A 72089-nucleotide genomic window follows, 5' to 3' on the forward strand; every position below is an offset into this window, starting at 1 on the left:
TTGAGCCGGGTTTTGTAAGTACTAGTAGATTTTTAATTTAATGATCTATCAAATAATTTTTAAATTCTTTACGTAATTGTACGTACAGAATAATTAAATTCTTCGCCGAGATTAATTTAATATGAATCGGGATTTGTATTCTTCAAGAATATAATTTAAACCCGATTATCTTATTAATTTTAATTTAAAGACTTTTAAGATGATTACATTGACTCAGTTTTTCATTACGATATGATATATATTTTATACTTTCATATTTTTATGTATTCTTCTCTATACTTTCTGAAACTATTCTTAAAAATGTTTTCTTTTTTGGGCGTTACTTTAGTTGATTATTTATATAATAAGTTTGTTTTTTCTGTTGTACAAGTGCTTCAACCGTTAATGCTCATAGTAAAAATGAAATCTATTGTACAATCGGGGAATCTGTCGGTGTTTTACTTTAAAAGCTACAGTCGTTTTGTACACATTAAGACGATGACGCGGAAAAATAACCAATAGGGCGCAGTTTTTAAATGTGTATTTAGGAAAGAGGTAAATAGTACATGGCTAATTGCTTTTTATCACTATCCTGTCGTTCTTTGTACGAAGAGGCGTAGTTTGTCTCGTTGCAAGGAAGAAGGAAAATTTTTCTGACAGTGCAACACCGTGGATTGCCTCGACTGTACATGCCGATATACACTATTGTATGTTATGTTAGCACTAGGTACGTCCGTTACGAGCTAGGATCGATCGGTCTGTCGCCACTCGCTCGCCATTCAGATGTGTAATGAGCGTATAATTGATCAGCGAGCCGCTTGCGGTCGCTCAATGACCACTTACAGATATAATGCCCACCTTTATACATATGCTAATGCAATTTACCCAGTATTAACCGCCTCTATATGGATTAAGTATGAAGTAAATTTATTCAGCTGTTTTCTTGGACGGAAAAATAACTTTCGCAAATCTCTATTCCTTGAGGAGATGTCAAAGACTGCGACTATCTGTTTGTAAGCTCTTAAGACACCTTCAACATTACATTGTTGGGCTATTTGAAACATTTTTACTTTTTCAGTGTAGTTTATTAATCAAAGGACAATTATGTTTTATTGATTAATAACAAAATCAAGATATATGAATATAGCAGTATTTTACATTGTCCGAATACGTAAAATGATCAGTGTCAATTACTTAGTTCATTTCTATACAAGTTTGTGATTAATGTTATTACAACATTTAATTTGTCTTCAAATAGAACTTATCAATTTAATTTTAATGATTAATTCTCGCACCGCGTGAGGTCTCGAGAAAAAAGTAATTGTTTCTTTTTTAAAGCAATTGTCATATTTTTTTTATATTCTCTTCTGGTAATGAATAATTATGTAGGCACGTGATCTGCGACCAGAACTAATGTTATAATGATTCAATCTCTGATTGCTTTATAACTTAACAACTTTAACTATATATATAGCAATTAAGTGTTGTTAGGGAACTTTTGGAAGTGGATAGTTAAGGACAATTACAAGGAAATAAGGGATGATGAACTTTGGTTATTATTATTTTTGTAAAGGTTCTTACTTTCCATAAAATTCCTTGTTTTATTTATTTTTTTATAAATTCTAAGAGTGTAATTATTTGACACGTTATTTGATGTAGTTAAATTAAAAAATACCTCTATTTGTATACTGAGTAATGAAAGTTTTATATGTTACTTATTAATTCATACGTTTAGTAAAAATAACCTCCGCTTTTCTCCATTTCGAGAGACGGAACTTGACGTATGGCGAGCCGCGTCGCTGACTTTTTCTGTCGGGAATTCACACAAATCTATGAATTTATATTTTCTGATATATGTTGCATCACGATGTTTTCCTTCATCGTAAGAACGTCGGATAAACGTACATATGTAAATCGAAAAACACATTGATACATGTCAGGATTCGAACCCAGGACATTTCAAATTACAAATCAAGTGTTTAACCACTGAGCCACCGACGTATGTATGTATGTGGGTGGATTATGATTAATTCAAGTGTATTGAGTTTCAATGCCCCAAGGCTTAGATTGAGATGCCTCTATTAATCGATACTAGAAGTACAAGCTGTCGCTAATCAGTCATCCGCGAATTATCCTAGATCTATTTACATATTAAAATAACTTTGATTTTAATTAATTGGAAAGATTATAGATGATTTATGCGGGATTTTTTTCTCTTACAAAGCTTAGTAATTCCATGCGATCGGGTTGTAACGTAATAAAATCGAATCGCGATTGTAATTCCGGTTCAATCCAAATAAAGACTCGCATAGTTAGGAAAAGCGGCCGTTCGTCGGAAATTTTTGATACAACTCTCGCAGAAATTCGCTAATTTAAATTGTTTCCGAAGTATGGGTTACGGAATTGGGAAACACGATACGAGGGAGGTATACGAGGTGTACACTGCTAAATTTTAATAGTATTTCAGAGAATTGTTTACGTTAAATTAATTCCACGGCTTAGCTATTCCTATTCGCTGTTTAAGTAACTTTATAAGTAGGTTAGGAAAGTTACATCATAATGTGTTCTAATGAAAAAAATTAACATGGCATGGCAAATTACTAATTTTTTAATTAAAAATTGTTAACATTTTTATTATTAACTTTAAGGATTATTAGCTAATAAGCCACAGGTTCGATTCAATGATTTTCAATATATTAAATTTATTCGTCCTTTAACAAAAATATCATAAGCTATTTTAAAAATAACGACTTAAAACTACGTCGATTTTAAAAAATAGAATTAGAAAGTTCAATACGTGCCCTACAAATCTTTACTAACATATTAATGTCAAAGTTGATTTTTTAAAACATATTTGGGAGTTTTTGACGCCCACGTTACTTCGATATACAGCCTCATTGTTTTCATCTCAAGCCCAGACGTCAGCTGCCGAAAATATTGATGAAAGTGTCATTAATTTCGCATATACAAGTCACGGATCAATACAACAAAAAGATAGATTTATTTTTATAAAATAAACAACGATGACGCAGTACCTGGAAGAAATTATCGAAAAAACATTAAAAAATAAAGACTCTCATATAACAGAATTGTTAATATCCTTGACTAATAAAGCTAAGCAACGACGCTTAAGTAATAAGAGATAATATAACTTAAAAAAAAACAATTTCAAACAAAATGCACTCAAAAGTAACGTAAAAAAACAATTTCAAACAAAATGCACTCAAAAGTAACGTAAAAAAACAATTTCAAACAAAATTCACTCAAAAAGAAACATAAAAAAACAATTTCAAACAAAATGCATTCAAAAGTACCATAAAAAACAATCTCAAACAAAATACACTAAAAAGAAACAAAATAATGTCATGAAAACTTCTTTCTTTCTTTCTTCTCTCTTTCAAAAACCCTCTAAACTCTAAAGAAAGTTCTCTTCTTTCTTGTAACATGTCTATATTGTATAATTATTGTTATTTCGCAGTCGGTGTCGGCCGAAGTAAATAGGTGACATTTTATATTTGAGATGTATTAGACATACTTACGTTTATGTCCCTACTTAGGCCGATTCAGTCGAATTGATAACCTCCTTCTTTTTGAAGTCGGCTAAAAAGTAGAGAAAAAGTTGTCAAAAGTGACTGAAAATTATTAGCAAATTATCAATTTATACAGGAACAACAGTGGGCCTAGCGCGAATATTAGTCGTCTCGAATAGAGATCGTTTCAGTAAAGTCATCGACAAAATTTGTATAAAAATTAGTGTAACGTAAACTACACCAACAAATCATACTTAGCTATAATTGACGATGCCCTTAAGAAGGCGCATGTCGCAATATATTCGTGCTAGGCCCTTAAGCGATAAGATCGAGTACGTAAAGCGAAAGTCGATTCGAAGCGACATCTATCGACGTGAGAAATACAAGCCCTGCAGGTGTCCTTTGTGAACTGGATCGTTTCGGAGTATGATTCAAAGTTAAGTTTAAGTTTATTTGACTTGCGAATCCGCGGTTAGTAACCCGATAACTTTGAATTTGTTCTTCATTATACTTTACAATAATCGTTTTCGCTTTTGAAGAATAAGAAATTCATTTTAATGGTCTTACAAAATTATTTGCTTTGTTCAAATTTTTATTATGTTTCGACCTTTATCAAAAAGACTGATAAGTTCCTAGTAAGTTTTAAATTCGATTAGAACATTTTATAATTTCCTTGATTAAGTGATAAGTTAAATTTCGTAATTTATTCGAATTACTGTCAACATTTTGAAAAACTGTTGTTGTGCAAATAATGAAATGAATACGAAAAGTTTCTATCAAAATTGTCACAATCAAGTCTAAGAATCAGGAAGTGTTTTATAACAATATCTTTCTTAAACAGCCTAGAGGACATTTTTCCCACTTGTCGATTGTATTCAACGACACTCAACTATGAAATAGTAAAATTATGAAAATAAAGTAATTTAGTTTACAGCTCGGAATAAATCAGTTGCAATAAGTGGTTGATTAACATAGGAACGACGCAAGTACAGGGGAAGGGTAATTTACTTTTATGATTATTACCTTCAGTAAGGTAAGGTATCGTTAGTCTTGTTACTGTATGGTATACGAGTACCGTTGCACAGGCAAAATGTCTTGATAAATGCATTTTTAAAACATGTGTTCTAAAAACACAAGTTACTTCAAGTAATCAATGCAGTAAATTAGCTTGACGGAGAGCTCTGCTACTGTAGAAAACTATATGCAATTTTCTAAAAGAATCCTTTTGAGTTTTATATAACTGAAAGGATCAAAGGAAACAAGGATCTGTGGAGCATTTAAAGATATGAAAGCCATGAACAGTTAAGCATAATTGCAACCGGTATTGCGATAAAAGTTATAATTAATACCGGCAATATACAAACAGGTCTTAAATTTATGAAAAATTATAACCCAAAAAAATAAACCTACAAAAACTGACAATGATTGTAAATATGCTTCATAACGATAACCTTTTATAAGAGACTGAAATTGAGATTCAGGTTAAATTGACGGAATTCCACGCCATCAGCCAATACAGGGACGTGAGTGCGTTGTCAATAGAGTACAGTGTGGTCTCATATAACTAGCAGTCACGTAATGTTATCCAATTTCCGATTTATGCTCGCTACAGTTTTTTATTCAAAGCTTTTTTATCAACATTTAATACTTTATTGCTTGTTGATCTACATTGATTCATACGACAGAATATATATTCGACAGTTTCATGTTTATTATTGTAATATTTATACATGATACCGAACGTGCAAAAAATTGTTTGACCGGATATGGATTTTGTATTTTTATTGTCACTAAAATTACAAAATAACTGGTACCCCTAGACAAATATTTTTTATTTCATATTTTATATTACAAGATGGCAAACGAGTAACTCCTTTTCCTATGCGTCCCCTCTTTTTAGCCGACTTCAAAAAGAAGGAGGTTATCAATTCGACTGTATTTTTTTTTTATCAAATCTTATTACAGATATTACAGACGTCAGCATCTACAACATCTGTTGGAAGTATGGGTCAGCTCAACCGGTGCAATACCACGACCACACAGAAAAGTGTGAAGTGGATGTGATTACGCGTTTCGTCGATGAGTGTGCATTCCGGAAGGATAATTTTAGTTATCTTTCCGGTCCCATTCTTAAGGCCTCATTATAAGGCCTCCGGCAAGCCTACTCATCAGACGTATGAACTCATGGTTAGTTCGAAATAACAGAAAGGTTAAAAAAATAAAATAAAACTTCGTAAAGGACATAGTAATAAGGCTTTGCCGGTAACAAATTGGCACAGCCTGATGTCAGCTACTGCCTACGAATTCACCAAAGCCAATGTTTGGATCAGCATTATTTCTTTAGTAGGACATTAAAGATCGTACACACGTCGATATTGGAGATTCGGTTTCCTGAGTTACTCAATGAAATTTTATGGTGATTACAGAAGATAACATACATTTTAGAAGATTAGTACGAACACCTCGATATTATCCTTACATCAGGTTTGCACGTTTCTCTTGATGTGGACTATTACATTAAAATACAATGCTTTTATTAGGGAGTTTGTTTTAATATAAGGGGGTTACATTCTCGAATAAGAGAATTTAGTATTTATGTAATTCTTGAGTTTGTTTTTGTGAATTAAATAATAATCTAGAAAACGAGCAATTTTCTCAGCTTTTCTCAGAATATAAGATGTCGTAAATAAAATGAGTAAAATGTGTTATATTTACAATGTTTTATTACAATTTTTTTTTATTTTTGCTGTATTTTTAGAAGTAATTTTGAATTATTGAGCTATAATTATTTAGTTTATGTTATATTTAATTTTAAGATATTCCTCCCAAGTATGGTTGGCGACAGGCAGGCGGCCGGCCATAAAAACTTAAGCCAAAACTTTAAGGTTTATGAAACCTTTTGTGCCGACCCCACGTGAGTGGGAAAAGGCCCTGAAGATGATGAAGTAAAATGAGTAGAAATCATCACCAATCCTTATGCATGTTCTCGTCTACTTTTACTCAAATTTATTGGAAGATAACAAGTTTTTTGATAAATAATACCTATCACATTTAAAACATTTACGACACAAAGGCAATGTCGTGACTGGCAAAACACATTTAAATCATAGATCGCTACAGTCAGACTTACAATAAAATGCTCTTTTCTTTAAACAATTTATAACCATTTATTACCAGGTCAATCCAACCCGGTAGCGGCACGACATTACCTGTTTTTTTTTTTTTTGTGGAACATAAGCAAGTAGAGTAACATGTTGAGAAACAACTGCTGCCTATTATCATCCGCAACAAACAAATGTGTAGATACGTTGCTCACCTTTATGGTTCTTGTTACGTTCAGAACCCGGCCACGTATCGTTTTAGGCATTTTTTCTTTTACAAAACGAGGCGGTCTGGACCACGTTTACAAAAGGTCTTCATAAATATTTTCTAAGGCGAATTATGTCAAGTGTTCTTGAAATTTGGCAAACACTCATTTGGAGTGGCCACAGCAAAACTCTACTCAATCCAATGATATCTCCAAGTTTATATTACGATATCAAATTGTTTTATTGTTCAGAGATGCTGTGAACCATTTATTGTGACTATGTTATTATTTTCTACTTCATTGCTTCTATGGGATAAATTTTACTATAGTATAAAGTTTTTTTTAATCTAAATATGTTCGAAAATATTTGAAAGTCGTAAAACATTTACTACCTTTAAATATTTTCAAGTTCTTCTACATCTGCTTCACATATTTGATTATAATATTGTTTGCAGTACCGACGTCGGACGTGCAGGGTGTGCTAGGCAAGAAGGCATCGCTGCCGTGCGACATTCAGCCGCTGCACGCAGACGACGCCGTCGTCATGGTGCTCTGGTTCAAGGAGTCCGACGGGGAACCACTTTACAGGTCAGTGGGACAAGTAGAGTTACTAAATAATGTTAATAAATAACCACATTAGCAAAATCGTAAACTGATTTAAACGTATTAACTGAAATACTAGTTCGTTGTTTGTTATTATTATTAGATGCCCTTAGGTAGACTTTCTCAAAGATTGCTACAACAATCTCTTGCCGCCCATAACAAATATGAACGAGACATTAATCTTGTTAGAAAACTAACTACCATGACTAATTGGTTGACAACCCTTTATCCTTTATCTCCAAAAGTGATAAATTCACTAAGGAATATTCTTCATATTTGTGTTCACAGTTACGACATCCGAGGTCGTTCGTACACGCAGCCAAAGCTGTGGTCGTCGCCCACTGTGTTCGGCAACCGCGCCTTCTTCCGCGGTGGCGCAACGCCCGCTGTCCTCATGATCGACAACGTAGCCGCCGTCGATGCCGGCGTCTACAGGTGTAGAGTTGACTTTAAGAATTCACCTACCAGAAATCTTAAGGTCAACTTTAGCGTTATAAGTAAGTATAATTGAATAAATAACGATTGGAATAAATATGTGAACTCTTTAGTTAAATAGAATAAGCTTACAAAAACTTAAAGATTTAACGATGCAATTGCATGTAAATCAATCTGTATTCGTAAATGTACAGGAATTTTAAATATTTCTAATTCCAATATTAAATTTATGAAATATAGACCACATATATGTGTCTATATTTCATAAATAACCTTTAATAACACGTCCAACTTGTTAGGTTTTTTTGCTATAGAAAAGCATTACAGTTGTGCTGCATGACGGAGAAAAAAAAATTCCAATATTTTCTCGCAATAAAAACTAACACGTACGTGTTAACTTTGGCCGCAGTCCCGCCGAGCCGGCCGACAATTTACGACGCGAAGCGCAGAGACAGGACCAAACTAGTAGAGCCTTACAACGAAGGATCTAATGTTTTACTCATTTGCGAGGTGGAAGGAGGTAAGTAAATTTTTAACGACCCACTAAAACTACCATTAGATGTAAACATATTACGCATCTAGTATACATTTCTTCAGAAAGTAAAAAAAAAAAACTAATCCGAGGATAAGCAACTGAAGATTGAAGGGAAAGTTAAATGTCTGATATACCCGTCATATTTATCAGATGACCATCTATTATATTCATATTACTTTAAATGCAGAAGCATTTTCTTTCTTGTCAAAAGTCTTGCAATCTTAAGCACATAAACGACAGTTACATTAGCTTACTATCGAATTAGAAAGTCAGACGACCTTAAACAACAACGTTATTTCTGAAATCAAACCATCATTACATGCTTAGATTAGATATTGAATTCACGTAATCTTTGCATTCAAATGTACTATTGAAAAGTGCGCGTATTTGTGACAATGATAAGTAAAAATAAATGTAAATATTTGATAATAAATGTTCAATATTTACTGTATACATGGATTTCAAATTCCTATTCTATCTTAATGTGTTTTAGGTTATATTTCATTTGATTTCAATAAATATATTTGAAGATATAAACTTTGGTGAGCGTCTATTGTTCGTAGTAAAAGTGTAAAAGTCCCCGCGTGTACAAACATCAATCTTTGTAACGATTGCCAGATTCCTCTATCAGATAGTTTGATGGATCATTTTTTATTTTCCGCGATTAGTGTTTGTACTACTGATTGACATCCCACTAAGTGTATATTGATGCGTTCACTTCTTAGTCTACTTATAATATCAAAAACAATTGCCACAGTTTGTTGTTTAAGAAAATCACATATTTATAAGTGCACTTGTCAAATATTTGCACCATACATTTTGTTTATTTGAACCCAAGGGAAATGCTACGACCAATTTGTCAGTGCATCCAAAAGTACAAAACCAAATAAACATCTAGTATATATTACTAACTGAATATGCGGAATTCCTATAGTGATCATTAATTCATATTTATGGGACATTGGAATAGCAACACCTTTCCCACCCACCAGCTTTGTTTTCTTATCATTTACGACTCGCCATTGTTTCAATCGACTTGTTCCACTCAGACACCTCGAATGAATAATAAATAAAAATAGTTGTAACGTGAATATAATAGGAAAGTAATGACACTGGAATTATGTTGCTATGATTTATTTATTTATTTATTCATTTATTTGCCATAAATAGGGTACAGTTATTAAGGTGTTACAGAATCTTTGAGTGCGGCCTATTTGTTAATATAATATTAACATGCAAAAATTTATAATAATATTAGGTACAGAAAAAATAGTGAATACATAATTATAGGATTTCATAATCATTTAAAGTAATCAATGTCGCTTAATTTATTATTAGTAAAGGTCAAAATTTATTTATTGAATAAAATTGTTTACTGGTCAAATATATAGAAACAAAAAAGAAAACATAGATATAAATTCCATATGAAAACAATTTCCAAAAATGTTCAGAGAAATGCATAAAATTTAGTCAAGGACTGTATTAGACATTGCTAGTATTTGTATTTAAGAATTCGTCAATTGAATAAAATAAATTTTCCATTAGCCAAGTTCTCAGGGTGGCGCTGAACTTATTTTCAGATACATTTTTTATGGAGTCTGGCAGCTTGTTATAAATTGTTCTACACATTGCATAGCAATTTTTTTGAAAACGAGCGCTTTTAGGCACTACCTCAAGTAGGAGTTTATCAGGGTATCTAAGAGTTCTGTCTCTAAAGTCTTTTGCCTGTTTAAATAAATTGATATTGAATTTCACAAATTTGCAAACCTCAAATATGTAAAGGCAAGGTAGTGACAGTATATGTAAAGTCTTAAAATGTGGGCGACATGACTCATGCGGCGCTATACCTATAATAGAGCGTATACATCTTTTCTGTGCAACAAATGCTTTATCTTTGTCAGTACTATTGCCCCATAAGAGTAAGCCATATCTTAGTACCGAATCAACATAGGCGAAGTATGCAGTGATAGCAGTTTTTTTATTTGCAACTTTTCTTAATTTATACAAGGCATAAGAAAATCTATTTACTTTATCGCATACTTTTTTAATTTGTTCTTTCCAAGAAAATTGAGAATCCACTATTAAGCCTAAGAAAGTAGTACTTGAAATATCGTTTATAATTTGGTCATCAAAATGAATAGAAATTTTTTCATTGGGTAAGTTATTGAAGTTTATAATGTGAGTCTTGTCTAAGTTTATTTTAAGATTGTTTTCGTTTAGCCATTTTGTTACCATTGTTAATGTTGTAGTTATATCTAATAGATGATTATTTCTTGTACTTTTTTTGTCAGTAGTGACTATTACAGATACATCATCAGCAAACATTATGGTTCTGAATTTCACTTTGTCTGGTAGATCATTAATGTATATTAGAAACAGTAGTGGGCCCAGGACACTACCCTGCGGAACGCCAGATGTATTTATTATATTCTCGGAATAGTAGGTTTGTGTCTCAAATTGTGAGTTAAGTTGGTTTATTTCTACACTTTGATTCCTATTTGAAAGATATGAGTTTACCCAGTTTAATGCTGGGCCTCGGATTCCGTAGGCCTCTAGTTTACTTAAAAGAAGTTTATGTGAGACGAAATCGAAAGCCTTGGACATATCAAGAAATATTACTGAAGTGTAAAGGTTCTCATTGACATTGTGTAGTATATCTTTGACTAGGTGAAATGATGCGTGCGTGGTCGATTTCTTTTTTTGGAAACCAAATTGGCATGATTTTAAGATATGATATTTTTTGAAAAATGACATGAATTTTTCATGGATGACCTTTTCAAATATTTTAGATATAATTGGAATTAAGGTAATGGGCCTGTAGTTACCTATATCTAATTTATTCCCTTTTTTATGGAGAGGCTTAATGATTGATTGTTTTAATTTTTCGGGAAATGTTCCGGTTTCTAAAGATAAGTTTATTAAGTAAGTCAATATAGGGCTTAAAATTTCTTTACACTCATTTATAACTTTAGTTGTTATTGAATCATAACCTTCTGTGTTTGTCTTTTTCAAATTTTTGATAATATTTTCTATATATTTTTCATTTACTGGTGTCAGGAAGATAGAATTATAGTTAGTATTTTGTATGTCAGGTGTATTTTTAGTTGTTTGGTTTATATTATTAGTTAAATTTATGAAGTACTTATTGATTATATTCGCTATGTCCAAGGGGTCTGTTATTTCTCTTTGATCAGATACTATTTTATTTATTAGGTTATTTCTGTTTATTCCCCCTGTTTCATTTTTTATCACTGTCCAAGTGGCTTTAGTAATATTTTTACTACCACTCACAAATTTTGCATTCATGTTTTTCTTTGCTAGGGCAATACATTTTTTAAGGCGTTTATTATAGTTTCTATATTTACATCGATTTGTGTTTGATTTATTTGTGTAGTATTTATAACGTAGTGTTCTATTTGTTAAGCAACTCTTTTTCAGGCCTTTTGTTATTCATTTAAACTTGTTGTGTACACCATTAGTAATTTTGATTCTAATAACTGGAAAGCATAGTTTGTAAAGCAAGCAAAAGTCATCATAGAATTTGTTAAATACTGTGTTAAGATCCGATTGTAAAAAATATTTTTTTGTTGTACAGAAGGTGGAAAGATATTTTTTGAATATACCTAAGTTTTTTTTACTGTAGTCTCTTTTAAAAATGTAATAAAAATCATTTGATTTAGATTTTTTTTCCTGGATGTTGAATTTAAGTACTTGTGCTGTGTCATGGTCTGAAAGCCAGAGTTGTAATACAGATCCAACAGCATCTGCAATGCTACTTATGATTAGATCTAAACAATTGTTTCCCCTTGTTGGTTGTCTTATATGTGCGTGGAGGTTATATTTCTTTATAATATCTTCAAGTTGTATTGTTACTTGATTAGATTCTAAAATATTAATATTCATGTCACCAGCAATAATAATTTTACATTTTTGATATTTTATTAAACATTTATGTATAAATAAGTCTAATTTATTTAAGAAAATGTCAATATTTAATTTTGATTTGGAGGGAATCCTGTATATGCAAGCAATTATTACTCTATAATCAGTCAGATTTATTGTGCAGCATTCAAAATGATGTAATGTAGCCAGATCATCTAAATAGGATAGTTTTGTATATTTTAAACCTTTTTTTACCAGGATACAAGTTCCCCCTCTTTTTATTGACCTAGAATAATTTGTGGCCAGTTCATAATTTTCAAGATTAATATTTTTTTCCTGACCAGATTTAACGAAGGTTTCCGTGAGGCAGAGGATGTCTGGGTCGATACTATCTTTTATCTCATCTAGGGTTATTTCTAGTATTTCTTTCTTAGATAATATGCCGTGTATATTTTGATGTAGGAGCGTGACTGGTTTACTCATATTAGGAACGAAAAAGATCTTTTTTTGGGAACGATAGTAGGCGAGGTAACAGTGGATGTCTGTTTATCCATTACGATTAGATCTGTTTGTGTGGCTTGTAATTGATTTGCTGTTAATACTTTTTTTAGTTGCTGCAGTATATTTATTAGTCCCATTCTGTTTAATTTTCCGGTCCTAGGCGCGAACATGTCTAGTGTCAGTGTTTCATTGGAGTCAAGTACATAAGCGTAATTATATGTTTTAGCGTCTAGATATAATAGCGTGTTGAAAAATTCTACTCGGCAATTAAAAATCTCTGTACCGCATGTATATGTTGGTAATAATATTAGGATATTTGTGTTTTTTATACTTTTAAGTACGTCGCGAGTGTAATAGACTAGATCTAGATAGTTTATAGATGTTTCAAAATCAGAGTCACCTATAACAACTACACAATAATCACTAAGAGTGAGCTTTTCAGTTCTCTTGGAAAAATCATGAAGAAGTTGTTTCAGTCCTACATTTGGTGTAACAAAATGACAATAATCATATTTGAGATCAAAGTCGAGTCTTTTTAAATTTTCAATCATAGAATTATGGTTATTTGTACTCAATATATGTAGTTTCGGTTTTTCAATCTTAGGCTTAGGTTTGGGTTTGGGAGGTTCTTCTTGACGCCGGAAAACCGTACGTTGACTTTTTGCAGGACCATTGCTACAAGACTTTTCTCTTCGTTCTTCAATCCGTCGTGTATGGCTAATTGGGGTTGTTTGTAGGCATTGACTTCTGTTTATTGGTGTCTCGTTATTGTTTCCGGGTTTTATTTTATTTAAATTTTTCCGTTTAGGTGTTTTACATATGGATGTAAGAGTCGATATTTTCTTGTTTAGTTTCTCAATTTCCTTTTTTAGGGTAAAGTTTTCAGATAGTAGTTTGTCAACTTCTTTCTCTGATTTGAGTAAATTTATCTGTAAATTTTTATTAACTTCTAGTAACTCAATGTAATTTTGCTCTGTATTTTTTAGGTCTGGACAACTCTTATTTAGATTTAGAATTTCTGTTTCAGATACAGTAGATTCCTCATATTCCGTACACAATGATTCAAATGAGTTATGGGTCGAAACATTAACTACAACTTTTTTACGTTTTGTAATGTTATTTTCTTCTGATCCTAGCGTAATTGGCAGGACCGGACGCGTTGATAATGGTGTGCTGTGGATATTTAATGGTGTAAGGTTGCACTGGCATAGGTAGCATTTCCATTTGACTTTCGTTTCAGTAGTCATAAGATAGAATCTTTTTTCAGAGACGCTTGTACATTTAAGATGAAAAGTTTTCGTACATTCACTGCATATCAGCAGTTGTCTGTTGGTGATTAAATCATTACACTTGCAACAGATTTTATCCATTTCCTTAGTTTATTATTACCTTTTTTTTTGTTTGAGATATACAACAAGTCGAGAAAAACGTAGCGGAAAGCGTTGTCAAATATCAGCAAGTAACGATTGTTAATCTATGTTAAATTTCCGAACGTACTTAATTTGTTAATCTGTGCTTGTCAATGTCATAGTTAAATAGAATCAGCTGTTCTATGAGTGGTCAAAAATTACACATTCATATACATTTTTCAAATTTGTTTGACCAATAGTTTCAAAAGTTTTTATGTGTGTGATATATTTTCAAAATATCGATTGAACATTGTTTTTGGTTACAAACTTTTAAAAAATATCTTTCTTCTACATAAACACATTTTCGAAACATTTTCAGATGGGTATTTTTTATCTCTAAATACTTATAATTGGTTTGTATTTAAAATTTTCAATCGAATATATTTGTTTCATTCACATAAGTTTAAATAGATTCTTCGAGACACTGAGCAAATAATGTTAACCACCATCAAATATTTTAATATTGCTTTACTTGGTATAATTTCATATTAAAGAAAATAATAAAAATTTCAAGTTCATAAAATAATAACAAAGTTTAAAATTATGTAAATTCTTGGCTAGCCACTTTATTAATTTTGACCGTAAAACAAACTGTACAAAATTTGGTTAAGTAATAAAATCGTTTGAAAGTCAATTTAATAATGTAGGATTCAGAGTTCAGTTATTTGAAAATTTAATGAGTAAATGGTAACAGTAATTTAGTTGATTAAGAATTTGCCTTAATAACCTACACGTAACAATATAATTAGTTATCTAAGGGACAAAACTCACATCTTACGTTGTAGTCAAACACCAAGAATGATTCTTTAGTCCTAATAACTGTAATTGTAATGTAATTTTATTTAAAGAAAATAATATGGACATCTGCGATTCCTCTGGTATTGCAGATGCCCATGGTCGTCGATGAACACCTTGGTGTTTCCGCTGCTCGTTTGCCCCGTTCTCTTATATAAAAAAAATATATATAAACGCTTCTAACCTAGAGCAGTATTAAGATGATAAGATCATTTGTCGCGATTCTGCCACACATCACACTTCTTCTAGATTCATAAATCTATTAATATGCCCGTCTGTTAAGAATCACCATTAGATATATTATATAAATCTTTATTTCCCAGGTGTACCAAGGCCGAGGGTGACCTGGTATTTGGAGAATGTTGTGATAGACGACTCTTACGAGCAGCGCCCCGACGGCATCACTATCAACACTCTCACATTCCCAAACGTTGGTAGACAGCATCTCAATGCGAGGCTCGTCTGTCAAGCTTCAAACACTAATCTAGCGCCGCCCGAAACCAAAGTACTGATCTTAGATATAAATTGTAAGTATTTAGAAGATAAACAATTTTTATAGCAATAGCTTCTCCAAATACTAAGTTTCAAAGAGTCTATTTTAACTTAGTAAGTAGCGCGCGTGGATTTAAATACATGTCAAATGAATTCACAAAGCCCTTTATAGTAGTTTGAATAACAGTTTCACTAATATTTTAAATGAGAATGTTTAGATGGATGGATGGATGTTTGTTTAAAAGTATCTCCAGAACGGTTCAACGGATCTTGAATAACACTCAGGCTCAGAACACTCAAATTAAGTTTTCTTTTTTAATGGCACGCGGAATGAGTCGCGGGCTTAATAGATTTTAAATAAGATTTTATTATTCTTTAGGAACGGAAGTAATTAGTGTGTTAACTTGCACTAATTTAGTATTCAAATATGCGACGTGTAACATTAACAGCATGCCAGGCACTGTAATAAACTTATTCACAACACTAATGTCATTGCAACTGACGGCTTACAAAGCAATATGATCGATTATGTGTTTAAAAGTACAACATATTGTTAATTTATAACGATACTAACTTTATTCCTTATAGTGCTTTTCGGAAAATAAATTAAAAATTTGTTAAAAGATCATCTATACAATTTTACTAACCTACTATACATATATCACTTTAAAATTAAGCCTCATCTTAATATATTTAAATTCATATTTTGTTGCAGTAAAACCGATTACGGTAACGATATTAACGAAAGAAAAGCAAGTGTCCGCCGACAAGAGGTACGAGGTGGAGTGTAAGACGACCGGTTCGCGGCCCGAGGCGACTGTCACGTGGTGGAAAAACAATAGACAACTCAAGCGGATGGCGAAAAACGTGAGTGAAGTCTTTGTCTATCCGCACGTCTCCATTGTCTTAATTAATAGATTCCTTTCCACTTTTTCCACGAACCATAATGACTGTGTCGTCCTGTCCTTCATTGTTTCTGTAATGTTTTTGCGAATATAAGGTCGTTACTGCGGCTTCTTTCGCGATGTCGTCTCCTTTTTGTTGCTTTCTTATCGCTTTGTTTCCTTTTTGCGAAACTTTGAATAGAGAGTCGCTTTTTGAAGTCTTTGTTTTGAGTGCGGCGCTTTTTTTGAACGCTTCTTTCTTTTTTAAGATTTATTTTACTTTTGTGAACAATTGTAACTTTTTATTAAAGTGCTGTATTTTTTAACTGCTGTTTGTTTGAGTTAAAAATTTTCAATGTGATTTTGTCATTTTTAAGGACATCGTTTCACAAAAAAATTGTCGATTGGAACATTTTGTCGATGTTATGTAACAGCTAGCTTATGTGCTGTATTAAAAATTGCGGAGGAAAAAGAATATTTTAGGCAATTAGCTGTTACATTGACCAGACAAAATCCGCAAATATCAACTGCACGGAATGTAATTTTGTGTATTTTTAAGTTAATTATCTTGTCAGTTTTCTGAGAACAACGAAACGCTAAGTGTGCTGAGCCTGGTGCCGGCTGTCGAGGACGACGGACGACAGCTGACCTGCCGCGCGGAGAATAAGCACATACCTGACTCCGCCATTGAGGACAAATGGAGACTTAACGTACACTGTAAGTATTCTTTAATAAAAATTAATAAAAGCTGATTTTAATAAACATTCCGAATTCAAATTGTTCCAAAAACATCGTAGATTTTGACAATTGTACAAACGCAAACACTTTTGACAGCTCCGGCCTAATACTTAATACATTTTACAACCAAGATCTAGATAAATAAAGTTTGTATCACAAAATAATTAAAAGAATTCATGGCCGCGAAATAAATTCGATACATCCCGGAAAAGATTTTAATAAATCTCTGGTGATGACACGTCGACCACAAAGATTGAGGACGAACTTGTCGTACTACTCGAGATAATCCTCAAACTCCGAGATATTAATAATTTGTTCCTTCTCAACTTTATATTGCTTCATAAATTTTAATTAAATGCTCTTGTTGGATTAGGGACGAAAATAAAATTTGCTCGATGTGGTTTTATCTACATCACCAGAATTATCCTAAGGCCCAGTGACAGGGAACATAAATTAGCGAAATGTCTACATAAACGTAGTATATATTTTTCTTTGTGCCACGGATATCCGAATGCTACAGCTACAACTAAGAATATTGAAAGCACTGTGAGGCTTCACTTCTTTTAATTAATAAGTAGATATTAATGGAACCATAAAATCATAGTTTTAATTAATGTACGTAGAAATATATTTGCGTAGAAATATATCAGTGCTTTGTTTAAACTTTGATTTCGTCTGTACTAATTAATGGCTATTATAGTTTGAAAACTTTAAGTTTTGTTCTAATCAAAATTTTAATTGTATTTAATTTTGCCAACCTATTTTAATTTATTTGAATTTGTCTAAATTACGCTGTTGATACTTTCCATTAATCGATTGTTAAGGATCAGGTAAGAGTGACCATGTCAGAAGGCTTGAAGGCTTTTTATGTAGCTAGTTTTATATAAAGTAACGTATTCCGTCAAGTCACATAAATGAACAATAGGTTGTCCCTGAGAGGATAAAGCATTTTAATCAAATCGTCTTGTTACAGATGTGCCTATCGTTGATCTCAAGATGGGATCCAATTTGAACCCTAACGAGATAAAGGAAGGGGACGACGTTTACTTCGAATGCACGGTGAAGGCGAATCCCAAGACACACCGATTGGTTTGGTTTCATGACGTAAGTTTGTGGCTTTTTTAATTTTTTTTTTTTTTTTACCACAGAGATACTGATTTTTCTCGTAAACTCATCTCAAATATTTTACGGTTTTGGGAAACCCCTGTTATTCTGCCTTCTCCTACTCGTCGTTTTTATTTTTCATTATCGTACACCCCCGCCGGTTCTGAAGTGGATGCCAGGACATTGACCTGGACATCACTGGGAGTCACTGCTAACCATTTATCAGTGTTCTTGGATATTATTTTGTAAATAACTTTACATTCATTATCTTCTGTAAAAAATTAAAATGTATGTTACAAATACGATTAAATTTGGTGCTTCAGTGAGAGATAAATTCTGTGCATATCTCTTTTAGTCGTAAACAACGCAATATACTGGAGAAGTCGTGCAATATCCAAGCATTCGCTATAACGAGTCTCGTATATCAGTTTCTCAGTGTACCAGCTGTTTATTTAATTTAGTACTAACTAAGGTGTCGGAGTTACTTACGGCATATATCACGAACTATCATCATAGTTAAATGAATGAGCCAAGACGGTTATAGTAATACGTCTGCTCTTTCTATTATTTTAACGATTAATCTGATAAAATATTTAATATTTTTGTGGTGACATAATCTGAAAAACAGTTGCTACGCTTTATTATATTATACTAAACGAACAATCACTTTTACACTTTTACAATTGTAAAAAGTATACACAAAATACAGATATCTCACTCCATAAATTATTAGGTTAGGTTAGTTAGGCAGTGTTAGTTTAAAATTAGCACCCGTTGACTAGTATTCAACATTTTATCAGTTTCCTTTGTTCTCAGAACTCCGAGATCTTCCACAACGAGGCGTTAGGCGTTATCCTGAGCGCGCAGAGCCTGGTGTTGCAGAGCGTTACGCGGCGCGCGGCCGGCGACTACGCCTGCATGGCTGCCAACAGCGAGGGCAAGGGCACCAGTAACCCCGTCACGCTGCAAATACGATGTAAACACCAGCATTCTTAATGTTTTGTTAGATTATATTTAAGAGTGTCGTTGGCTCAAGGGTAGAGCACTTGACTTGTAATCTACAGGTCCGGGGTCCAGATCCCGTCGTGTACCAATGTGTTTTTCGTTTTTCGATTTTCGATTTACATGTTTACATTTATCCGACGTTCTTTCGGTGAAAACATCGTGATACAACCTGCACATATCTGCAAAGAAATTCAAAGATATATATGAAGTCAACCAACCCGCACTACCACCGTGGTTGACTATAGCCTAGTCACCCCTGAATTAGGGTAGGATTGGAGCCCCTCTGTGGGGACGTAAAGTGAACTGATGATTTCGTATGTAGTATGAATAAGTTTCTTTGTTATCTGTAGAGTGTGTTAGCTGAATCGAATTGTACGCGATCCCGTAACCCCATCGTGCAAATTAAACATGCGCGCGGACAAACTTTATAAGCTTAATTTGGGTCAACATTCGAAAAACAGTTGACTTATCGATTATCGACTCATCGATGCAATCCTAGAAAAAAACGTCACCACGATAGTATTTCCGTAAAAGCACTTAACACAGCAAACTCTGAATCGCAGTGCAATTTGGAAGGTAATACCGGCAAATACTAGGCTGAGGCGGAACTAGCGGAGCACTCCCGCAAAGTGGCGTTAAGTGTGGGGCGAGAGCATTACCGGAGATTGCGCGGATACATTGCCGCGCCGCTAACTGAGAATTATATCGCCAGCTTACTCAGCCCGCAATGCATATAACGTAATAAAATTTTACAGCGGACAGTTGCGACGCTCCCAGATAAATAAAAGCATTTATTGTCGGAATTTAAAGCAGTTAAACTATACAATTTATAACTTAGAACATCTTGAAATTTATACAACAAAGGGTTCGTTTAATAAAATTATTAATTTGTTAAATTTATTCTGTTTTCACGGAATGTTGCGACAATTCGTTTTGTCGTCTATAATAAATATGTTTTTATTGCTCACAGTTTCTCGCGGTGTCTGGATTTTTTCGGAATTGTTTTTGAAAATAAATTCGTTTGATACTTTTTCTTAAAACATTCAAAGTTCCTCTGAGGTCAAGACTATCCTGAAAGATATGTTTACGATTTAATATATGTAGTTTCTATTAGGTCCTTACATATGAAATTGGCGTTTTTCGTACTGGCCACTTTAATCACGAATTTCTCCTCTTTGGTAAGGAATTACAAATTCAAATTTGTACAGCTATAGACTCATGTATTTGTGGTTCGATGACCGTCATTCATTTGTTTTTTTTCTTCTGTTTTTTTCTGTTTGCGTCACTCATTTTACAAAATGGAAAACTTAAAATATCGCATTATTTACGAGTACGAGTTCCGCCGTGGCACTAGTGCTGCGGAAACGACTCGAAGGGTGAATGATGTGTATGGCGGTCGTGTTGCAAAAGAAAACACAGTTCGTTTTTGGTTCCAACGTTTTCGTTCTGGAAATTTCGATCTGCAGAACAAGCCCCGTGGACGGCCTGAGACTCAAGTTGATAATGAAGAGTTGAAGGCTATTGTGGAAGCGGATCCATCGCAAACCACGTCCGAGTTAGCTGCAGGCTGCGATGTTAGTGATAAAACTGTTTTAATTCACTTGAAGCAAATTGGGAAGATTAAAAAGCTTGAAAGGTGGGTACCTCACGAATTGACTGAAGCAAACCGGCAAACGCGCGTCGACTGTTGCGTTACATTACTAAACCGGCACAATAATGAAGGTATTTTAAACCGAATCATTATCTGTGATGAAAAATGGGTTCTTTACGATAATCGGAAGCGCTCAGCGCAATGGTTGGATCCTGGCCAGCCAGCCAAATCCTGCCCCAAGCGAAAATTAACCCCAAAAAAGTTACTTGTAAGCGTTTGGTGGACTAGTGCCGGTATTGTTCATTACAGTTTTCTCAAATCTGGCCAGACTATTACGGCTGATGTCTATTGTCATCAATTGCAATCCATGATGGAAAAGCTAGCGGCTAAACAACCTAGGCTGGTCAATCGCTCCACGCCACTGCTGCTTCACGACAACGCTAGACCACACACTGCGCAACAGACGGCTACTAAATTAGAAGAGCTTCAATTGGAAAGTCTAAGACATCCTCCGTACTCCCCGGACCTTGCTCCAACAGATTACCATTTTTTTTCGAAATTTAGATAACTTCTTGCAAGCGAAAAAATTCAACTCCGATGGGGCAGTCCAAATCGCCTTCAAAGATTTTATTGATTCCCGTCCGACTGGTTTTTTTAGTAAAGGGATCAATGAACTACCTATGAGATGGCAAAAGTGCATAGAAAATAATGGTTAATACTTTGATTAATTAAATATATTATATTAAAAAATATTCGACTTTTTGTTCCTCCCATACAAAACGCCAATTTCATATGTAAGGACCTAATATTTATGCTTCGGCAATATTAAAAAAAAAACGTTGAAAATGTCATACAAAAAATAGTCAATTACTTTGTCAGCCAGGATTTGGCGATTATTTAGGGGTTGCGCATTGCGGACATTAAAGCCTTTTCAATAAAATGTAATACATTAAGAGTCACCATACATTAGGTATCATGAACTAAATATTACGGAGGTAAATATACAAGCAACGAAAATTTTATATTTCAAATGTGACAATAAATGTACATACTGCCACACAAACAATAAGAATTATCGTTTAAACCGCAAACATGTTTAGCCATGTTTATAATCTTATAAGTTGTTCACGTGACAGAAAATGCAATTTACCCGCTGAGCGGTTGAGGAACTAACAACGTCGGTTAACCAGATGTCTCTGGAGGCATTAATTTTCTAATTAAACTGCCAGCACACAGTAATTATCTTAAGGAAGTAACGCAGCCTCTTAAGCGCCGTGATTATTCTACAAAGTAAGTGATCCATCAATCTCTGCGTCTCCGATAATTTATTCCGTTGTTTTAAGGAATTTCTTCAACCGCTACAACCTTGGTGAAGTTTGTATCTAGTTTTATAACGAGCCCTTGTTAAACGTCGTATTGTTAGCATGGAATTGCTTTATTGGAGTTGGAGTTGTTGTTTTGAATAGTTTCTGGTTTAGTTATTGCGCTCATTGAATTCGTTTTATATTGTTCAATGACGTTTATTATTCATGGTTATCGAGTTGATATACTACGGTTGTTTGTTTCGAAACAATGAGTGTTGATTGTTTACAACTGTATTTAATTAAGTAACATTAATAACGGAGTTTGGGTAGAGTGGCACACAAATATCGCCTCTACAATTTCTGGTCTCCCGGTACTTTGTTTTTGAATTCATTTAAATATCTAAATTATTTTTATGTCGATTAATTAGTCCTGTTGTACCCAGACGCCCCAGTGTGTGCGGAGAGGAAAGACAACGAGTTATACGGCGCACTAAAGCATGAGACAGTCTCGCTGCACTGCGCGGTCGACGCTAACCCAGCACTGGTCTCCTTTCATTGGACATTCAACAACTCAGGGGAACAGACAGACCTACCGCCCAGGTAACATTGTACGGACTTATGTGATGTGTACTGTCCACTATTTCATTCCAAGTCCTATAACCTTAAATGTATCGTACGGTACGTTTTCGATTTTCACAAGGTACAAAACTCTCAAAAAATTTATATTCTTACCTTGCTCGAAAATGTTTTACGTGAAAGCAAAGTTGATAATTTAAAAAAGACCGTAATATTGACTTTTTAATTTATTTTCTCTTTTTTTTTAAATATTTAACTATGTTCACATTTTTATTTTACCATACTTTGTGTTTTGTTTGGCTACCATAAATATTCACATTTATTAATCGAGGGGGAAAACCTTTTTTAAGAAAACTTTCATCTATACGGAGGCTATCTTTTTTGCATTCTTGATTAACTTCCACAAAGTTGAATAAGAATGATCGAAGCTTCTACTAAAAGGAGTCTTCAATGTGAATTTTTTATTTTGCGATGCGAGATAGAGCACGTTTCCTCTTAGGATAATAAGTAATCGTAATTCAATTTGTTGATCAGTATTAACTTTTATACAATAACTTCTACGAGTATTAGCAAGTGAATAGTGAAGAAAATCTGAGATAAGTTTATTCAGTGAACATTCTAAATTATTTAGAATACAATCGTATGATTTTTGTAAGCAATTAAAATATTTTTCTGATCGAATATAAATTAAGCCGTAGCCAAATGTACACTTAGTAAAATTTCTTATAATTTAGATTGTACAACAGCCACGGCAACATGTCCACCCTCAACTACACGCCGACCAGCGACATGGAGTATGGCACGCTGGCCTGCTATGGCGAGAACTCCGTAGGCCAGCAGAAGGTGCCCTGTCTATTCCAGCTCGTCATAGCTGGTACGTTAGTTTAAAGAGTAATCTTGATTGTGGCATAACATATCGTATCTTTCATTAAACAGATCCAATTGTTAGTCTACCTGGCGTTTATTACAGGCACCTATTTCATTTTTACTTCAAGCTTAGAAATTAAATTTTATGGTTTAACTTTGTCGACAATTTTTTTAATTTTTTACTATATCTGAGAATTAAAATAACAACATTGTTAACAAAAAGTTTGTGAACACCGAGTGTGATATTTTGGGTACATATGTATATTATTTTAATATAATTTTTATAGTCCACTTTAAACGTAATTATTTTATAGCAAGTAATAGTCGTCTTCCGAGGGCACTTTGTTACCTCGTTGCGCCGGGGAAGTAATTAAATGTAATGCGCTCCTTGTTGCTAAAATTAAAATCTGCTTAACAATATAAAACAAACTCCAAATAAATTCACTATTAAACAAATTACCTGAATAGAAAATTGTTATAAAATTTCCATTTGTAGATCACTAACTGTCGCCCGCGACAATGTCCGTATTACATTAAAAAAAAAAGAGCTAATAAGTAGACTATGTATTGTTTCAGACTATGATCTACATCGGTGCCAAATTTCATTAAAATCCGATAAGCTGTTACGGAGATCCATCCAAACATTCGCATTTATAATATTAGGAAGAAGTAAGATTTAAATCTTTAAAAATAGGAAGACGTTCTCAATTCATTTATAATGACTTATGCACTTTTTTGAACAGCATGGATTTTTATGTAACATGAACAGTTTGACCAGCACTAAATTTCCAGTGCTAATACTATTTTGTATATAACTTAGGTCGGCCACTACAACTGCAGAACTGCTCTGTGGCGAACCAGAGTGTAGACGCGCTATATGTAGAGTGCGTGGAAAGCTTCGACGGTGGCTTGCCGCAGACCTTCCTTCTGGAGCTACTGGAATTACCTTCGCTTAAGGTCAGCTTTACCGAATTAGTAAGATCATGCTACCATTACATGGCAGAAGTCGAGTGTCAAAAATTAAATGCTTTTGTTTTATGTTCTGATAAATGAAGTGGACCTTCGAATTTATATCTGCTTGTCTATATAGAGATTTACTACAGATAACTGTCCTAAACAAAACTCTAAAGTTCAATTCGCACTTCAACTTTTTTTGTCTCTCTTTCATGGAGTATAACTTCTCTTCGTCCGACAAATACTTCTGTAGCAGCAGTTTAACAAAAACTGTTGGCTCTTTTACCTTCGTCTAAAAAATCAAATCAATATTCATTTAATTATGATTAAATTTAGGTGCGCTACAACGTTACGACGAGCCGCAGCCCGCCATCGTGGGAAGTGCGCGGACTGCCTGCAGGCGCGCGCTACCGGCTCGACCTGTACGCTGTAAACGCGAAGGGCCGCAGTGACGTCACCACCATAGAGACAGTCACGCTCCGGGGTCAGGCCAAGTACACTGGTCAGTACTGCAGCTTTGTATAATATAAATTTCCCTCAATGTATACATCTTTACACAATTTACGTTTAATGAAATACTTTTTAGCGTTGGTGGCTCAGGAGTTAAGCACTTGACTTGCAATCTGCATGTCCTGGGTTCGAATCCCGACAAATACTAATAACTTTTTCGATTTACAATGTACATTTATCCGACGTTCGTACAGTGAAGGAACCTATCGTGAACCTGCACATATCTGAGAAGAAATTCATAGATATGTGTGAAGTCAACCAACCCGCACTTGGCCAGCATGGTTGACTATGGCCTAGTCACTTCTAACTTGTGGTAGGCTCCGAGAACTACGGTGGGGACGTATAGTGAGCTGATGATGATGAAATAAGTTTAATGTTACCTAGTAGAGTTTCATATAAAAGTACTCAATAATTATAGACAATTTGTAAGTAACAATAAAATAAATCACCAACAAAAACTCCCACAGTGATATCTGATAACCGCCAACATAAGTTTAGTTCACGGTTAAAATATTTATATTGTGTGTGGAGCGGCAATATCACGATACCGACAACGTAACTTGCGGCCGCGGGTCACGCCAGTCGCAATAGACGACTTCATTCCGTGCCAATGTAACACCAAAAGATTAACATTGTGTATACAAAACATGTAATTTTATGAGACCGAGGAGAATCAGAACTAGTAACAACAGAAGCGACTTCAAAATCTACGATTGATACTCAGAATAAAGTAAAGCAGAGGTACTTCTGATGACTGACCGTGGGTTTTCACTGCAGAATAATTAATTACTGAAATATATTGTTATATCTCTTATTCTCGCTGCACTGAAATAACAATATGGATCTTACAGTAGTGGATACATACGTGATGAGAATCTACCGTTGCTTTTCTTTCGCATCTCTCCTCAGAATGGGTTATGGTCACTCGTTCTCTTACTTACTAGTGTGTCATCATCCTTATTTTGCAATAAAAGTATGTATACATTTACACGCTAAAACGCCAAGCTTATTTAACTTTTGCTAACTGCATGTGTTTACTAAAATAAAAACACTATAAAATCGTTTCATGAATTCCGAACTATAAATAGTGCAATTTAAAGTGTAGCTGCAGTGAACTAAGCCATTCGCTTTGCGTGTCGTTCAGAATTGGCAGGCGATCGTGTGCGGGGCTCTCTCTTAATACTTCCAACATTGCGGATATTTATTATTTAACACAGCATTAAGCCATTTTGCATATCGCACGGAAACACTCGCAGAAATAAATTCTTGTTGAAATAGTGACTTCTCTAGTTGAAATATGGTTTATAGTGTCTACTATGCTAAATGTCTTTTACTTTAATTTCTTTTTAAAGCTCTCCTTTAATTAATAAACATTTTGGTCATACTATCTTGTTGGAAAAGTAATGATTTCAGTTGTTCAGTTTGAACTCTTATAAGATTATTAACTGAGGACTGATGGATTTTGTTAGTATCAAGAATTGCTCTGATTTGCAATTAAAATCCATACATACTCGTATATACTTTGATTACAGAAATATGGAAACGAAATTTTTAAAATGAAAAGCTATTTAGGTAAAATAAAGCAACCCTCGTTGTGTAGAATAGAGTGTAATTAAAATTTATGTTTGAAAATAACATACGCTCGACATAATTGTTCTCGATTAGCGGCCGCGCGACCTAATGTTACAAAATTTCCATATTAATGGAATGTGCCCGTGCTGTATAGGAGACGTAAATCAACTCAGCTTTCCCTTTGGCAAACAGGAACACAATATCTCTTTACGAATCATGTAGACGAGACGAGGGATATTATTATTAAAAATGATACACCCTAAATAAGTATCAGCAGATGCGGGAATGTTCCATCTCGGCCACTGAAATCACTACCAAGATGACAGTGAAGTTGTCAGTACTTGAATCGACGAGTGAGGTCTCTTAAATCAGACTTTTCCCCTTTGCTTCAAAGCTGAAATTAATTCGAGGAAGGGGGGGATGGATGATTCCTGGAAAAATATTTCTATGTTTTTGCTAAATAGCACTATTAGGGGAACTTAATTGGCCTTGGAATTAGTTTTCAGGATCTCTCTTGAAATGTTGGATAAAATTAAACTTTTAATTCATGTTGCCGGCGCAGGCGAGAGCAATGCGCTGGGCATGTCGCCTGTTCTCGCGTCGGTGGCGGCGATGTCGGCGCTGCTGGCCAGTGCGGTGTGCGGCGCGCTGGCGGTGCTATACCGCAGACACGTCGCGCGCCACAGGCACTTGCCCGCCAAGCACGCGCCCTTGAGGTCAGACATCATGCATTTATACTAGAGATTTAGCTAGCCTTGGAGTTGCCGAAATTCAAGCCCTCACTACTAAATGTTACATTCTACTTCAATTTACACCGAACTTACCTAACACTGTCCATTGCTGGTGAAGAAGGCTACTAAAATAAGTTTCTCTTCCTCCAGCGAAGCAATGTACGGCGAGCGCGCGGGGCAGTGCCCGACGCCGGTGAAGTCGGAGCCGGCGCTGGCCAGCCCGGGAGAGGCGCGCGGCCCGTTGCTGCGTTCGCCAGACTCCAGGGAGGCGGACGACGCCGACCCTGACATCATACCTAGTCTTTATGGTTAGTAGGTACATATTTATTCAATCCTGTATCGCTTTTGTACTACAATAGGTATTGAAAAATGATGTTACTTATTTAGAACGGAGGCCGGTTTCGAACGGCTACATGAGTCTGCAGCGGCCGCCGACGGCCAGCAAACCCAGTAATCCGGGCGAGGAGTCCGAGCCTGACGCTGCCGGCTTTTACGCCGACCTCAGGAAAAAAGATTATAAGATACCTTTAACTAGTGTGAGTATCTCTGACGACAAGAAACTTGTGATGGAACGTGAGCGCAGACTATAATCAGCTTTTTCCTTCCAGTCGTACCATAGTTTAGGGCGCGCGCATAAAGGCGGCGTGGCGTGCGGGGCGGGCGCGGGCGCGACGGTGACGTCATCGCTTACGGCGCACCGGTTACGTCCCGAGGTCGTGACGACGTCGCACCGCGTTCAGGAGAGTTGTATATAAGACCACATATTGGAGGCACTGCAAGACATTTTGATATCACTTTATAATTGTCAAACGTTTTACAAATGTACTCTCTTAATTGGAAATGCGAACCCTTCCCGACCCCGCAGCCCTTTCGAAGGTCGTCTAACTCGACTACAAGTCTCAGTATCTTATAAAATAAAAAAAAAATAAGTTAGTTTTGTGTTATAAATCATATTGCTGTATTTTCTTTACAATGTTCTCATTCATACAGCTTTTATTATTATAGAATTTTTAAGTTCTTTGGAGTTTCTTATTTCTTTACATTTCTCTTGTATATTCTTACATATTTTATGTCTTGTCTTAACAACTTTGTCATGACTTGTGTCACGTTCAATGTATGCTATTAAAATATAAGAAATTGTTGTTCATTTACTAACTTTTATATCCAACATAAAATCAGTATTGTCCTTGAGCATACAAAAAGAATTTGTCTGAGGATAATTGAACAAGTTTTAGTCATCAAATCACAGTCTTTCTGCCACAGTGACTGTGGTTATTCTATCAAAAATTACATATCGTTTATAATTTATATTAAAAAAAAAATTGTTTCTTTCTGTATATGGTTATGAGGAACTGATAAGCTTTTTTCGAGTACTTTTCGACAATTCTTTCACCTCATACTTTGTTACCTCTTAATGAATTCGCATTTATATTCTAGTAGTGTGTAACTATACGACAATACATTCAAAATAGTACTTACAGTGCTTCCAACAAGTAAACCCCTCCGATGTACATAAACAAATATATTTAAGTACTGACTGTGTTCCTTTCATAGTTTAAATTTTTGTAAATTGAATTTTTAAATCGTTTTGTATTAAGTATAATATCGTTGAGTGTAAAAGCATTTTGTAAATATTAATAATAAGATTTTGAATAGAAAACAAAAGGCATAACATTGCTCAAATGTAATTGAATCTGTAACATGAATTGCGTAAAGTGTTGCCAGAAAGTATTAATTATTTTTAAATGAAATTATTACATTTTTCACGTCCAGTTCTTAAATTATTTATTAATCCAATTTAAAACATAAAGTTTATTATAATTATATTTTTCATAAATACAAACTAAAAAACAATATTTTACTAGAACAAGTCAGATTTATCTACGGTTGTTAAGGCTGGTGTGTTTACGGTAAAAATTTTATTCTTTGCCAGCAAGCATTGTTGACTCCAACACCCATTTTATGTTGTCATTTAACGTTCTCGAGAAATGATGTCCAACCGTTTAAAAGGTGTTAAATTCTCACATTTTTACACAAATATTTATTTGATAACTGCTCGTGTATTTTAATATGATCTCATTACATACCGACATGCACTTATTTCCGAAATAGTCTTCCTTTGATGTTCATACTTTGACAGTTCAATTTGAACCTCCCAATATAAATAACACCTACTTAGTGTTTGAACTCTCGGTCGTATGTTTACAAGGCTGTTACCGATTCGGTGTTAGAAGTAACATCATGTAACATCGCACAAACAAGAAGAATAAACGCCCGTATGATTGATGCAGCGCCTCGCAACAAATGTTCCGTGCTAAAGTTACCGTCGAGTGATCTGAAAGAAATTTAAATGCGCAGCCACTAAAACAGCGATTCATATGCAAATGAAGATAATAAAATTTACCTAATCTTGTTATCTTTGTGTTTCCTTTTAATTCTATGTTAAATATTACGTCCTTAATGTCTTAAACTTCTTAAGTCCACAACCTGCTTCTTGTTAACTCTTATTATGCTACGAATTAAATTAAATTAGAAAAAAAAACAATAATCGCTCCATTTTGAAATTTTTATATCTTACATACATCTTTTGTTTTTAAAGAAAAACAATAGACTTGGTATGTCTTTACACTGATTTCTGATGTCTGTAACGCTGGCTTCGTGGCCTCAAGGAACGCCTCCGCGGCCACACGCGAAGTGTCGTTAAATCGAATGACAACATTTATCTGCCGTTAGCGCCGCGATCAGTTCTCCGCCATCGGTTCCCCGCGATCAGTTCCCCGTCGCTCGCGCGAGTTCCCTTCGAGTTACGACTCTTCACTCGCTCATTTGTCGGGCCGACACGGAATTCGAGCAGTGTTACCGATGTTTATAGCTTCGTTATTCGACGACATTCGATGCTCCATTACCATTGTAAACGGTTGGCGTTGAGTGGCCGTGTTCCGAGCGGTTCTCGGAACTGTTGTTGTAATACATTTTCGACTCGATTCGAATTCGAAGATCAAACGATCCCTGGTTACCCTCGTTTTATAATTCAAACATGTCGGGGCACGTTTGACCTGCCGTTATACTCACACTCGTTGTGTACACAAAATTATTTCAATAATAACACAGCATGTGGGAAATATTACAATAATCGTAACATTTCCATATTTTTGTACTGGCGACAAATAAATTTCACTTTGGTTAAATTTAATGTTTGTAAAGTCGGTCCATACTCGGCGGCAAACTTTATTTTCATATTTCCTAAACCAAACAATTTACATTTTAGTATTGCTTTTTCCGAAACTATGTGTTAACATTTTATGTTATGAAAAATTCAAAGGTATTTAATAGAAAAAGGTACAAATAATTATGTTATTAGATATTTTAGCTTCTATTAAATTTATATAAAATTGAATAACCTTGGGTTTCCGAGACATATTGTTATCTCTGTTTTGTCAAAAATAATCACAGCAATGATGATATTATGTTCTATTTATATTGATATTTTGGTCTCAGAAACCAACGGTTTATCAAAACCATTTTAATCTAATTCCATCTCGAGGATGTGCTTCTTTAACTGAATGTAAAACTTTTGAATTAAATCATAGCATACTAATTAATTACATTTATTTCTTAGAATTTTGTGTGTAACCAGCCTTAGATTTTAATACAAAAGATGCAATATTAAATGTAATATGTACATTAATTTCAAAGAGAGACCTAATTAAATTCAAGACATATAAAGATTTAGTAATTTTATTTATTAGTTAAAAGGTAAAAAAAAGTATTATTTTCTATGTTGAAATGATTGTATATAATGTATAAATTGTAAATAGAGAAAACTACGATTAAAATCTAGTCTAATTTAGATCATACGGTGCTAAGTATTGTACATTATTAAAAAAAGGAATTATTTGTTAGTGTGCGTCAATTGTCAACCGTCTCATACAAAGTATGGGGACTGAATATTGTTGATAATAGTTAAAGAAGAAGAAAAAAAGAAAGATTGTTTCTTGTAAATGTTTCCAAATACAATGTCGAGCATTTATTGATATTGTTTTATTTCAATTGCCCGTAGTATTTTATCACCATATATTTTGATCTAAATTGATTACTTTTTTATATCTCACTTCTAACTAATAATATAAATGCGAATATTTGGATGGATGGATAGATGGATAGATATGGGTGGCTGAATGTTTGTTTGAAGGTATCTTCAGAACGGCTCAACAGATCTCGATAAAATTTGGATGTAAATCATAGTCTGGAAGAACACATATCCTACGTATTATTATTATTATAACTCCGCACGGACGGAGTCGCGGGCGACAGCTAGTTTTAATATATAAATAATTAGTTAAATAAATTGGATTTGAATATGAATTATTAATAGATGCCTAACCTCTGAGCTAACAATTAATTGTATCAAAGGGAGCTGTTATTAATTTGTTCTACGGACTATACAAACCGATTTCTGGAATCCGACGTTTCCAATTATTTCTCCTTTGTGGAGCGAAACATCTTTAACACAAAAATCAATTGATTGTGAAACATTTCTTTGAATAATTGCTAAGAAAGAAAATAGAGTAGCAATTTTCTTCAGTCGGCGTCGTGTTATGATGTAATAAAAATTAGTAAGACCACAATTACTAAGAATAAAAGCAAGTAGCAATAAAATAGGTCGGAGTACATAACATTTAAATACCCATCTAATATGCCAGTGGCTGATGATCATATCCACTTTTTAGCCGACTTCAAAAAGAAGGAGGTTATCAATTCGACTGTATTTTTTTTTTATGTGTGTTACCGCAAAACTCCGCCCCTGGTGGTATGATTTTGATGAAAAATATTTTAATCGAAAGGAAGTGCTTGCAAGTGGGTCCCATTTTTTTGTTTTTTTTTTAAATAACTAGAAGACTAGTAGATTTTGAATATATATTAGCTTCAAAATTTCTTGCGAAAATTAGAGACATTTTTGCTTTCAGCGCTTACGTAGGCTAAACTATAGGACCTACATAAAAATGATGTATGGCGAATTGTAGCTCTTTAAATGTGCTAAATAAAAGTAAGCGATAGCATATATCTATCTTTTATAGTTTTCTCACAATAACCATTTTTTTCTTCAGAAACATCAATTAAATTCATGCCCTATTTCCGACGCTATTATTCGAGTTCAGTATTAACCCTTATGTAAATAAACATGTTCATTATCAAGAGAATTTAATGTAGATTATATTTGCAATTGAAACTATATCATTCTGCCTAATAGTTTAGGAGATATCGTAAGAATAAAATTACGCGGAAACGAAAAATGCTACACGAAAAGCACAATTTTGCTTTCTGGGCTTACGTAGGTCAAACTATATGACTTACATAAAAATGATGTATTGAGTAATTATAGATCCTTAAATTTGCTAAATAACAGTCTTCGGTGGCATATATCTATCATCTATGGATGTCTCACAAAAACCATGTTATTGTGAACAAACTTCGATTAAAATGCACACGAAAAACAGCGTCGTAAGCTTACGGCGCTATTATATTACATTCGATATGAATCCTTATCCAAATAAATATGTTTGATGGCTAGAGTATTAAATGCAGATTTCATTAGCCTTTAAACTATGTAATTCTGATCAATAGTTTGGGAGATATTAAATAATTAAAAACTACGCGCATTCGAAAAATGCTAGTGCGGCGCGCGGCTGGACAAAATTAAAGGCACGCTACGATGTATTAGTTCGTTAATTTTCAATTTGTATACCGATTTTGATAATTATTTCATTGTTTAAAGGATAAGTGGTTATCTGCTGCATTCTAAATTAGTTTTTGAATTGAAGTACACACATATCAAATAGGAAAGTCCTTTTCTTTATTTGTCTTATTTATGTCTTTATATGTATTAAGGAAATTTGTAATTGAACTTCAAATTCACTAAAAATTGTGAAATAAAACAAAAATTTTAAGAAAAAAAATAGCCGACTTCAAAAAAAAAAAACAATCTCAAACAAAATGCACTCAAAAGTAACCTAAAAAAACCAATTTCAAACAAAATGTACTCAAAAGTAACCTAAAAAAACCAATTTCAAACAAAATGCACTCAAAAGTAACATAAAAAAACAATTTTAAACAAAATGCATTCAAAAGTACCATAAAAAACAATCTCAAACAAAATGCACTAAAAAGAAACAAAATAATGACATGAAAACTTCTTTCTTTCTTTCTTCTCTCTTTCAAAAACCCTCTAAACTCTAAAGAAAGTTCTCTTCTTTCTTGTAACATGTCTATATTGTATAATTATTGTTATTTTGGAGTCGGTTTCGGCCTAAGTTCTGACATAAACGTAAGTATGTCTCATACATCTTAAATATAAAATGTATAATATTACATTTACTTCGGCCGACACCGACTGCGAAATAACAATAATTATACAATATAGACATGTTACAAGAAAGAAGAGAACTTTCTTTAGAGTTTAGAGGGTTTTTGAAAGAGAGAAGAAAGAAAGAAAGAAGTTTTCATGTCATTATTTTGTTTCTTTTTAGTGCATTTTGTTTGAGATTGTTTTTATGGTACTTTTGAATGCATTTTGTTTAAAATTGTTTTTTTATGTTACTTTTGAGTGCATTTTGTTTGAAATTGGTTTTTTTAATCCTCAGCATTTCCTTATCATTATTATTAACCAGTTAGTCTCTTTTTATACGAGTACATAAAGAACAGCAACGTACGCGTAGGTTTGTGATCTTATTTTGTTTTACATTTGTTACTGAACACTAGGTAAAATACAGTCGTTCCTTTAATATAAACTAGCTTTTACCCGCGACTCCGTCCGCGCGAAATACAAAATAGAAAACGGGGTAAAAATTATCCTATGTCCGTTTCCTGGTTCTAAGCTACCTGCCCACCAATTTTCAGTCAAATCGATTCAGCCGTTCTTGAGTTATAAATAGTGTAACTAACACGACTTTCTTTTATATATATAGATTATACTTATATGAAGTAGTCTGCGTAAATTCTATCTCACTTCAAAATTGGAATACTCTTGGGCATCTGAGAACTAACTGTAATGAACACATACTTATATATAATTAATCTATCCACCCAAATAAAATGACCTTCATAGATTCTTTTCTAAATGACAAACGTTCAAAAACACAGTAAGTGATCCTTAGACATATTCAAAAGTTATTCATCACAGTTAAATAGAATTTATACGGGACCCCACAGCGAACGTAACGTGTTGGTTTTACGTTACATTTGTTTTATTATAAAGGGCCAACGTTTAACTTACAATTAATGTTATCCGAACAATGTAAAGTATGATTTAAACGTTTAAAAAACGTTGAACAAATATGTAGAGAGCGTGACGAAATTGATAGGCTTTAATTCGTCCGTCTGGTTTATACTGGGTGTTAGGTAACATCGGACATTTATTTTATCCAATATTAGGAACTCTCGTAGTTAAGTAGTTCTGTGAAACCATGAAAACCAACAAAGTCTAGTTACCTACAGACGCTTCTGATGTTAATTGCACTACATCTGAAACATCTAGGCTTATAATCACCAAGTTAGTCGTTACGAGAGCTGCCTGTGACATAGTTAAAAGTAATAAATAGTTCTAAGACATTTTAACGAGCGTCGGTGGCTCAGGGGTTAAGCACTTGACTTGCAATTCGCAGGTCCTGGGTTCGAATCCCGCCATGTAATGTGGTTTTTCGAGTTTCGATTTACAAATGTACATTTGGCGTTTTTCTTACGGTGAAGGAAAGCATCGTGATGCAACCTGCACATATCTGAGAAGAAATTCAGAGATATGAGTGAAGTCAACCAACCCGCACTTGGCAGCGTGGTTGACTATGGCCTAAGCATCCCTAAGTTAGTGTAGGCTCCGTGCCCCTCGGTGGGGACGCATAGTGAGCTAATGATGATGTATGAAAAAGGCATATGCATACAACTTACATGCCTCCAATTAAGCTTATTCCACAACTCTTAAAAAATGTAGAGATAAGATTGGACAATATATTGGACAATAATAGAAACTTGGAAAGAAACAGAGTTAAAATTGTATATTTGTAGAATCGTTATTAAAAATAAAATTAGTAATATAGATCTTGTTCGATCAGCCGGCCTTAAACAACACGCAACAAATAAATGGATTGAATTTTATAATACCCCCCATCGCTCCGGGAACGCTCTCTGATTTTATGACGTACGGGACAGCGAGGAATTCGTGTCCAATTTTATGGAGCCATCGTTAAGGATGATTAAAATGTTATAGTTCCCAAATTGGCAGCTAAGATAATTTGAATACAAAATTTATCAAACATTTTACTAAACAGACGGGCAATTATTCATGACCTTCATACAAAAATTATATCGAAATATGTATGAGCTCATGTTGTTTTAATATAGTTAGTTTGTTAAACTATTAGTGCTAAAATTAGTTATATGCGAGCTGCAGTGAATTGCAAATACGAATAAAAATGCAATAAAAACATTATTAAAGTGAAGTGTGTAGTAATCATAGCATTGAGTTCAACAAGAAATATTTAATTTTCAAACGGCACGAACCTTAAACAGTTTTAATGATAGCATAAAATTTTACACAGATAATAAATGTCCGGGGCACAATAAATTTGAGGAAACAGATTATAAAATTTCACTTTAACTTTGACAGTTCACGTGTAGTAAAATTTACTATGGCGATAATTTGTAGTCCACCGGGATATCGAAAATACAATAAAACTTTATAATGAGACAATTTTATAAATTTGTCCAAACGAATGTGACATATTGTGTTGTAATACAGAATTTATTGCCCATGACGGAACGAGCTGATGACTTATTGATACTAATTGTATCTGATTTTACATGCACATTGTATATCAATGCACTGTAATATTCAGAGCAGCAAAATTATGCTATCACTCAAGCCGCTGACACCTGAACAGACAAAAAGTTATGCTAGTTTATACGAAAAAAAAACGGTTACAGTACCTAACTTTAACAGTTAGTTTATATATATCAATGTATCAATTTATTTTACTATAATTAATGTATAAGAATTGCTCGAATAATTGTATTGTATGTTAATACAAATTGCCAAATATCAAAACACTATAACAAATGACTTAATTTACATACAATCGCAGTTAACACCGTGCAGAACTACATGGGCTTTCCTTTGACATTCAAAGATATTAGTCACCGTCATAGAGTTCTGAAGATGCGTCACGGATGCACAACTGTGACATTACTATGACTTCTCGCTCACACGTTATGTCTTCCTTCTCTCTCATGTAACAAAATGTGATGCCAAACGTGACGCGTTAATGCATTTTTTCTCTTAAATTGTATTAACAACTTGTCAAATTGAATTTTTCATATCTTTTGTATTGTAAATTATTCATCTGTATTGAAAAGAAATGCTAGTTGTATTTTCAATAAATTAATTAACGTTTTCATATATTTTTTCTTTTTAAATCGAATCTCCCCATAGAATTTGTGTATGATCCTTGTTTAAACAATATCAGAGATGTAGTCATCGCTACGGCTTGGACGCGAGTGGCCCTTCATCTTCGCAATTCATATTTTTATCTTATATTTTAAATAAAAAAGATTGTTACATTCGAGAACAATAGTTCATTTTTGTTACAATAGAATTCTATAGTAAAAAAGAATTCGCCCAACGTGGGGCTCGAACCCACGACCCTGAGATTAAGAGTCTCATGCTCTACCGACTGAGCTAGCCGGGCTGTACACCTATCGGAACAAAAGCTATTCGGAAACGATGTATTTATAATTCTGACAACAATATCGAGCAGAAAGAAACAACTTGAAGAACAAGTTAAGAAATTAAAACCTAAACTAGAAAGTTCTCTTGCTAAGGTCATACATATAGTAAAATTGTCTTTATTAAAATGGAATAATGAAACAAAGAGTAATTTTTAAAGGGGGTCAAAGTCTGCATTAATGTTAAACAAGTTTCACAATAAAATATGAATTAAGTAGCAAACGGTCTAATGTCAAGGACTCCAAGTACTGAATTCTCGTCTGAAGGCTGGCTCGACTTTATAGACGTCGTAACTGTTTGCTTCAGATGGCGGCAAATCAACTTCTTTGTACTGAAAACTTTAAATCACTTTGTTCGGAGACGGGTGTAATAATTACTTTGTATTAAATTAAAATCAACCATCTTTAAATAAAGGCCTTAGGACTAAATTGAATTAAACATCGGAATATTTTGTGACTAAGAGAAATCTGATTCCGACACGAAAAACAAATGACGATGCTAGTCGAACAGAAAGAAATCTTTTTTATTTATTCTGTGTGGTAAATTTTTCGTATCTAGTTTATTTCTCTAGTCTAGTTTGATTAAAATACACGAACTAAAAGTTTGTAATCGCACAATTTTCACCGACGTCGCAAACATTTTGCAAGCATGTAAACTTTGCGCTCCAATAAAAAATCAACATAAGGGGCAAAGTTCTAACAAGCGCGGAGAACATGGCCACCGTTAGGATGCCAGCACAAGCTCAACACATTATTTTATTTAGGTTTTATTTTATAACTTTAAAGTAAGAATATTTTCAATACTATTCAATACTTTTTACTCTCAAAACATTTTTTTCATATGTTTTTCTACATTTTAATACTTTTCGTTGTAAAGAAGAGGATTAGAAATACAAGACAACTATGTTAGTATATTTTTATAAATAATCTGTTCGTAGTTTATTTGATGTAGCTTCTTCTATCTTAAGCTCCTCTACACAGCAATCTTACTAATATTATAAATGGACATTTAGATGGACGGATACACGCATGTAGAACATAGTCTAGAAGAAAACATAGGATACTATTTTTTTTTTAATTTCGCATGGATCGAGTCATAAGTTAGTAAAGTAAATAAAAAATACTAACGATTACTATTGACGTTTTTTTTTTGTCGTACATTTTCAATTCAATGCCGTATAGTAATTGTGCAGGGAGTAGGTCGCCGCATCAATCATGAACAACTTTTATTTACCTCGTACATCACATCCATTAGCAAATCGATGTTGATAACTTTCATTTTAATTAATGCGTGTATTTTACTACGTATTTTTTATATTCCTTGCCAATTACAAACATGTTCGGTATTGTATTTGCTAAACTCTTTTCTAATAATTAAATTGATGACTTTTTACATTACATATTGTAAAATTGTTTAAATAAAACTAGGACTCAAATGGTGTTATCTATTTTGATGTCAGTAAATAGCGCCTGACGGTTTCTAATAACAAGCATCAATTTTCACTTAAGAACGATTGATTGCTGATAATAATATGTTGTTATAGTTTGCTTTATTATGATTCATAAAATTCTTGAAAGCTTATAATTTTTTCTCACTTAAAAGATATACTTTTTTTGTAACAATGTGATACGTTCAACTAATTGTAGCTTCAGGTATTTCAAAAATAAATTTCATCTATTTCTTCAATGTCAACAACAGAGTGGTTTTATTGCCGACTGCTGTAAAAGCAATAGTTATGATGCACATAAAATCCAAGACCAATCTACTGTTTGTAGCTTATGAGTCGCGACGAGCTATTGCTTTCTTTATTGCCTTCTTTTTCAATTTATTTTGCTATGGACTCTTTCAATAATTTCTATCTGAAACATTGTTCTTACAAAACATTTGTAACAAACTTATTACTTTAATACTAGAAATTCCTTATCACTGCCTACACCTTCAATTTATCAGAATGAATGCTACATCATCTATAATATTAATTAATAAAATTGAAGTTTCTGTATGTAATATCGAAAATAAATCGTATTTCATACGCATGATGTATAACGTAAGACAAATTTTTAACACTTTTGTCTACATGTCTGTCTCGTTTGTCTGTAAGTCTGTTCGCAAGGCTGCGTTTGTTCCGGATGATCTCCTGAACGGCTGGTCCGACTTTGACGGGAATTTGACGGGCGAGTAGTTGATACACGCAAGAATGTTTGTTATAGGCTGTATTTCTTCTTTATTGACGACGTCATGGGCAACCGTTGGTGTGAAATTATTTCCGAATTTTAAATTGTGGCAGTGATTAATACCAATAACATCTTTTTTACCAGATAAACCTTACTTAATGTTTTTTTTTTTTAGTTTTTATTTGCATGTCATCAAATATCACCGAATTCATTATTATTCATTAAAATAGTTTTACAGTCACATCATGTCCGTACCTTTTTGTAGTTATATAATACTAGCTGTCGCCGGCGAATCCATCAGCGCGGAATTAGAAAGAAAAACTTTATATGTGTTCTTCCAGACTATGTTCTACATCTATGCCAAATTGCATGGAGATCCATGCAGCAGTTTTAAAGATACCTTCAAACAAACATCTATCCATCGACCCAAACTTTCGCATTTATAATATTAATAAGATAAAAGACAAAAGTCATACTCCGTTAGCACACCCTTCCGGTTGTTTGTATTTGCAGAGCATTAGCATTTGCTCGACCACTCGCTTACCGTTACTAGGAGTTCGACAAACATTCCTACCTTCTGTTACCAACTTACTTTGCGTAATAGCAAACAAATAGAGTTCTTCAGACCCGTTATTTTACATCATATTTTTTTCATATTCCACTGAATGTGTATTTAAAAATATACTTTGTTTAATAGCAGATTTTTTTATAAAGCTCAATTACTATTATAATAACTTTTAAGAACCAAACAGAGAAACAAGTAACGTTACCCAGGGACGTCGTACCTAATGTGATAGATTGATGCATAAAGAGGAAGAGTAGAACCTTAAAACACAATCTATCGGCGAAGTCATGACTGAGATCACAAAGATTCTGCTTACTGTCTATCGTTATCAGAAGGATCGCTTCACAAAATTCGATATTATTACACAGTATGTGTGTTTGTATGATGTATATTTAACATGAGTATACTGTGCGTATTGCTATACTCAACAATTTTAAAACTTACCGAATGCGGTTCGCAAACTGTAAATAATTTTCAGCTGTCGATTCGACGACCATTATCTCCTTAATTATGTAAGCTGATGAATATTTACACAAAATGCAGCGCAACGAGTTGCCAAATTATGTGTAATACCACATACCATACATTCTTATCGGATATTGTTGTTATCTATTAATAGCCAGTGGTAGTTGTTCAATAGAGGGAGCCAACGAAACTGACTCGGCTGTGGAAGTGTCACTGTCTTTCAAAATACAGATGTACAATAATGGTAGACATGTTTTTGTACTTTTACTTTTCCTATGATTGCTGAGGTTCAGACGGGACCCCTTTCTATGTCCATATTCTTGACATTTCTTTCTGACGCTACGAAGAATATGAAGATATTTTTTATCTCTGTTACATTAGTTTAGTCTATTGTGTGCTTTATGTGTTTGGATGTATTTTGATCATTTTCAAAATTATTCTTTTGTCAAACCAAAATATTCTATGCTCTTTAAGTTGAGAGTTCTAAAGAGTGCTGTTCGAACTTTTTTAAAGTTGCAATGAAACAGTAATATTATTCGGCAATAAAGCGACCCCAATTCCGCCACTGGCATTAGATATCTTTGTCCTTCGGAGTCAGAATTAGCTCCAACTGCACTCCCAATGAAAGTTGTCCGCTAGTTGAATAGGTATTGGAAATACTTTGAACAATCGGCGTCAACATCTAAATTGAATTAGTTTTGCGACCACTATAATAATACGGTTTGCAAATTTACTTTGATTATATCAACTTCATATTTAGAAGGGATATTTTAGGACATTAAAATTCTCAAGTTGATAACTAAAAGTTGCTTAAATTTACGAGCTTATACTTCCAGTTAATTGTTGTTTTATAAACCGTAAAAAGTATTACCATAAAATAATTAGGTTTACAAAAACAATTCGGTTATTTTTTTACGGCAGCAACTGTAAACTCTGAGAATAATCCTTTGTTTTTATTACTAGAAGTAAACAAAAAGGAAAACGCTGAGAGCTTCGAGTGAAGTATGCCTGTAACAAGTTTATGAGCTTCTCTACTCGGATTAAATATCAAATGAAAGTGAGCCCGTAAACAAGTACTTTGCGTATTTCGTAAACTTAGCTGTTCCTTTATTGACTGCGAAAGCAATATGCCTCAGACTAACCAAACAAATATAATCGATTGATGAAAACAACGAGGTGTGTTATAAATCTTAAACAGAAAAAAATATATATTAAACAAACTGTTTTTTTTTTTTCAATTCAAACTTCTTTTTGAGAACACTAGTGTTGTTTTTAAGGATGGTTTTAAATCAAATTTATGATTTCATCAATCTTTGTACAGCCCGGCTAGCTCAGTCGGTAGAGCATGAGACTCTTAATCTCAGGGTCGTGGGTTCGAGCCCCACGTTGGGCGATTGCTTTTTGTTACTGCATAATATGATATATGGCACACGACAATCATTAATTTTTAAAAAGGTACTAACTAGCTTGTTCAAAAGCGAAAGAAAGTAATAATCGTTACCATAAAATAATAAATCATATCCTATCCGTACAAGTTCGACAGTTTAAGATACTATTTTTTATAAATTGTACGGTTTTACAAACGTTCATTTGACCGCTGAGTAAAAATAACATTTCTATATTGTGATGAAACTAGCTACAGCACATTTCATATTATTACGAAAAATAGACCATAATCTAAAAACATTTAGAAGAAATTCAATGAGAAAATACAATATACTTCAAGCGTGCAATGTTCAAGAATGATAGACATCATTAAAACAACAAAGGCTTCGTTCTAGAAACGTGTAAAATTAATTTCGAATGCTCGAACCGATGCTGACAAAGCAAATGTTATTATACGTCTCAGCACACGAGAGCCGCAATCAAGAATGGATCACTCTCCCCCGTGTCACCTGCCCTGCTTTTCTAAACGTGACAGGATTTGAACTTGTGTTTCTGTGTCACGTCCATATTGATTATTTGTAGTAACAACAATATATATAATAATGTTCAACATGAAAATAATCCCTTAAAAATGTAATTCGACATTTTTATTTTATAATAGCGGTCCCCCGCGACTTCGTTAGACTTCAGCTACCTTCACGTCGATGTCCAGTCAAAACCATTAGCTGTTCCGGAAATTACCCGGGATAAACGCGACCTTGCGAAATGCCATACAGACAGACAGACAAAAATGTAAAAAATTGGTCCTTCGTCACCAACAACGCAAATACACCACGTGTACAGACACTGCAATTTTATTATCTTATATATAAAATTCTCGTGTCACAGTTTTCGTTCCCGTACTCCTCCGAAACGGCTTGACCGATTCTCATGAAATTTTGTGAGCATATTCAGTAGGTCTGAGAATCGGCCAACATCTATTTTTCATTTTTTTTAACTGCGCGCGGACGGAGTCGCGGGCGATAGCTAGTTGACTATAAAATAGAGTAAAAAATTTATTCTTTACTTTGTTTATGTTTCTTTTAATAATCTTTGCCTAATTTCTAATGACTGTTATTAAAATTAAAATAAAAACGCTTTATCAATGTTTGTAATTGCTGTTAAATGCAACACAAATACTTTATACTATGCCACGAATTCACTGGCTGCGGTTTTTGCAAACAAATAAACTATTTAATAAACTGATGCAGAGGCAGGGATATTATTTTATCTGAATTCGTTTGTTTTATTTTAAATAATATATTTATAGTGTACAAGTTTCTTCTAAAATGTATGTTGTGCTTAGTATTTTTATTTTCATGTACGAGGTCACATGACACAGCTAAAGTTTGCTTTAAGTGTTCTTAAAATAAAATACAAGTACTAGCTCAGAACTTTCTCAACATAGCGTTACATTATTGAGAGCCCCGAGTCTATCGAGCGAGCAAACTGCACAATAACACTCCTTTGTTACGTGTTTCTCTTTCAAGCTTATTTCTAACAACATATTTCTATGCTTAAATGTTTGTATCTCTATAAGTTTCCATTGCCAAAACATTCAGACAATAAAATAAAAAAAAAACTACGTTTTTATACTAATGTTATCGTTGAAGTTTAAGTCTGATACATAACAGAAGACGTGAAGAGCGGTAGCGGGAGATCATAAGGGGGTCGCAAGAGCGTAGTCTTCGCATTATATACCCTGTCATCGATAGGCATGATTGGCCTGCCGGTCAAATTTTAATTGGTTGTTAAAGTCATGACGTTGACCGACAGACCAATCGTAGGTCAGCCGTGGACGTGACCGCAATAGAACCTATGGAAAAATCTCTTCAAGTATTTGCAATATAGTTTTGGTCACTGCATATTTATTTTCCATTTAACGCCGCTCTGTTGTTTTCGCAGATGATCGCGGTTTTCATGATATTCATATTCGCTTCAACTCGACGCGGCTGGACTTTAATTTTATCCTGCATTTAAGTAAATGAGGATTTTATTGTCATTTCGCGCACAAATTAAAACGGTTTCAAGTATATTGCATTATATTCTGTGTTGTGTTATGTTAATTAGTATTAAAAACTGCGTTCAACGTTAACGAACTATCTGATTGTTCAGCCGGCAATGAGAGAACTGTTTAAATTTTGTTGCTGCTGAAGTTAAATTTGTTATTTTAACATATTTTTTAATTAAATGTTACATATTTAGTTTTATTTTTATAAAGAAATCATGATTTTGGTTGAATATCTTAATTTTATTGGATAACTGACTATGAAATTCTAAACTCATTTTGTTGAGGTTATACATTCTGATTTGATTTCTTAATTGAAACGAAGTTCTTTATCGCGCGTTGTGAAAGGGGGCTAGACGGAAAAAATTCTTACGAAAAGTTGTCACGACACTTTTTGCTATAGTAAGTATGTTAACGACGAATGAGCGCTACTTCACCATGGCAACGACGTGACAATATATAACGAAAATTCATAGAAATAAAATGTACTTCTTGTGAAGACTTAAGTTTTTTATTCATAGAATAAACATTGGTTCCTTTACTAATTAATCGAAAGGAACTTCGGTCCGGGTGTCCCTTGACACCTATCAAGTTTTTTTTTAAAAAGGCATACCACTAATCAAACACGAATGCTAGTCTTCTAGTTTATGGGATAAAAATTTTACTACGAGAATAAAATATACTTACTTGAAAAAAGAACAAACTTTGTAAAATGAAATGAAAGCTAACAATTGTAGAAAGAGACATCCTATTTATATTTTATAAGAGTCACTCCAGACTCGATTGTCTCCGGGCACCAAAGTTTTAAGTAATATTGTACTGATGGGAGCAATATAACATGCAAAATGTTATAGCTTCAAATACTAACAACTTCCCAACTTATTGTTACGACTACGACTGGCGAAATGATGCACCTTGTTCCCGAACCCTTAAAACTTTCAACATAAAACTCGAGCGAGATATTACATTGATAAAATATTTTAATACTACCCAAAGAGAAAGTATAATAGAATTTTAACTACTATGGTATAAAGATAGAAAGGTTCAAATTAGACAGACAGATTAACATGGATTAGGATTTAAGGAGCAGTAGTGGATCTGATATACGAAGATTTGTACCATTGGTTTCAGATAACAGCATAATTGGTCTTTAACAAAACAGCTGTAAAACTTTTGTACAATTATACAGTTGAAAAAGATAGCAATAGATAGATAGATTAATAAATGGTAACTTTAATATCTAAGTACGAGTTTGAATGTTTAAATTATATTTTCCTTATCTTGCAAACAAACCCTTCCTGAATGTATTTAATAATAGTTGTAAAGTAAGCGGAGACCCTTACGCTTGCGAGATGAAATTGCTCCCAACTATTATGAGCTATTACAAACACTTGCAACACTGTTCCAAAGTTTTGGAGCAAGCAATTCATGTACAGCGCTTTATGCGCTCAGATCTCCGTATTCATTTCATATTTCTGGAGCAGGTTCTAGCAAACATATTCTCTTGTACCTAACAACAATGTTTTACTTGTGGATATATACTGTTAAGGGGCGTCGGTAGCTAAGGGGTTAAGCACTTGAATTGTAATCTGCAGGTCTTGGGTTCGAATCCCGCCATGTACCAATGTATTTTTCGATTTACATATGTACATTTATCCGACGCTCTTTCAGTAAAGGAAAACATCGTGATGCAACTTGCACATATCTGAGAACAAATTCAATGATATGTGTGAAGTCAACCAACCACTGGGCCTGCGTGGTTGCTATGGCCTAGTCACCCCTCATTTGCTTCGAGCCCCTTAGTGGGGATGTATAGTGAGCTGATGATATCATGTTGTTAATTGCCTTAAAAGTATTGAAGGTCAAGAAACTTGGAAAATTCGTAGAACAACTTCTATGGGATCACACAAGGAAGATAATTCAAAGGGTACAAAATTTCTCTCCATGCATACTATTTAATATTTAATATTTTTTTCTATGTTAACCGTTTGAGCAACATTTATGTGTAAGATCGTGTAGGAAACGGGCTCCTACAATAAAGACTAAGTTAACTTCCGGAGCAGCGGGCGGATGTGAACACGCCGCACACACGTAATTAGAAAGAGCTTCCTTTGTTTCGAAACTACCCTCATTTTATGACTGTTTACTACTGTATTATTGTAAAGAGTTGAAATGTTACATTTTCAATGTTATTGTGATATATCAATACGTAGGTCAAGAACAACACAATGAGTAGGTAAAACAGGAACACAACTCAAGCCCATAACCCAAGGACTCCCATTTAACGAGTAATAGACAACGGTTATTAAGAAAATCATGGTTATCTATAGTTGAGGTTACACTACGAAAATTAATTTTACCAGTGAAATCTGAAATTTACCTTGATGTCACAAATCTTAATTTAGATGTAGCAAGTTATTTGTTTAAAATAATAAAACAAAAATATACTATAAAGAGTTCTTTTTTCGAGAATAATCTTTGGCAAATAAATGTCTCATATTTTGTAATGGGCGCCATAACGAATACCGTTTGAAAGGGGAAAAATCGTGAGGCTTGTAAACCTATTCTGTGCGGATTATCGGCGGGACTCGCGCGGCAGTGGAGGGGAGCTGGAAGGGGGTAATACTTTGTATGATAATATGCTCATAGCCCTATATATTATAAATGTTATTGCACTATTAAGATAACATTTGTATGGCTTTATTTATCGTCAGATTTATTTTAAGAAGGGAACAATGTAAAGACAATTTAAATTATTTTATCTTTACAAATTACAAGTTGACAGAATTTACAATCGATTGGTGACATAAGTCCACAATCTCGTAACTATTATGAGTTAGGGTATAAGGGTAAGCTAATCACTTATTTATTTTTTAATTTGTTTAATTGATTTGTTAACTATTTATGGGGCAAGCTCACATGCACCATGATGTAGCCGCACAGTGAATCAGGTCTTTTCATTTGTGATTATACATAAATATTCATCAGTGTAAACCCGCCGGCGATGACGTCAGCGCAGCCTTTATTCAAATTCGTTGCGCGTATCATTCATCTGCGGTCTCATGTTCATTTCCATAAAATTATATTCACTGAAATTTATTTTAACGCTTCGATATTTTTTTACGTTAACATGCATATAATTAAATGAACACTTGTAAACGCTGAAATAGAGATTGTTTAATTCGGTTTAAATTTTATTCAATAGTTAACAAAAGTTTGCACGGATACTGCTTTCTATATTGTACTATGTAATTTATTTGTGTTATTAATTTAACATGATACTGTTTCTATGAGCATAAAGTCATTGATTACTGGTTTTTAATAATTAGTTAATAAAAATAAAAAAAATTCAATTACTCAACTTCAATATGTATATCTAGTAATCAATCCCTCAATTATTTAAATTACTGAATTAATAGACAATATAGATCAAGGTGACAGAACCTTGACATTCGTGTTACGTTGAGTCAATAATTGAACACGAAATTACTGACACGAATTAAAAGAGAGCTGTGGGCCTAGTACGAATGTTTCTGACAAACGCCATCGTATCGTGAACGTCAATTGTGTCAAAATGAAATTTTTGATGTACTTTACACACGACAGATGGCGGTGTACCAATGTTGTCGATGACGATACGATAGCGATTGTCACAAATATTCATAATAGGCCCATTGTTCATTATCACTAATGTACACTTAAAGCAATTTAAAGGTTGAAAATTTAATTAATCTGGTTTTCAATTTGTATAATTTGATTAAAGGAAATGAAACATGAACTCATATAAATCAATATTAATCGAGTGCTGAAATATTTTTTAGTTAGATTTCAAACGGATCGTAATCAAAATTTCACATTAATTTAGCTTAGATAAGTAAAAAACACGAGCAAGTTATTTTCCATATTTTGTATATACCAAATTACGTACCTAACTGTCGAATAAGAAAATTCTCACAATTATTATATTCAAGTGCCAAGTTTCATTTTGCTCATTTCAATGATATATTTTGTAAAGAGCAAAACTTCCTTAATTATTTTAAATTGTACAAAGTTGTCTCCTTGTTTCTACAACGTTCTCTATGGGACAATTTTTGGGTAGAATCTAATTTCCCAGCACCCATTTGACTTTACAACAGGAATACGTCGGCGTGTATTAATTTTCTTGACTACAGCTTTATACAGCTTCGTACAAGTTTATATTGTTTTTGACGTGAATGCTTTGTTATATTCAGTTGATGAAATACTTTATACCGACTTCATATTCTACTAAACTAATAAGACTAATTTCTTTTTTTATTAATATATATTTTATCATTCCTTTAACGAGCACACATTTTTATAGTTCACAAATTGTACTTCTACATTTTCGTACATGAACAATAAGTCCATAAATAACTTGTATTTTATTAAGATTGCTTTTATTTTCAGTTTAATTATAAATATTTACCAGAAAGAAGAAAACATTTAATAAAATATGAAGTTAAATTATATGATTTCTTTCTTTCTTTGAAGTAGGTTAAAAATCACCTCTATCTCTTTACTTCTTAGAGGTGACCTTAAACAAAATAGTGAATGTTATCAAAAGTTGACAACATGTGACATAAAAAGAAACAATAAAAAACGGAGCGTAGCCACGCAAAATACGTCTCGCCTCTATTGGCTTGTGTATCGGAACGAATCCAATTTGTGTGGGAAAAATCGAAAGGCTTGTAAACCAATTCCGCGAGGATTATCGTTCGGTATACATGGAAACTACAGGGGTGGCTTTAATATAAAGTTCTTTACTTCGAGTTGACAAGGTCTAGGAATAAGGGAAAAAAAATATGTAAACATTTTTAAGATCAATTGACCATGATTATTAACATTTTACATCGGTAGAGAAAGATTGCCTGAATTGTGACATAATATATTAGTAACGAAGAAGTAGAGACGAATGCTAGTAGTGACTCCACATAGATTCGAATAAAGCCACCACACATAACACCAGAATAAAGGTACAACATGAGTCTACAGCAGCATACAGTAATTACGTTGGACAAAGATAGTACGAGCGTATTGTTGTCGGACAGGGCAGCGCATAGCGGTAAGCGTCGTGTAGTTGGTCAACAATAGATTTACTGGAAACAAACAACTAAGATAAAGTTCTTGTAGGTACGAAAACTGTATTAAGAAAAAACTACAACAGAAAATAGTTGTTAATCAATTTAAAAAATCAAGATACCTGACTTTACCCTTAAAATTTCGGCGAGGAATATAAATAGAATGGTTTAGACGGATGTCCTGATTGTTGTTAATGGTTATGTCCTGATTGTTGTTGATGGGACAAGAATGTAATCAACAAAATAAATTCGGACAGAACTGTCTCATTGACAACACAATATACCAAAATACATACTGTCTGTCTGTCGAAATGCTAATAAAAATGTTATTCAATGCAATAATATTTCAGAAATAATCACGACAATTTATTTTAAAAAGGACTAAAGCAGCATAGTATGTCATGAAATGGCAATATGCTTTTTGTATTATTTGTATTTGGAGGTCTAACGAGCTGTCGGAGTGTCAACGGAGCAAAATGGAAAATATTTTAAATACATCTCGAATCCTAAGAGCACTCCGCATCGAGCCGATACTCCAGCTGTGTGAATAGGCCCCTGCCGACTGAATAGGTCGCCGCCGTGTCAATAGGCCATGGATCGACTTTATTTAATTTTAATTGGTGTCAGCATAAATAGTTAACGATATCAACTTCAATCATTTTATCATTGAAATAACTCAATTATTTAATTAATTAATTCAAAATAAATTAAAATATTATTTCTGAACTCATTATTTTAAATGTTTCATGTGTTTTTTTTAATCATCATAAATGTTAATAAAATGTAATTATTTGTAAAAACAATTATTTCAAAATTATTAAAAAATCCAGACACAGACATTACTTGCTCTTAAATCAATTGGTCGTACATCTTAAAACATCACTTTAATAAATTGGAACAAATGGAAAGACTTTCATTTGAAGTGTGATTTGTTTTCGTTCAATTTTTCTATAGGACTCGGAGTTCGTTGAGCATTCCTGAGCACCCTCTAGCTTTGATTGGGGAATTTGTTTGAAGTGTTAACGAATCGACTACTGTTAACTGAAAGCGAATAAATATTTAACGTAACAATACGAACAATGTATTAAACAATGATTTATTAAAGAAATAGGTGAAATATGATGTTTACCTTAGCCTGTATTGTATGAAAATTGATATTAAGTATTCATATTGTACTATACTAGCTGTTGTCCGTGACTCCATCCGCGCGGAATAAAAAAAAATGTTTATTAGCTTATCTGCTCTTCCAGACTATGTTCTACATATTTGCAAAATTATCATCCATTCATCCATCTAAACATTTGCATTTATAATATTAGTAAGATAAATTTGAAATGTATACGTCCGCTCTATTGTAATATTACTTCATAGATATATTTTATACAACTAGTTCTTCGCAAAACCTGTAACCTAAGCAGCTCGACTGACTTTGAAGTTTAATTTGTAAAGTCCAGAAAACAAATGAATAAATACCCCAAGTTATATCTTAGCAAAGATATTTTATCAGCAAAATGTACGCCTGGTAAATTGAATCAAACATAAAATTAAGGAAATCGCCAGAATTACTTAAGCAAATGAGTCGGGCGTCCGGGTGGCCGTTCTAAATGTTAATTTATTACTGAATCGTTACCAATGAAACTAGCCCGAGGCTCAGGGTTCGCAAGCGGTCGCTGTGGGTCCCAGTTAAGAGATAGGTTCATTGTGTTTGTCATTGTCAAGAAATGTGTCCGCGGGATTGATTTATAAGTCTTGTGTGTAATGTTCATATTCAAATATTAAGCAACTGTTCTCAAATGTAAAATTACACTCGTTTGTAATAAACACAAGTAGGGCAGTTTTCTTTCAGTGCAGTTTCCAAGTTCAGTTTTTTGCGGCTACAATCTACTAATAAACGATCGCTTGCTTTTTAAATTATTAACTATATTTATATATATCATACTGTATTAATATTATATTGTTCACATTTAATCTTGTGGTGATTGCAGAGTGCATGCTATTAATGTCCACCACAAACAGTATGAATATTTTACTGTCATTTTATAAAAGCGTATAAAACTCACGTCCGGTCGGTTTGAGTGCGACAGTCGGACAAATCTACTTTAATAAAACACCGAATATAGCGCGGGAACATTGTAGCCTAGACTTGAATTAATACTGACAATTACGACAGCGGCACGCACGCGAAAAACTCAACAAATTGCCAAAATGCGTGATGCGCTGTAAACTGTTTGTGACTTTAGGTTTCCACTGTCGAGGTAATTGGATAAAAACTTTATATTCATCCCTCTCATTCTCATTGAAAGAACAAAGACAAAAATATGTCTCAATACAAGTTTCATAGAAGTGGAGTGGAACACGCTAAACTGGTTTTATTTCTTCTATTATTTACATAAAGGGCAAGGCCTCACTAATTGCGATGTTTCAACAGATCACCGACAAGAATCGAAGCGAAGAGAAGGTGATGCGCATAGTTGGAACTCCAATGTGACGACGGACATGCAACATCACAGCGACGGACTAGATCGCCGTCTTGCGTTAAGAAATCGTGCGTTAACGCAACGCAGAACGGATTCAGATGGATTCAACGCGATGGTTCTTTGCAGCAAACTAATAACAATGCTCTAATAACAACAACAATAGAATAACACACTATAACACATATTGCATACAATTTTAAAATATCAATTAATGATAGGCGCTTTTACAATTCATTCTCCTAATAAAATTTCTGATCTGTAACATAAAAAATTATGTATGCAATATGATTCGATCTTCAATATTTTTAAATATATGAAGACATTTTATCCCTGTTAATCTAGACAGTGGTATTAATAAGCTTACAAAGGTTTTGAGTGAAAGCTTAAACTCCCGACCTAATATGTAGTACATTCACAAAGATACGACACTCCAGTACATCCGTGTTAATATTCCAGCAGCATGACGCGCTGTCGTCGTCTGATTGTGTATTCTGTGTTGGAACAGTCGCTTATAGCTGATATGATAGTGACTAGTCTCTTAAATAAGAGTCTCTTTGATTGAATACAAATTTGAAATAATTTGTATTTCTTTTAATTATTGCATCACATACTGCATACTGTATGTACAGATTTCAAGAATCCTTACCTTACCTTATGCTTACACTGGAAATTGTCGTCATCTTCGACTTAAGCTTAATTTTTACAAAACATAAGTATTTAAACTTTATTTAAAAAGATACAAGTAAGTTAACAACGCCTAACTAACATGAAATTAAAACAGTCGCAGCGCTATAGAGCGCGCTCGCGTGACCAAACTTCCGTTAATGGATTCAATACGATCAACTGCAATTATAGCCACAATACTTTCTATATATACATTTATACAGCCACTTAATATAATTAGTAGTATTTAAATTAAAAAAAAATATTTTTTTTCCCTGTTTTTATCCCACTTATCTCACCAGGTGTCCATTCTTCTAGATCTATCTTTCTTTATTTCAGTCCACACTCTCTTCTTACAGTGACATGAACTTTTCACATAATCCATCCGAAGTATACAATAATTTCTAGTGACAAAAATCATTTGATCTGGAGTCTTTTTCTACAATTGTAAAACTTTATATAACAGCAGTTGTACATTTAGAAAAGCTGAATTGTAAAACGAGAAAAGCAAAACATGTCGGGACGAATATAAAAATATAGAGAGAACAGGCCCAAACAAAATACGGGCGCGTATTGGCCAGAACAATGTAACAAATACCATTTATATGGAAAAAATCGAAAGGCTTGTAAAGCAATTCAGCTCGGATTATCAAGCGCGACTACAACGGACGGGTAAAATATTTTTTTCCAAATCAAATATTGCATGGATTAGAAATTGTCGACGGTGGTTGCAGAGAATAAATGAATAACACTCGTATGCTCATAGTAACTATAGCAAATAGTCTGTTAACTTTTAATTGTATTGAAGTCGCCAGTTATCTAATTTTGTTTGGCATTTGCTTGAATATATTGCAAGATGTTATAGTTTTGCTTCACTTAGCGTTAGAGTTTCTATATGCTTAGAATATATCTTTATATTCTCTGCCGGTACTGAAAGGTTAGTTGAGTTTTAGATGGGTCTTGTTACCCAGAAATTTTTATATCTTGGTACAGTTTTACGACCGAAGTTTTTAAGGGTGCTTGAAGTAGCTGCATCGTTCGCCACTCATAACGCTTGATTATTGAACTTACTTCTAACACAACAGCAATAACATTTTGCGAACTTTTTCTGCTCCCACCAGGATTATTTTGATGAAAATTAATTTTATGGAATGATTTTTGAATTTTCATCTCTTTAATAATATAGGAAAGTAATAACACAAACCTCAAGGCCAAAAAGTGATACTACGAAACGATTACAGCTAAGCAGAGTTTAACAAGTTACTCGTAGCTCGTAGGGGACTATCCTCTTCTCTCTCAATAAAAGTAACTTTTATCTCTTTCGTGTAACGAAATCAAAGTGGTCGTGACGCGTGACCTTGGAATTCCACATTTGTATTTAATATTTAAGAGGTAGTGCAAAAATAAATACTTAAGCACACAACTTTATTAAATTCACAGTCACAATAAACCTAGTATTTTAACAGATGAAGTAGAGAGCAAAAGCTTGTAAATCATAAGAGCGCAGTCTTGGAAGTTGCTTTATGAGTCGTGTTTTGCAGTTAACCACAACATACGACTCACAACGTCTTCTCGTTTTAATTTCACAGCGTTATGTTTGTAACTATGTTAAACTTTGTCCCTAACGTTTGTCTTAATTGAGGCATATTAAGTTTTTATGACTTACCCGAGTGAAGCTTTACTTAGACGATGCGGTTCACTTGAAAATATTACAGATGTGGGCACTTGTGAACTGTAGAAAGCGCACTTAAATAAGTCGACGAAATTTAATTTATTCTAGCAATAAACCAGGAACTAATTTAAATTTTACAATGCATTTCAGTTTATTATTTCACATCTTAAATAATGTTTATTGAGATGTACTAAAATAACGAACGATTGTAAATATAATTACACTCCAAATGAGAGATAACTAAATAATAATAAATGCAGTTGGAAGTTACATTATAGACAATAAGTGGTCAAAAAAGACATTAATTATTAGGGAGAAGAGTAAATCATACATCAATAGAGCAAGCCATTTGTTGAAAATAAATAAAAGAAAATATAACATCAAAAAGAAAGCCAGAGAAAATTCAAATATCGGGCGTATCTGTGGACTTGTTTATTGTAAGTTATCTAATTTGTGTGGACATTTCGCTCGGCTTTGCTTCGTACACAAATACAACAAGATTTATTTGTCTGCGGTCTCTTACAAATGAAACGGTCCAAGCATTACATTGAATATTATTATAAAATTTCAATTTTTTTTTTCTACAAATCACTTATATTAAATTACGGTATAATAAAGAGGTTTTTATTATACACATACCACTTTATTAACGATTAAATAGTTTTTAAAAGTCACCGTGGATTTTGTTAAAATTTCAGTGAGCATTTCAAAAATTATTATCATCAAGTAAGCTCTCTGTTTTCTTTGTAAAGTGATTCAAGTATTGTTAAAGTACAACTCTACAATAAAAAACAGTACATCCGTGCTGTAAAATCGTATGTCAGTAGCACGCCATAATGAAGTGCAAATCGTTCGGCGCTCAGTTTTCAGACGTGGGCGACCGCTGGCGTGCTGGCGTGCCGGCTGCGCCCTAATTGCTGACGTTAATTCAATTTCTCTTCACTTCGTAGTTTTAAAGTAGTTTTTAAGTGTTAATTGCTGTATATGCGGACGATTAACATTTAATATTCTGAAGACAGTGTTCTGCATAAAGAGTTGTGGCATTGCTGTAAAACAATAGTTCTCAACCAGTTGTCAGTGGACCACTTGTGAATGAATTATTTACATGGCTAAGAAACATTTAAAAATAAGTGATAATTTTCATATTTCTTAGATTGACAATGTTAGTTCTAGTATAGTCGAACTCGTGAAAATATGAGTTCAGAAATAACATTAATACAAAATTACATTTTATCCTGAAAATATTATAATTTCTTTTTCTGTTATTTCATATTGAGTTTTTAATTATAGTTTCAGTTTGATAACTACAGTTTATTTTTATTTCACCTATACTAGTCCCTGCTAACAAGATTAATATGAAAGTGATCCCTGACCATGAAAAGATAAGGAACCATTGCTGTAAAAGAAAATCTTTTCTGTATTATAAAACATGATTTTAAAAGAAGATATAAAAATTAATAACCTCGTTGTTGTCGTATCAGAAAAACGTCTCTAAAACAACATAAGATCGACTAGTATAAAAATTAATAAATAGTGTTATGTTGATTCAGAATTTAACTAAGTTATTTAGTTACGAAGACTTTTATACTATTTTTAAAACATATATGCAATTCACGAGTTTCTTTCTAATACAATGCTTATAGTACTATAGGTGCGTGCAAACACGGAAAGCTTAGCAATTAAATCTATTGCACACCGCGCATTTCTTGCCCCTTTATATTAAAGGTAGAGAAAGGTATACCCTTAAATGTATTTGTCTTGTGATTTAAATTTTGAATTTTTTATTTTGAAATGTATTCAAAATTAAAAAAAATGTTTAATAAAATGCTTAAAAACGGCGCAATATTAAAATTTAATATTCACTTTACGCTAAAGCAAGTAATTATTTTGAAAACTTTTTTCATTTCGCAGAATGTGGGAATTATTCAGTTTTGTTTACTGTACGTATTATTTCATCTCTAAGTGAAACAAAACTCTAATTAAAAACAAACTTTTACACTTTCTGTATAAATCGTGGGTAGATGACAGCTAGTTAGAGACATTTAGATGAATGCTAGACTTTTCGTGTTTTAACACAAGTCTAGTTATATCTCATTATATTATTTTTATATGTTCTTTACTAAGAGTGTAATTATCGTTCTAATGAACCTAAATAAATAGGCTCTAAGCCTACTCTAAATTAGGGGTAACTAGACAATAGTCAACCATGCTGGCAAAGTGCGGATTGTGCAGGTTGCATCACGATGTTTTCCTTCGCCGTAAGAACGACAGATAAATATACATCAATAACCGAAAAACACATTGGAGCAATTCGAATCCAGGACCTGCAGATTACAACTCAATATTTAAATCCTGAGCCATCTACACTCTGAACGCTTTGAAACTTATTATTAACGAAAAAACTATGTCAATCTTATAGGTAAAAAGGCTTTGCATCTAACGATCTCATATAATGAAAGAACTTTTGCGAGCCAGCGAAGTTGCTAAGTTTATCGATAGTGTATCGATAATCGCTCTCAGAACAACTTATTGTAAACGTTACTGCTCGAGAAAGCGAATGAATAGTTAATTGAATATTATAATAATGTGACATACAAATATATCATCGCATTCAAGATATTTGGTGTTTTGACTAAGCTCGCTAGGATAGGAGAAGATAGGAGCAGAAAGGAAATGTTCTTTAACACGTATCTTACTGTAAGGAGGTACCCGTACTCCATTCAAAGGGTGCTCGCGTGTTACTGCACTAACAATTTGTTAATTAAATTGCCAATTAATTCAATTCGCATCGACCTGTACACTCTGAATACATTGCGTGTTGTGTTTGTTGTTTGAATATTTTACTTCTTGTTTTATTAATTGAACAATGTTGTACGTACACGTAAAAATCATGTAATTGTGTGTTTATCATCATAACTAATTTTAATATAGATTTGTCATTGAAAATTGATAGATACAGGATGTTGTTAACATTGCATTAAAAGATACTGCATCGCTCTTATACGTTGAATCTCCGAGGACAAAGTGGCGGGGAAAGCTATTAAAGTATAAATTTACTTGTAATATATTTGCATTGAGAAAAAGCGGCCAGTGAGTAGTGTATGAATATTTCTTCGGCCGCCATTACTGCTCCTACGTCACGGGAAGGGAAACATAAAAATTCATCGGCTTCAGTTCGATTTATCTGAGGAGTTTGCTTTTCATAGCGCGAGTATTATTTTATGCACCCTCAGAGCTTCTTGTCTGGCTTTTATTACGTATCGAAATTGACTTACGCTTTCTCGAAGCTATAGATTTATTTTTCTTTGTTTTTGTATCGAAAATATGAACATAAAGATTGGATATTTCTATTTGTTACAGGATAAACAACACACGACTGGTCTCAAGAAGTAACTAGGAGAATTATTTCATCAAAATCGATTAAATTTCCTTCATACAGTCGTTTTAGAAATTGTGTAAATTGTGTATTGTATCTCCCAGAGCTGACGTCACAACAAATGAACGATGTAATTATTTCTCTTTACAACGTTAATATAAACTAAATTAAACAACAATAAGTTTGAAGTCATCTCACACGATCTCAATGAAAACGGTCAGTTTGCAGTTTGTCGGAAAGTAAACTTCCTCCGGGGCCTTCCGCCGGAAGAGAACTCCCATTGCTGGGTAACGGCCGGTACTTCCGGCGATTTCGCATTACTTTGTTTTATTTCTTTTGTAACCTAACAGTTCTCGATGTACAAAGATAAAAAATACATTTCCGATTTAAAAAAGCATGTTGGTCGACCGATCTTTGGACCTTTTCAAAATAAATTGAATTTGAAAATATGCAAATTAAGCCTATTTAATAGTTGTAAGTCAAAAAATTAAAGAATATAGTGACAAAAGTATTTTGTTTATTCTTTTGTCGTAATGTACAATTACGCGGCGTGCACGTCACAGTAACCCAGCACCAGCACACAATACTGACGGAAAATAATAACATTTTCTGTACGGAATGTACGAGTATCAGAATAACGCGAGGAAATTGTAATGCGCACCTGGAAATGTAATCATGACAAAAATAATGAGATAAAATTCAAAATAAGTTTCTTAATTTTTAAATAAATCAGTGAAAATATTCATAAAATTACATAGAGAAAGTGTATGTGAACACGAGTTAAACTGTATTTTTTTAGTACTGGATTTTTTAGTACTTTAAATGTAGTTAGAAAAAAATGGAATATTTGATATTATGATTTTAATCAAGTTAAGTTTTACTTAGCTACAATTAAAGAAGTGAAAACTTAGATATCAATGATTGTTGTATTGCCAGGTTTATAAAACTATCAAGCAAATTAACTATTTACAAGTATATGATTCATTTTACCACACGTGGAAGCTAGATAAGAAGTAGATGCGTTATATAAATGCCTTGAACGTGAACATTATCTGGATAGATTTACCTAATGCAGGCTCGTTATCGTTTCCTTTGTAGTCCGCGGTACTACTGCGCCGCGCACGCAACATCGCCGCACAAATATCTTCCTATTTTATTAATATAAAATAATATAGATTAAAAAGTATTTAACATGGAGACTATAATGCGAAACATATTAGTTGTAATTATTACAATACCAACTCTCTTTGAATTTTTATATCCAAAATATGAATTTTGTTTCAGACGACATCTACAGACTTTTGGTCTGAACTCTTTTTTGCATCTTTTATTATTTATTTGTCTACTTTTTTACATATTCCTTACGCCAAATTACTGTAATAAGTTTCTTTTACAGTAATCCAATTTTTTTTTAATTCGCTTTTTTTTCTCTTGATCAGTTATATAACACGACCTCATCGAAGATAAGCGTGAAGTATGAAACATCTGTACAAAAATATATTGTCACCATTTTCATCCAATTTGAAAGAAAAAAAAAATACTTTCGTACAGGAGTTACGTAAATGAAGTCACAGTCATAGGTTTCGTCCGAAGATTGGAGTCTAAAACGTTACTTTGGTTCTTCCATAAACTAACTCTTTTATAATAAACCAACTAATAATAAAACCTCTTTCAAACAAGAATGTAACGAACCTTTATATAAATATACATTTAACATCAAATAGGAAAACTTATCGTTCAATCGAACATTACTACGAAGATGGGGAGAACTTGTTAGGATTCTGTATCGACAATTTGATATAATGTAATGATTATATTATTCTGTTGATTTTATTTTTACAAGAACAAAAAATTATACACAATAGAACAGATATAAAAAAGATATGAGATAAAACTGATTCAAATAAAAAATAAACACTGTCTATATTGGTTTCTTTTTTCTAGATGTTATTGACATATTTCGATTCAAAAAATTGGACCAAATTTTAGCCCATCTTCTAATATATAAAATTCTCGTGTCACAGTTTTCGTTCCCGTATTCCTCCGAAATGGCTTGACCGATTCTCATGAAATTTTGTGAGCATTCAGTAGGTCTGAGAATCGGCCAACATCTATTTTTCATTTTGTTTTTTTTTTAACTGCGCGCGGACGGAGTCGCGGGCGACAGCTAGTAATCTTATAGATGTTCTATTATTCGGATACATTTTAAACAATTAAGTCTATATTAATTCTTTTGAAATTTTCCATCAGTACTACCTATATTTGTCAGTACAGTATTTATAAAGTTATTTTTGTATGAAAGCTTAAAAGGAAAAAATTACAAGAGGAAGCAACACGTGACAGTTCCCACCTGTAGACCTTTTTGCTCTGCTCTCGACAAAGGGACTGAAATGACGTAACTACACTGCGAAGCTTCCGACGTATAAAATAACAAATTGTCGATACAATCCTACCCATACTTTACTACGGGATGTAGTAAAATATATTTCAACTGTTTATCTTTATTGGATAAAAGGCATTTTTTAACTTCCTGAATTACTCTTTTCGTTTAAGAATATATTCACAGCCTAGTATTTTCTCCTTAAATAAGTAAAATTCTGATTATTTTCTGCTTTCGTATCATCATTGACAAAATTTGTATTGAAATTTTTGCAGCATCAACAATCATCATCATCAGCTCACTATACGTCCCCACTGAGGGGCTCGGAGCCTACCCTAAGTTAGGGGTGAGTAGGCCATAGTCAACCACGCTGGCCAAGTGTGGGTTGGTTGCATCACGATGTTTTCCTTCAATGTAAGAATGACGGAACGACACAAATGTACATATGTAAATCGAAAAACACATTTGTACATGGCGGGATTCGAACCCACAACCTGCAGATTGCAAGTCAAGTGCTCAACTCTTGACCCACCGACTTAATGACGATACGAAGGAGCTTGTCGCAAATATTCGTGATAGCTACACTGAAATCTACCTTAGAATTGCCATTGCTCTTCTATTGCATATATAATTGTATTTGTCGTACACATTAATTAGTTGGTACAAGTTATACTTACAAGGTGTATCAACATGAACAGCTATGAAGGAAACTTGGAAGAAGTTATAATGAGCATTCGAGAGACATTCAACAAATATTGTCGCACAACACTTTAACAACTTATAAACTATATCTCGATAAAACCTCTTTTGATTTTAATTGGAAATGGTTAAGCTTATTACTATGAAGTTATTCTCTTAATAATGCAGTTATGTTTTATAAAAAATTCTGTGTTTCTTAAAATTTCTGTACGTATACCCGAGGAACAATAATTGTCATTTTCTGTTCAGGTAAGTTGTAATAGCATTTCTATTTTTTACTATCAGTTATCTACGTATCGGTTTGAGAAATCACCTTAGAAACAATTATAACAGAAGGCTTGACGTGCGAGACCGGACGTCTGAAAATATTAACAACAATGCGGTTTGTTTGTTTGGAGGTATCTCCAGAACGGTTCAACGAATCTCGGTTCATGAAATTTGGCATACATGTAAAACATAATCCGGAGGAACTCATAGGCCACTTAATAAGTTTTTTTTAATTCTGCGCGGACGGAGTTGCGGGTGACAGCTAGTCTGTTATAAAACGAAATTGCATATAGTAGAATAGAGAACAACAGCAATCGTTCTCTTAAACGTTATGAACTATTTAAAAATATTTTCTGTGCAATATTTTATATTTTAAATCTAGTATTTATCCTATTGAATAAAATAGAAAGTGATACCTTTAAATCTTTCGAAGTTGTATATACTCTTGGGAAATCTCGCTCCGGTCGGAGTCTACTCTATGTGACGTCACAATTGCGTCGTCGAATTGAAAGTCATGTGTACAGTGCCGATGACAAATACAATTTCCTCTATACAATTCACTTTTTGTTATGTATAAATATTAAATATAGAATTGGAATAAGTCCGTTACCCGCTGTGCAACGTTGTTTAGATTTACTTCGACTATTTCTTTTTCAATATTTTCTTGATTTATAAATCAGCTAAGAAGGGGTGCCACAAGTTTTTTAGCTTGTTTACAAAATTAACAAGATCAAATAAAGGTTGTTGATTCCTGTGCTGAAATCTTCATGTAATTTATTCCAGAACTTATTCAATTATTTATTTTATTTTACTTCAAGGGTCATTAACGAAATTGCACCGCGTATTTGTCATTCAAAAATAATATCGTGGCTGAAATCACATGTTATTTTTAATCAAGTAAATTGTTTAATGAAATGTACCGACACCAAATGAGCTTTAGAATAAATTTAATTCCAGTTAATGCGTCCCCGCGCGCCCTGAACCGACGCTCGCCCATGACCGCCATTTTATTTTTTTGAAATTAAGAAAAACGCTGACTCATTCGCTTTTTGAATCATTTAAATTGAGTAATTCGATTTTGTATAATACAATATTTTATCTAGAATATCTCTGTTTCTTTTCTTAAATAGGAAGGAGAAATATACTCTTTCCGTGCGTCTCCTTCTTCGTCGATTAAAGTTAGGTAACGCAACCCCAGTTACAATCTATATGGCCTTTTGTTCATATGTCAACTTATAAAAAAATCAACACATTTATTCAACTAAATGTAATGAGGAAATTTATAAATACTGTTAATTAAAAGTATGTCAAATGTTTGATGACACTTGTAACAATTTTTTCAAAAGATATAACACTCTGAATGATAAACGACTGGTTCAATCGAAGCGTTCATTCCAATCATTCTTTCCTCTCTAATTTGACATTGCTATGACGCTGACAAATGGATCCTTTTTTTTCCTTTTTAACGACTCTTCATTGTTCACATATAAAACATAAAGTACATAAAAATCTTATACCATCTAACTAGCAAACTTTTATGAATCTAGGATTTCACAGAAATATTATTATTAAGGTAGATTATTTTTTACGCATACATGCACCTAGATGCAAATTAAATTTTCATATATTTTTTGTAAATAAGTCTGGAAAGATTCTAAAATGAAATGTCTAAAAATCCTCACAGGACTTGTCTGAAATGCACACATTTCTAAGACTTCGCTACATTACGTTTAATTTAAATATTTAAATTGCTTGAATTTAATATGCGTTTTTTAAATTTGCATGTTACTGTTATTTGGCTAGACTACAAAAGCCACGAATTGGAATGGCCGAAAGAATGTTTTAAGCAAATAGAGGAGCACTGCGCGCGAAAATAAGATTACTCTCAAAGTTGAATAAAACTGCAGGTGATATTATCATCTGCATTGTAAGGTTTCAGGTTTCTTTATGATTCAAAGCACGTCTTTACGAATTACTATGTAATTGATACTATCGGCGGTATGTCACATTTTTGTTAATTAGAAAAAAAATACGAGCAACTTATATTTACTCTGCTGAAATACGTAATTAAAAATAGTATTACTTAATAGTTTTTATGTGTATCATAATAATGCCTCTGAATTTAAAGCTTGAAGAATTTTTATTTTTATTTTCAAATACACAATTTTCACGGACAAAACCGACCGAATTTGACAACGAGACCCAAATAAAAAGTTTTGTTTAACATTTAAAATAGTTAATACAACTTACTGCTGACGACTAAAGATTTTAATTTAAGCAACTCAGTTCCTCGAATGAACAAACTCAAACTTTATAGAAGCGACTTTATAAAGTTCTGGCTGGCCTTTGCCTCCCGTCGTAATTGGAAACGTATTAAGTTTGTTTGTAACAAAGTCTGTGCAAAGTTCTACGTAACTCTCGCGAAACCCCCAGCAATTATTACTGTTGAAAATATAATAGAAAATGCAGTTTTGTTATACAAAAAAGTATTGATATTATATGCAGAAAAAGAGTTACTCGAGAAAAAAAAAATAACAATTTAATATTTAAAATTTACCTATATTCCAGCGGTTTTGTTATTTTTGCTTGGATTTTTTTTTGAGAACAGGCGATGTAAATCAACATGAATTTACAACTTTTAGTGTTGCTTGTAGTAATAAATGAAATTCTTGTCAGCGAATGCCGCCTGCGACTTGTCAGGAATGCTCAAAATAAAGGACTGTCAATAAACAGGTCTTGTCACGTTCACGTTAGAATGTGTATAGTCTATAATTCTACTGGTCTACTGAAGAATTACTACTAAAGTATTCGTTGCATAGTTGATAAACAACGATCGTTACTTTTGAATTTAGAATAAAATAAAAATGAGAAAATGTTTTCATAGCGAGATATTTTTTCGTAAAAGCTCTCGACGCTTAACGTGCAGTTGATAAAAAAAAGGTATGAGGTTTTTTATAACGCGGTAATTCTCACTTAGTCTGTTTTCATAGCGGCTGCGATATGGAAATCCATAGTGTTATCACTGCTACACTACAGGGATTAATTAGTTACACCAAAATTACTAGGTGTCTTGTAATTTGAATTATTTAAACAAAAGAAATGTGTGTCACGATGCCAAGTGAGCGACGAAAGACTACGTGTCAAGACGTAAAAGTTGTGCAGCCCATATATCGTTTTTTTTTTTTTTTTTTTCATTTTCTGTGTCTTAGTACGAAATTATTACAATTTATTTTAAATTTAAACAATTCCAATAATTTGCTTAAAACGCGATTAAACAGGACTAAGTTAATGGCAAAAGTTTTATAGTCATAGTCGACTTAATCCTGGGTTTTTTTCCGAATGGGCGACTATATCCGGTACCCGGCCAACGCTTGTTCTGGAAGTTTATCTGCGGGGGGAGTGGGAGTAGTGCCCGTCCTGTGGCGTCGTTACCCAAGTTACTGAGTCTTTTATTGCCTAACGTTTCTTTCCTTGCAATTTCGTTCATTGTCTTAGCATTCGTTTGTAATTGTTGTTCTGAGAAAATGTCCTCATCTGCATTTTAGATTAACTTTATACTTTTTTAACGATAAGATAAAAAGTACCAAATGTAATGCGAGGAAATGATATGGATATTTTTTTAAATATTATATTGGCACCGGAATTCGCCGAAAGAGCAAAGCGACCGCTACCCAAAGAACTTTGCAATTGCAGATGCGTTGCCTACCTTTAATCAACGGAGGAGGAGACGCACAGAAAGAGGATATTTCCCCTTCCCATACATCCCCTCCTTCGCCAAAGCCACTTTCCCTTCTCATCATTTCCTTATAAAAAGGCCTCCAGCACACTCATCAGACGAAATACGGATTAGCTTTCACTTCGCGCTTGTCTTCTGTGTGGTCGTGGTATTTCACTGGTCGACCCGGCGCATGCATGCACCCAACAAATATTGTTGTTGCGGGATCAACCCCTGTTAATGTTATCAATTCACAATAAATATTAGCATGTTTCAAATAAAATTCAGGAAGTCCATCATTTAAACATGATCATCATGACTCGTCATAATGAAGAGATCCTTAACAATATCATGTATAGTATTATTTTTAATCAACAAAACTTATGTTTCCACTGTCCAAAGATTTATACATAAACATATCGTTATCTCTGTTATTTACAAAAAAATAACAGAGACGATTATAAAACTTTAAACAGTTACTAAGGACCGTTAAAACACTTTGTAAAAAATATATTATTTTGAATTTGAAATTTTGTAGAATATAATATTCCAAGAATATCTCATAAACTATTTGTTTATCTTCAAACCACTAAGAAGGTTTCAAGACGTGATTTCTGCGAAAGACTAGAAAGCATTGAATTAAAAGGGTTCATGATTAATATACAGTAAGTGATGTTTGCGTTTTGTTTGCGCGAGGTCCTGACGGGGCCCATTAGCCCCGCCCCCTCCATTCCTTCCGTCTGTACGTCCCTACTACCACCTGGGGACCTTTGTCTTCCAGATAATTTACGTAGATTATTGTACCTTTCTTTTTGTTTAGGGTTGAACGACCGTGAAATTGCTTACGGGTAGATTGGGAATTGAAACTGATGTTTGAGTTTTATATTGACTATTGCGAAATGTTTGTCCATTTTTATTTTTTTAAATATTTATTAAAGAGTTAAACTTTGACTAACTTAGTGCAAGTGTTGAAATAGTATAAAATTTAACATCATATTAATCAGATGTCCTTTTTTTCACATATTTTAAACACAAACAAAATCCAAACACTAAGCCTAATTGATAAAAGATAACAATGGTATATAATAAGTTCTGTGAAATACGTAATTTTTCCATTTTGTACTACATTTCCACGAAATTATTAATTAGCATACCACGAAAATATCTAAACGATAATTTGCCATTACAGTAATGAAGTAAGATGGACCAGCCGCCGCCGTTTTCTGCAGATGTTCTGCTCTTTTATATTCATTTTAATCCGCTAATTGAGCTGTGGGACACATTGCCGCGCGGCCGGTTAATCAGCAAATTGCCTAATTAATATCCTCTTTTACATCGAATAGGCCTCTGGGATGGTAATGTAAGTGAAAATGTTAAAGTATCAATTACTACTTATTGCGTTGTGTTGTATGGTTTAAATATTTATTAGAAAAACTTTAAGAAAAAAAAATAGATGATATACGCCACAGAATAAAAATATTGTAAATTTTTAAAACATAACATCGACATATATATTTAATACAGATTTTTGTGTCTTGTTTTTTATAAGATATGCGACGTATCAAGTCAATATTTCTTGTAGCAATGATTCACTTGTAAGGCGGACATGTCGTGACGTAGTGTAACGGAAACTTGCAAATCTATGCGAAGTAGGAGAGTAGACAAATCATAAATCGTGCATCTTACTCCGGCCGGGAGGGCTGTTGGATACTTTCTCATATGATATATTATTATGTCTAAAGCCAAAAAAACCAAGAAAGTTTAGTTTTAATTAGTAAGTTTTAAGTAGTTAGTTTAGTTTTAATTTATAAAGTTTTAGACTTATTTATAATTTCCTTTTCATTTTAACCAAAACAATAAATAAGAAATAATTGATATTTGTTTATTTGTATAGAATAAAGATAAAAACTAGCGGATTTATTTCGCAAATTCTTTCCTGATTAGAATGCTATAGTTGATACTATGAAAAAATATCCCCCCGTGCGAAGCAAGGACCGGTCGCTAGTTAAGGTAATAAAAAAAAATATAGTGAAGTAAAAACATAAATTGTTAGAAACTCTTACATAATAATTCAAGGGAATATATTAGAGGAAGATCGCCGCTCGGGAAGCGGGATGTTTTTATTGCGTACATTAAAACAATTTTTCAATATCCCCCCGATATTTATCAAGGCTCTCTCGATCCATTAGTCGGCGGGGATGTACCTTCCGGTTCCGGCGAAGGCTGTCGCGCAGGAAGTGGCCTGGAACAAATGACGGTCTTGTATGTTCACCGAAAAATATATCACTATGACTTGTGAATAAGACCTAATGAAAAATATATTGATAGAAACCTTATTGACATGATACGTAAATGTCGTTATTTAGAAACTATTTTTTGCTTTGTAGATTGTTTTAATTTCAATCCCTTTGTAAAAGTCCATACAGTATCATCACCAAAAACTCACATTACGTCCTTACAGAGGGGCTCGGAGCCTACCATACGTTACATTCTCACGGCGAAGCAAAACATCGTGATGCAACCTGCACATATCTGAAAAGTAATTCAAAGATATGTGTGAAGTCAACCAATCCACACTGGGACAGCGTGGTTGTCTATGGCCTGGTCACTCTGTATATTATTGACATGAATAATTGCTTATTAGGCCACTTTATTATAATTACATGAATAAACTTCCACATGACAAAATCTAACGATTTGAAGCAATTAGTTGTTCGATAAAATGTAACTTAAAGGGATTCGAATTTGAAAATCAAATATAACTGATAATTAACATATCCGTTCAATTAAAAGACTAGAATTTTAAATAAAAATTTATTCCTTTAATATAGAACTCGTATCACTAACAATTACGATGCAAAAACATTATAAACGATACTGCCTTTATACTGATGATGTATAATCTTTGTACTTTAACCGCATTAACTCTTTATACGTTGGCAATTTTTATAACAGCGCAATTCTCACTTTCGCTTTTTGTTTTTATTGTGGCCGTCATAATATGGTAATTTGGTATTATCATTACGGCCCGCTCGCCTCGGGGCCATAATTACCGAGATCGTTTTATGTGGACGTCAAAGAGTAAACGACTCAGATGCGAATTATTAATAATAATAAAGGGATAGGATACAATTTTTGTACTTATCCTCAATTGGTAATGTCGTCATATAATCAAATGCATTTAAGAAATCCAGGGTCGTATTCAAATGTGCCGAGGAAAGATTCAGTATCAGTCGGTTTATTTAATGATTGAAAGAAACTTCAATAAGCATGTAACCAGTTTTACCTGACAAACTTAAGATAAAAACATTGTAAAATACATGACGCTACTTTAAACAATATTTCCTTGGTTACGAATCTTTTACCTTTAAATCTTTCGGACATTACTCGAAAAGATTTTATTTCTTAATTCTTTTTATTTAAATGGATAATGTAAATGTTTAAACGGTTATTAATAACACGATAGTATTCCTTTAACGTACATTGATACATTAAATATTTGAATATATACTCCCAGTGTAGAGTTTAGTAACAAAACCACTCAACGTGCATTAGGACTTTGTATCAAGTTACGGGCTCCCTCTGGCGGATAAAGTTGCTTTAGACAACGATAGCTATCAATGAACGAGCGAAGGGAAATTATTAAATAAATCTAAAGCACTAACTTTAAACTGTTAAATTAGGTTTTGAATACAGCAACATATCTATGATATACTCGTATATTGAATATTAAATTTAATAAACATTTCATCTAACCAAATCGGAAAAAAAAGATAACTTAAAAACACAAAATGTAAAATTGTGCGTAAGTTCAACAACGTTGGCTACGTTATGTTTAAAACAAAGAAGAGGACAAATAGATTCGTTTTATTCCAATAGCCACAGTTCAAATTTAAGAAAATAGTCGTAGTCTGGAATAAAAGAAATTTAACGTTAACCATTCTCTTGCAAGTTTAAATAAAAAAGTTGGCGACGAAACCGATTCTGTTCCCTGGGACACAATCCGACTAATTAAATGGAGTTAAAGCAGATTGTGTCCGAGAATTTCATTTAACCACCGATGTTACGAATGCATTTTGTTTGTTTATACTGAGAACAACTTTATCTGCCTTTTTGTTTACAGACAAAAGCTTTTGTAAGCTACTCGGACAAAAATAGAGACTGTTATTAACTTCTCTTTTAATTAACAATACTTCGTCTGTCTCATCGTTTACGCTCATAGGTACACAATACTTTATTTAGTTACTTTAAAAAAGCCTTTAAGGTCCAGTGGATGAGATATCTGGTCCTGGTCCTGGTCTAAGTGATATTTACGTAAAATATGCTTGTATTTACTAACACATATAAACAAAGCTTTGCCGTTAAAAAATAAAAGAAAAGAAAAGGTCCGTGATGTATTTGCACTAGCAAGGTAATGTTGGCGTTTTGTTTCATCGCACAAAGCAATCTTGACGTGGGCCATTAGTCCGACCCTGGCCCACCCGGCCGCCCCTGTTCGCCACTCGCTCATTCGTTCAAAGATGACCTGGGTACCGCTACCTGGGTAATGGGTAATTTACGTATGTTATCGCGAACCTTTTTCCGTTTAAGATTAAGTAAGTATTTGAAAATAAAACCTCTAACATTGGAACCAAGGATTATACGAAAATTAAAGGTATACTGATGGTACAGGACATTATTGGTCTTTTGAACTAGTGGGCAGGTCTTCGTGAGGACTTTTAGAAGATAGTTTGTAAGCTATGTTAAATATATCGGATACTTATTAATTTCCATCATTTTACTAAAAACCGAGGTCTCTTGTAAAAACTTTACAACTCTTGGTACTTTTTATTACGTCAAATTAAAACAATAATAAAATTAATAATTACGTTTTACACATAAAAATGTAGTACATTTTTTGGGTTCCAATCAATACTAATTCATACGCTAATAAAGGAATGGAGAGTACCAGATGGCCTCGTCTGTAGCTTTGTTAAAATTTTAATCCTCTAATTGAACAGCGACAAATTGCCCTACCAATTGGTTAATCAGTAAATTAGATATTTTATATCCGCTCACCGGATTAAAGTCTGCATGTAGAAATTAAATTATTGTAATAACTAATGTTATTGGCTGCCTGAAAAATTATTAACGATGGTGAATTTTACACCATTGTCCATAAAAAGGTAAATATGTAAAGTAAAAACTAAAAAGGGTGGAACTTAAAATTAAAAAAAAAGTTATTAACCCTTTGAAGCCTCCTGAATTTGATATTCCTATTTGAATAACAGAGATCACTTGACTAACACCATATCTCTCCAAACTATGAATTCGATTGACCCCCAAAGTTTGTCGGAACGAGGGTCCAGGAAGGGCTTCAAGAGTCAACAAAGTTTCAAGTTATTCTCAAGGAAGTGATTCAAACTGAAAGAAAATATTAACTTGTGCTATTTTTTTTTTCTATTCAAATGTTAAAGTTATTCTATAGATAATATGAATTATTTTAACTCAGTCTAAACATTTTAAATTGGCATTTCTTTCTTCCATGATTTCTCTAAACACAATTTATTAAAGAACTCGTTTAATTTACAAATTGGTAACAACAAAAACACGGGTGTGTTTTAAACAGAATGAATATATACCTCAATGTAGGTCGCAATAAGCCTTCACGCATTTCACATCAAAGGCGAACTCATAGCGTTCAATCGAACCAATTAAATGAAAAAAGCGGAACCCTTTACACACGTTATTTGTTCGACAAATACGATAGGGCGGTAATAAGGCCCGGTAACGCGACGCCGACTGTTTGTGGATGTTAAAGCGATCGATTCAATTCGTATTTCTATTTTATTTATAAATATTGATTGAGCAAACTTTCATCCGATGTGTCCAGTGTGGAAGAAAAATTGGATGTGGTCTCTATAGAGATGGTACTTCTTTCTCAATTTATCATTACAGTAAATAAACATAAACTTCTATAGCCATGTCTACCAGGTATAAAGATGGAGACGTTTGGTATAGTGATGTATTTACTACGCATGGTTTTAATTTAATTAAAAAGCCAAACATCTTCATCATCATCAGGAAAAAAAGACCGTACGTACATAATGAGCGCCCCTAGGCATTCTCGTATTTCACTTACTTTACCTTTTTAAACGGTAAGGTCTAAATAGTAGAATAATATTAATGTAATTTTTTTTTTGCATTGTACTGAAATGACACATTATAAAATTTAGGAAAAAGTCCAGAGACAACGTCATTATTGTCTTCGGCAAGAAAAAAGAAATTACATTCTCTCCAGCCTCTCCTCGATCGACCTGTTGAATTTTGATCAAGTTTATTGTAAGCAATTTACAATCAGATAAGTGTAATCGATTCCGCTCACAGTGGAAATGGGACTTTATTCAATTGTGTCGAAACAAAGTGCAGGCATTTAGGCAGGTGTGGCTTATTTACTATTGTCGTGATTGGTTTTTATTTCTTGATAATTAGTGATTTTTAAAGTAAACTTAAGTTCGCATTTTATAAATTAAGATAGAAAAGTCCCAAATTTATAGACCAGAATTTTATATTATGTAAAAAAAAGCCAGTATTGTTTAAAGAAATATATAATTTTCTATTTAAAAACATGAGGGATATTTATTTTTTTAATAGTTATGATCTGACACATTTATTTTGTATCGGATTGATGTATGCATTAATAACGTACTTTCAAATGAAAATCGCGTGGCAACAACAAAATAATAGCTTCAGAATTAAAGTAAAAGACGTTGAATAAACTATAAAGTTTTATAATTTCCCCAACCGAAAGATATTGGCCACGTCAAATAAACGTAATTACTTGCTATTGGGCTCTTATCTTTGACAGTAATATTAGTGTTGAGCGCAATCGAAGTCATATATATTATTCTAAATTATATACGGCCGCAGTCGAACGCCGGCTGCCTCTTTGAAAATAATAGCTTGTTCGCGCAACTGCCTATTACAACTACCAATGCAGTCTTGAATTCCTTTACGAAATTCTCTCTCCTTTTTAGTCAAGTTACTTACCTGTTTAAAGGCAATATTTCTTTACATGTTTCTCATCTCACGAATTGCGTAGAAATTGAGGCAACCTTTTGAGAATTCTGCTCAGAATCTAATTCGTTAACTTTAAGGACATAAAGTTATGAACTGGGAAAACTTATGTTATCCATCAAGTGCTGTGACAAAGGGTTAAAGAGTACGCTTAGCATTAATTCGCACGAGCGCTTTTTTAACGCCGCGTCGTTTATTGTCGAGCGACGAATGTTTAAAATTACCGTTGTTCCGTTCACCCAGCAACACAACACTGCGGAATAAAAAACGTCGCGTTTTAAAATATACATAGAAATTCATAAGTTATATTTAAACACTTTTCAACGCGCGTTAAAAAAGCGCCCGTGCGAATGGGGGTTTACACTTCCCGATCACACGTAGATAAATGTGTCCGTACTCAAAGTTGTCAAACATTTAGAACAATACAATTTATTTTCAGGTTCGAGGAGTTTCACAATTTTAGAAGTTATGTTTCATAATGTGACATGGGCTGTAACAGATGCTCCACTTCCTGAACGAGACTTATAAACTTTAATCAGTATACAACTTAGGTATAGTGAATTGTATTATTTTTATGTTGATTTGCTTGTAATAGAATCTTACTATCTCACTCATATTATAAATGCGAATATTTGGATGGATCGATGCATGTTATTTTACAGGTTCGGAACAACTCAACGGATCATGATGAAATTTCGCATCGATGTAAAGCAAAGTCTTTTTTTTAATTCCGCGAGACGAAGTCGCAGCCGACAGCTAGTATAAAATAAATAAATTACATCATAAGAAAATTATGGTAACGTTAAACTTATACGGACTTGGTGACGTAATAAAATCCTTACGAACCTACTTAAAGAAAGAAGCCTGTCAAATAGTATGTTATCCTCGTATCTGGATTAAAAATAAGTTAATTTATATATATCAAAGTAATATTTCTTGCAGAATTTGAAAATTATATGTGATATCTCG

The 72089-nt window shown here is 33.3% G+C and overlaps 1 protein-coding gene and 2 non-coding genes across 3 annotated transcripts; 2 read left to right on the forward strand and 1 right to left on the reverse strand.

The window, feature by feature from the left end:
* Positions 1–7274: 7274 nt before the first annotated feature.
* LOC106707931 (hemicentin-1) lies at positions 7275–28154 on the forward strand. The gene is made up of 16 exons (XM_014499382.2): positions 7275–7404; positions 7708–7916; positions 8264–8374; positions 15300–15503; positions 16184–16335; positions 16928–17069; positions 18064–18194; positions 19011–19170; positions 22538–22694; positions 23405–23544; positions 24358–24494; positions 24828–24993; positions 27136–27289; positions 27455–27612; positions 27692–27840; positions 27913–28154. The coding sequence occupies exons 1-16, from the start codon at positions 7361–7363 to the stop codon at positions 28057–28059; spliced, it is 2361 nt and encodes a 786-aa protein (XP_014354868.2). The 5' UTR covers positions 7275–7360; the 3' UTR covers positions 28060–28154.
* An 8814-nt stretch (positions 28155–36968) lies between these two features.
* Trnak-cuu lies at positions 36969–37041 on the reverse strand. Its single transcript has one exon. It is a non-coding gene; the product is annotated as a tRNA-Lys (tRNA).
* Positions 37042–41603: 4562 nt separating this feature from the next.
* On the forward strand, positions 41604–41676 carry Trnak-cuu. The gene has a single exon. It is a non-coding gene; the product is annotated as a tRNA-Lys (tRNA).
* Positions 41677–72089: the final 30413 nt, after the last annotated feature.

The sequence above is a fragment of the Papilio machaon genome, chromosome 17 (genome assembly GCF_912999745.1).
Source record: "Papilio machaon chromosome 17, ilPapMach1.1, whole genome shotgun sequence".
Lineage (NCBI taxonomy): Eukaryota > Metazoa > Arthropoda > Insecta > Lepidoptera > Papilionidae > Papilio > Papilio machaon.

Excerpts from the sequence above, each read along its gene's own strand:
- LOC106707931 (XM_014499382.2), top strand. The coding sequence starts at position 7,361 with ATGGTGCTCTGGTTCAAGGAGTCCGACGGGGAACCACTTTACAG. Across the intron at positions 22,695-23,404 it reads CAGACAGACCTACCGCCCAG|ATTGTACAACAGCCACGGCA; the intron begins GTAACATTGTAC and ends CTTATAATTTAG. Across the intron at positions 23,545-24,357 it reads ATTCCAGCTCGTCATAGCTG|GTCGGCCACTACAACTGCAG; the intron begins GTACGTTAGTTT and ends TATATAACTTAG.